General features: G+C 42.1%; 2 protein-coding genes across 2 annotated transcripts; one reads left to right on the top strand and one right to left on the bottom strand.

Annotated features, from left to right (window-relative positions):
* The first annotated feature begins 19761 nt into the window (after window positions 1-19761).
* LOC143119319 (IgGFc-binding protein-like) lies at window positions 19762-39822 on the top strand. The gene is made up of 16 exons (XM_076280747.1): window positions 19762-19793; window positions 19975-20025; window positions 20601-20633; window positions 22625-22792; window positions 27245-27412; window positions 29246-29413; window positions 30569-30903; window positions 31352-31922; window positions 32108-32706; window positions 32852-33422; window positions 35738-36339; window positions 36601-37165; window positions 37419-37615; window positions 37861-37999; window positions 38723-39317; window positions 39615-39822. Exons 2-16 carry the CDS (start codon window positions 19977-19979, stop codon window positions 39616-39618), a joined length of 4764 nt encoding a protein of 1587 aa, XP_076136862.1. The 5' UTR covers window positions 19762-19793; window positions 19975-19976; the 3' UTR covers window positions 39619-39822.
* Window positions 39823-48809: 8987 nt separating this feature from the next.
* On the bottom strand, window positions 48810-64488 carry LOC143119318 (IgGFc-binding protein-like). The gene is made up of 16 exons (XM_076280746.1): window positions 64468-64488; window positions 64236-64286; window positions 63625-63657; window positions 61478-61645; window positions 59478-59645; window positions 57988-58322; window positions 56969-57539; window positions 56185-56783; window positions 55401-55971; window positions 53834-54435; window positions 51872-52424; window positions 51090-51286; window positions 50730-50868; window positions 50279-50607; window positions 49548-50121; window positions 48810-49131 (listed from the first exon to the last, which is right to left on the bottom strand). Coding segments are annotated over exons 2-16 (4890 nt in total). The 5' UTR covers window positions 64285-64286; window positions 64468-64488; the 3' UTR covers window positions 48810-49129.
* Between the last annotated feature and the right edge of the window lie 7601 nt (window positions 64489-72089).

The following is a 72089-nucleotide window of genomic DNA, read 5'->3' as shown; positions in this document are numbered from 1 at the left end:
AAAATTGCGCTAACTGTTCTAGTTTGTTACAAGCAGCATGGGCCGTCAGGCAGGTAGTTAACATAAAAAATGTTTTTGCTAGGCTAGCCTTCCTGGTGCGACATTACACCATTTGTACAAGACAAGTAGAGCTATTTTATCCAGTGTAATTTATCACTTACCACTATCTTGTTTTTTCTTGTCATCCTCTTCCTTTCTCTTCTTTCTTTTCTGGCTTCCGGACTCATAACTCCACTTCATTATGACTGCGAGGTTTTATATTTTCCCGGTGTTGTGTGCCTTCTGGTTTCTCCACCTACTGGTTTCCTTGCGCGTGCATGCGCTGCAGCAGTTGTCAGACATTCACAAACAAGTTGTTTTTAGGCGGTTTGAAGTCGCTTTTCATATACGCCATGAGCGCTCGGCTACATTACAGCCACTCGTACAAAAGACGTAAAAAAATATATGTTTTGAAAACTAGTATTAAACTGGATTCGATACCGCAAAAGCAATACATTCACGACTCTCTCCAGCCTGATTCTCTACTCCCTGAGCCAACTAATACCTGGCTGTTACGCGATACAATTAACTATTGTAGGCTACCATCAATTAAGAACGTAGGCAACACCCAGGTAACATGTTGTCCAGGCTATCTGAAACAAGTGGTTGCCCTTCATCTAAAACAACTGGTTACCTTAGGCTGCTACGGCCGTCAGTGCACTGTGCACAGTATGCTACTCTTTGTGGTTGATCAAATAAAAATAAATTGGTGATGACGTTATTGTAGGTCTAGTAGTAGTAGTCTAGTAGACCTAAATTCTTAGAAAATAAATGGTACGACAGAAGAAACGATCTACATTTTAGCGCACCAGACCGCGATGTCTTCAAGGGTTGAATGAAGGGAGTTTGCAAAAATTAGCGTATTTTTCAAGTCAATAAACATTCTTACGAATGTCTTTGTCAGGGAACATTTGACTTTTCAAAACCATAGGCCTGATAGTCGCTCAGACAAGGAGATAAGGGCAATACCATTTGTGTCACCTAATGCAAGACAAAATGTTGCTTGTGTGGTTAATTAATAGGTGATTGATGATGGTTTTCAGCGAAATGGAGTGGCTCAAAGAGATAATGCGCTGAATAGGTCGGTTTGGTTCATATGTGTGCGTATTTATTGCAGGTTCGAATCCATTTTAATGCTATAAAGTGCAAAATGATAGCCTTTATTTTACATGTATTTTGTACGAGTGATTGTAGTGTAATGATAATGGGATAGATATGAAATGCGACTTCAAATCCGCTGAAAACAACTTGTTTGCGAATGTTTGACAACTCCTGCAGCTGTGGTGAGCAACGCGAGCACGCGCAAGGAAACCAGTAGGTGGGAAAAACCAGAAGGCACACAACACCGGCAGCAGAGATCACAAACTGGCTGGCTGCTGTCAGCGACTACTGAGAGGGGCCCCCTTGAGGGGGATCCCGGTATTGCCGGTAACAGTGTCGTTGCACTTTACTGCATTGACTATCAAAGGGGCGCTCACAGTTTGTCGTTGCATTTTATTCTTAACCAGTCGTTGTCTTGGGGCCCCTGGCCAGCTCGGGGCCCTAAGCAATTGCTTGGTTTGCTTGCCTTCTAGCGACGGGCCTGGGGCTAGCACATGCATGTACATCGCAGCATCTGCGATGAAAAGGTTGTGCATGGCCTGGAGGCCACAGATGCGCTGAGCACAGAGACACTCAGCTGAAAGAAGCTACTGCAGCAGACCCCGTGCTACAGGCTCTACGAGAGACAATGGGTAAGGGCTGGCCAAGGAAGAGACGCAGCATAGACAACAACTTACACAGCTATTGGCCAATACGACACATCATTAGCATGGAGAATGGCATCATGATGGCTGGACACAAGATCATCATACCTCAGAGCTTCAAGCAGGTCATCTTAGAGAAGCTACATAGGCCTATAGCTCACCAAGGCATCCAGCGAACAAAAGCCAAAGCTAGAAAAGTTCTCTATTGGCCTGGAATGACATGTGACATAGAGTTAATGATTGAAAAGTGTGCTCCATGTCAGCAGCTGCAACCACAACATCTAAAGGAGCCACTCATCGCACATGACATTCCTGAATTGCCTTGTATGAAAGTGGAAACTGATATCTTCGAGCTGAGGGGCCAGTCATATCCTAGTGGATTACCTGACAAAATTTCCAGAGGTGTTGAACTTGCCTGATAAATGTGATTGTAAGTGACAATGTGCCATTTGGCAGTTATGAGATGAAGTCATGAGGCACATCATGGGTGTTCACACTCACACACTCGTCCTGGCTACCCACAGTCCAATGGACTTGTAGAAAGGACAGTAAAGACTGTGAAACATGCCCTGAAAAAAGCATTGGAAACTGGGACTAGCCTTCAATCGTGTGTTTTTGGGGTTTTATAAAGCCCACGACACCACCGGGCAAACTCTTTTTTCCTGCATTGTGGATGTGTTTTTAAGGCTGAACATTCCAATGGAGCGCCTTGTCGCATACTGTTTTGATGCATGCCAGTAATATGTCGGGGTGCTTCTCTGGAGTCCAGGCCCGACTGAAAGAGCTGTGCCCTCAGTCCATGTATGTGCATTGTAGCAATCATGCACTTGACCTGGAGTTGCTGGAGAAGTAAGCCTTGTTGCAGGTACTTTGAACTTTGTGCACAACGTTGCGACAGTTATCAGAGTCGGCAAAACGCAAAGCGCTGTTCGAGTCGCTTTTCGCTGGTGATGAGGTTGCTGTGAATATCTTAGGCCTATGCCCGACTAGGTGGTGTGTTCGTGTCATATCTATAAGCCGCATATTGACCTCGTACATCACTCTTTTGGACAGACTGACTGCGCTAAAAGACTGCGCTAGAAGATGACAAGGGGACGAGGGGAGACACAAGGTCAAAGATTGTGGGGCTGTGTAAGCAGGCCCGAAACGGCAGGGCACTGTTTGGGCTGCTCAGCTGCCAAGCACTGTTCGAACCCTGCGAGGCAGTGGCTAGAAGGTTGCAGAGCTCAAACATTACGGCACTCAGTGCACTTGAATGTGCAAATGTGCTCAAACAGCGGATAGCGGCACTTCGACGTGACGAAAATGTGGAGAAGATGCTTGAAAAAGTGAACATATATGCTGCGACAAATGACCTAAGGATGCCTAACACCACTCCGAGAAAGAGCAGAACCCCTGCCCGCCTTCGCCAAACCACGGAGCCAGAGGCACTTGCGCCCAGCGCATCCATTCTGATTTGGATACGTGAGTTCTATCAGACCGTCGATTTAGTGTCATCAGAACTGGAAAGACGGTTTAACCAAGACACCATGATGCTAGCAGCGAATCGAGAGAGGACGGTCATAGTGGCAGCATATGGATCCCCGGTTGACTTGGACATCCTTCAGCTTCCCAAGGAGCTAGACACGGGCCGCCTCGATCTTCAGCTTAAAATTATGCATAGTGTTACCGGGGAGTCTCGGTGCACCACGGTGAAAGGTGTGGCATTGATATTGAGTAAGCTCCATCCACAAATGAGAGCTCTCTTCAGCGAGGTGGATAAACTTATTCATCTGTGTCTTTGCGTGCCTGTTTTAGTGGCCTCCTCAGAGCGTTCTTTCTCCAATCTGAGAAGATTGAAAACATGGTTGAGGTCCACAATGACACAGAAACGACTCACACACCTATCCCTCATGAATGTGCACTCGGATATCCTGAATGCTTTAGACATCAAAGCCTCATGAAGGACTTTATATCCACTACCCCTGAACGTCAAGCAGTGTTTGGTGTTATTCATTAACAAATTATCGTCTCATGGTAAGGGATGGATTATCAGCTGCCGCCGAGCAGTGTAATGATGAGCAGGGTTCTAAATTAACTTTTTTGATCACCAGCCAATGTGGCTGGTAACTTTCTAAAGTTACTAGCCAATCAGAATTTCTATTAGCCAATGTTTTTCCGGTGAAAATAAGAGAATTATGAGTTTATGAGATGAGTGTCACTGAATGCATTTGGTCATTGTATTAACATTGTTGGCATGAATACATACCACAAAATATACACAGAAAGTGCACTTCACTTCATTTCATGTTTGGGATCTCTATCTATTTCTCTGTCGATATCCTCATCCCCTGCTTCATTCCTATTCTCGCCCCCATCAGTCTGTACCAACCACTGCCACATTTAGTTTAATCTTAACTTAATAAAAAGGAGATATCAATTATCATCAACAATGACAAGCCAGCTAGAACCTGCCACTCGTTTTCTCTCCCTCTCCTGCACACTCAGACGCATTCTCAATTAAATGGAGTAGCATAGGGCCTATGTTCAAGTTGGATCTTTATAGAGAGGACCCGAAAAGTATCATCTTTATGTAACATGCTGTTGGTGCATGTTGACATTGTATACTTTCTTTAACAAGAGTGAAAAACAGTTTGCAGTACAGCTACTATTTATTGGCTAAATGTTGGTCCCTCCTCTGTCTTTTGGTGCCCTACGCACAGTGCGTGATGCGTGTGGTGGTGGTGATAACTGATCAGGCTACCTTTTTAAAACTGAAAATGTTCGCCTACAAGCTCCTCACGTTCCATCTTCAGCTTACTCCATAGACAATAAAATAAACGATCTTGCTTCTTCAGGTTTTGCGGCCTCCGTTACATCAGCCCCCCACAAAGGAAATAGTTTAACACAATGCGTTAATTGCGTTAATATTTCGTAATGCATTATGCATTTGTGTTTGTACATGTGTTAGGTACTTCTTACTTTACTTTACTGGCTAACTCCCTCCTCTTTCAGTCTATGCTCCCTGCTCTGGCTCCGTTCGTTCTTCTAATTCCTTGTGTTTTCTGGTAGACGCTCCGTTCGTTTCCATGGTCTCTCGCGCTGGTTTCACTGCAAACTGCGTGCAGCCGACGTAGCATTACGGCACAGTGGTCATGGGAAATGTAGGAAGTACTGCCGGGGGATATATGAGCGAAAACAGAGCCTTATGTATCATGCATGTAATGCCTCATGCATCACCGGCCAAACTGGCTAGTAAGTTTTTATTAACACCCGCCAAAATGAATTTTAACCTGCATTTGGCGGGTTGGCGGGTGTTAATTTAGTACCCTGATGATGAGGCCTGAATAGTTTAATTATTTCTCTTTTATGCTGATGGTTTATATGCTCTGCGCTGTGTTTTTTGAAAATGTAGGCTAAGGCTACACTGTGCGTTTATGATGTTTTATAGCATTTGTTGTATATTTGTGATATGTGGATCAGTTTAATGTAGCCTATGAATATTGCGTTGTGTAGGCCTATGTTATGTATATGTTTTGAGTCAATGTGTTCTCTCTAATATGCTGTGCGATAGGGTTTCAATTCAATTCAATTCAAAAAACTTTATTTATCCCCGAGGGGCAATTTTCTCTATGCAGTCATAGTGACATATAAGACATAACACAACATATAAGACATAACACAACATATAATACAGGACAAAAGAAAGAACAGGACAGACAAAGAAAGAACAGGACAGACAGGAGTGTAAGGGGGGGGGGCGACCCAGTCTTTAACCAATGCTTTAGACAACATAGGGAACGAAATGGGAGCGGGACGGGATTCGGGAGCCTCTCGGCATTTTGCAGGACAGGATTTTTTTTTTTTTTGGGGGGGGGGGGGGGGGGGGCAGTAACGTGATCGGGATATGACGGGAGTATTTGTGTGGGCTCGGTATGGGATGGGAGCGACAATTGATTCCTCCAGGAGAAGATGGAGGAGGGGACTTGGAGCATATTCAAGTTCAAAAGCCTCAAAAGTAAAGGTGGCCTTCCTCTTGTTAGTCCTAGCCAGAGGACAGCGCAGACACCTGCCAGAGGGCAGCCATTCAAAAACTCTGTGTAGGACATGGGTAGAGTCTTCTAGGATGCAGTTGGCTTTCCTTAACGTTGCCTTGTCGTGCAGTCATGTCAGAGACTGAAGAGGGTGGCCAATTTTAGAACACGTGTTCACAATGCTCTGGAGGTGTTTTTTATTTTTGACTGAGAGGGAGTGAAACCAGCACATGGATGAAAAGGTCAGTATACTTTCAATAAAGGAGGTGTAAAAAATGCTGAGAATCTTCCTGTTCACTCCAAAGGAGTAAAGCTTCCTCAAGAAATACTGCCTCTGTTGACATTTTTTAATAATAACCTCTGTATGAGTCAAAACGCAGTTTGTCATCAATGACAGTGCCCAGGTATTTATATTCTTGTACAACTTCCACTGGTTTCCCATGGATTGTAGTTGCAGTCTTGCTTCCTCCATGCTTAGTGAAGTCAATGAACATCTCCTTGGTCTTTGTAACATTTAGCTCCAAAAAGGAGCTATCACACCATTCCACAAACTCACTGAGGACAGGCCCATGATCTTGGACAGAACCATGTAGCAGGGAAAGGAGAACAGTATCGTCAGTAAACTTCACTAGATGACGATCAGCATGGCGACTTCTACAGTCATCTGTGTACAAGATGAAAAGTAGTGGTGAGAGGACACAACCCTGGGGTGAGCCAGTGGACGTGTATCTGATGTCAGAGAACCTCTTGTTGACCAGCACCGTCTGTGTTCTTTGGATCAGAAAGTCTGTAATCCACAGAATTAGCTGATGATCCAGGTTGAAATAGTCCATACGTTTTTTTTAGCCAGCATGTGAGGTTGAATGGTGTTAAAGGCAGACGAGAAATCCGCAAATAGGAGCCGGGCAAAAGAATTTGGGCTTTTCTACATGTTCATGGATGGTATTCAAGATTTGGCATCATCCACCCCTCTTTATATGCAAACTGAAGAGGATCCATCTTTGAAGCTGTGGTGCTGATAATGTGAGCTTTCACAATCCTCTCAAAGGCCTTCATAAAAAGGGAGGTGAGGGCTATGGGTCTTAGGTCATTCAGGACTTTAAGGCTGCTCTTCTTGGGAATGGGAATGATTGTGGAGTGTTTCCATGACTGTGGGACATTGGCAGTAGATAGAGACCTCTGGAATATCTGCTGGAAAACTCCTCCAAGTTGCTAAGCACAGTATTTCAGTGTGTAACCGCAGATGTGATCTGGACAAGGTGCTTTCTTGATCTGTGTCCTCTTCAAACATTCCACCACACACTCAACAGTGATGGTGATGGGGTCATTCGGGGTCAAGCTACTGATGATATCCACCAACTGAGACTGGTGATCTTTCTCAAACCTGGTGTAAAAAGAGTTAAGCTCATTGGGGAGGGATTCATCATCTTACTAGTGTAGCGTCCGATAGCAGATGGTTACTTTGTTTGCGTTAGTAGCCTATCAATCTGCGTTTTTGCGACATTTTGTCGCATTTTTTGTAGTGTAGCCATAATTTTCTTGACAGTGATGTATGCCTGTGCTGCGTGCCATGCAATGCCAGTATGCTGTCCGTTGACAGAGAAAGGCGTTTCAATAAAATACAATAACTTTTTTACCATTTCAATAAAGCCCATTTTTTTTCAGGAATTTTTTTTTGGGGGGGGGGGGGGCAGTAACGTGATCGGGATATGCCGGGAGTATTTGTGTGGGCTCGGTATGGGATGGGAGCGACAATTGATTCCTATGTCACCCTCTAACCTACGCTGAGAGCATCGAGTGTATGGCACCTACCAAGTGGCTAACGGGGGTGGACGCTACCAATTAGGCCTAAGTTTTGAACAGGATACTAACATATTCTTGCAATAAACCTTGTTACAGGACTATGTAATAAGAGATATCTAAATTACCATAACAATAAAAACAAAACATGAAAAATGAAACCAAGACTAATTGTTTGTGTGTGTATTCTTTGTATAACCCCTATATTCTAACACCCCTTTCATAATCAGGATGGTAAATCCTTCTTCCCAGATTCCTGGAACACGTTTGGTGAAATGTACTACTATTCACTTAACTACATATTCATGCATGTTATCTACAAACTAAGCATTTATTCAGCTTGGTTTGCTTAGCAGAGTAAAATAATGTTAACATTGACTAAAATGAAAAACTCAGTTGTTGATGAAAATGCCCCCAGAGTGTAGCACTCTAGCTGTTGGGTGCAGCAACTCGAGCTAGGTAAAACCGATTGTTTTCAGGGTTTTTTTACGACAGTACTTGGTGTCCTCAAGAAACTGAAATCTATGTGAATTGTCCTTTAAGTAGTCCTTAAGTATTTTCCTATCTTTGTGTGCGAGTTTGAGCGAATGCAGTGAACTTATTTGGAAGAAAGTCCAGAGTCTTTTTTTAGCCCCAGTCCGTCCCTGGTCAGATACATAAAGTTGGGAATGAACAAAATAACCTAACCTAACCTAAAGGCGTGTTAAATATGATATGACTAATGATCAGACATGCCACTGGACAAATGCATGCCATATCACTTTTAGGCTATATAGATTGGTATAGTAAACATGCCAATCTACTGCTGAACCAATCAGAAATGGAGAATGTCATAAGAAGCTTTTAGAGTGAACATAAGCATTATGAAGGTATGTGTGTATTAAGATGCATTCTTCATGGGAATGATTCTACAACAGTAACATGTTGGGTAGGCTATAGGAATTGTTTAATAATAATAATAATTTTAAAAAAACAGCATGACCAGCTTAAACTGATGATCGACCAGCTTAAGGCATGTTTTCGCATGATTTTTTATGTTTCAACTGGTTTGACCAGCTGGGACAGTTCTGCTTGCTTGCTAAATAGGTTTTTCTGCTGTTGACTCACACTCCTTGGTGGCCCTGTCAGTGCTCTGTAAAATGTTGCATTAAAACCACAAAACATCTACACAAAATAAATGTGAGCATCTGAGCTAACGTTCATTCCCAAACACCCACTAGACTACTCCCTAGTTTCAGTCTTCAATTTCTTGGATTGCAACAAAGGTGTTTCAAGTAAGGAAGAGGATGGTTTAGGCCATACATGGGCAACATACGGCCCGCGGGCCACATCCGGCCCGTGGGCTTTCCATGACCGGCCCGCGTAAGGTCCGTGAAAGAACAATAGTCAAGAGCCTAGCATAGAGATAATGCACGCAAATCAATATCGTTGTTTTTATTTTGAAAGCGACTGCTATTTGTACGCCCATACATTTGTGCGTGGATGCATACGACGTAAACAACCTCACTGATGTGCTGGTGAATTTATGCTTCTGCGTCGACACAATGCAGTTGCCTTTACGTCGGCGTAAACCTTTCAAAGTTTTGTGTCTCTTATGTCTGCGTCGCTCACCACCGCAAAGGTTGTTAGAACGAACTCCTACTGCTGCTCGTTGGCGATACGAAGTGTTCATTTCAAAACGTTACTGGCAGATAGACAGTTTACAATCGGATAATCCCGTAATTGTAACCAAAATATGTCTGAGTTTATTTGCAAAGCTTATGTTAGCGAACTAGTATGATGCTACTACCCACAGGTTGCTTGAAGCAGCCGGCTCAACACACAGAGCGAGTTGACCAATCACAGTTATGTGCATAAAGTAAAAGCAAAAACATAGCCTACATTTTTAAAATAGTTTTCTTTGTGCATGTTGATTAACTATTGACAGCCTACTATTGTCTGCTCCACATTTTCGTAGTCGAATTCTGCATAGAGTTAATTTAATGATGGTAATGATTTAATGATGAAATATTGCTGAGTGTTGATGAAATGGTGGCACAGGCCTATCGGTTGTACTGACTCCTTCACATTTTCATGACCTAGCCTAATTATATAGATATTGTAGTACTTTTTTATATCAGTCTTTGAAAACTGAAAAAAAATGTCAATGTCAAAAAATCATTTTCGAGAATGAGGATTAAATACTGGACATAGATTAAATATTGCTGTTTTTCCTTTGTTTCTCTCACATTTTCATCTGTTCTTACGACTAGTAAACAAAACCATATGATTTACTTAATGTTATACAAGAACAGAATAGAATTGAACAGAATTGAGTTCAGACTTCAGTTCGGTATTTTGGGTCCGGCCCTCCTCAACAGTCCCAGTTTGTCATGTGGCCCCTTGGGGAAATTAGTTGCCCACCCCTGGTTTAGGCTATATGCAGAGGCTAAAAGTACAGTAACTGATCATATTTGTAAAATGTTTTGCTTGCATAAAGGGAGAGTCATTAAGCATAAACTGCTCACTATGTAGTTTGTGGCAATGTGGTTATCACAGAACAAAGACTTATTTTATTCTAACTATTCTTTCTATTCTATACACTCTTTTATTTAAAAAAAAAATACTGTATATGAAGAGCCTTTCATTGGGAAACTCGATAGTTAGGCCTATTCAAATACATTATGCCCCACCTTGATTAGAACCTTGTTATGGAAGAAATGTTTTACATTGTCTGTTAAAAATGACTGTCGGCCGATATATTGGTTATCAGTTTTTGAAAAACTCAAATATCCAAATCGGCCTTCAAAATCCCACATTAGTCAGGCTCTATAGGAGATGGAGACAAATTGACATACAGTACACACACACGCATGCACACACACATGCATCAACACGCACAGATACACACGTATGCACACACACACACATCCACACACAAACGCACACGCACGCATGCACACACAAGCATACACAAAAGTTACAAGATTAGGGGATGAAGTAGGAGATGGAGACAAATTGACAAGCGTGATTTATTTTCGCGCAGAGGATGTACAGGTCATATTTTGTAATGCTACAGTATGCGGTACATCAAGTATGGTAATGATTTGGAAACATGAACTATAAAGACATAGGTTTAGCCATAGGGAATATTTGTTTTCCTTTATGTTTTTATTTTCTACAAAACTATTGTATGTCACATATGGGGAGTGAAGGGGGTATGATTTTAAAACACTGATTTGCACAATTTTTTTCTTGTGTTGCCACTTTAATTGTGTCCAATTTGACAATGCGGTGTAACCTTAATTTCTAAAATATTGATACAATAGTGACATCAAATCAAAATAGTGGTTATCGATTCCAAATTGCGTCTTCTCGATGTGATCCCCCAAATTAGAATGTGTCTTCCAATATATGCCCTATAACAAATTGATTCATGGCATGTAGTTTTTTTTTTTTTACTTGTGACAAACTTGACTGACGAATAAAGTTTTCTGCTGATCTAACTACTTTTACTGTGCCTTCAGAAGATCACCAGTCCTCCTCTGTTTTTTAGATTTAAAAGATGATAACTCATATCAGATGAGGAGAGGGCAACATCCGGTACCAAACTGGTGTGGCAAACTTCACAGGGCAGTTTATTTATAACACGGTGAACGGCAAACCCAGAAATGTACACAAGGGTGTTCTCTAGGCTACCAAAACGAGTTGTCAGGCAGCTGTGGCAGCTCTGCCACAAGTGGGAGGTGGACAAAAGGGGATGGAAGGTTTTCCGTATCCTCTGATTCTACAACCGAGGACATCTCAATGGCGGCAAGAGCAAACAGAGCAACAATAACATTCAACCCAGATGTACTGTACAGTAGGCCTACTCATCAGCAGTGTTGGGAGGGTTACTTTCAAAACGTATTCCGTTACAGAATACAGAATAGCCTACATGCCCAAAAATGTAATTTGTAACGTATTCCGTTACGTTACTCAATCTGAGTAATGTATTCTGAATACTTAGATTACTTCCGCATTGAATTGCATTTTATAAGTGTAGGAATGCGGCCATCAAGGCCTATTCTGGTGTGTTCGTCTGTTCCAAATGGCTGAAGTGTTAGGCCCACATAGCTACCTGATACAACTTTAAAATAGCAAGGTGACCACTAAAACTACAGCAGGCAACTAGGCTAATTAAAACAAACAAAATAAATAGGCTACTTTAAGGGGGTAGCCAGAAATTATAATTAAGATGTGCCGGTGGCATCAACCCAGTACAAGTGAGGGGCGCATATGCAGGTGGAACGCAAATGACCTGTAAATGTAAACACTATAGGCTACTGTATATCAGGGCTCTCAAAATGAACGTGATCGCGTAATGACAATCAAAAACCGCACGCTATGCTAGGCCTACTCGCAAGGAAAATTCTTCAGAGGCTGCACCATATAATTCTTTTTAAAACGTAAATGTAGATCTAATTAGAAAAAAAATAATCCATAAATCTATTTTAAGTTAGAATAAAAAACTTAGAATGCAGTGCCTATTTTAGAGATTGGTTTTATTGTAGGCCTAGGTCTAAATCAACACGTGAACTAGGCTTTGTTTATTGATTAGCAAACTGTGTAACCGATTGGCCGAAGTAGCTTGAGCTGTTAATACTTGGGAAAATATCCTTTGAACAGACATCAGGAACCACGATCAGTGAGGAACAGGAGTTACCTCCACTTACTTTAGGCTACTCCTAATTTGCTGTGCAAACAGTCATTTCAGGGTCTCCGATGACGCGTCCATAATGCGTGCTGACTGCGTTTTGATGCTAGTGCAAGACGGCGGGGCTTGGATTTAAACATGTAAACAATTTCATCATAGATTGCTTTCAGGAGCTTCTGGGAAATGGAGTTGCCTTAATTTATTTAGAGAGTGAATAAACTTATGAAACAGAGAAGTATCGTCATGTAATCCATTGATTTCAACAATGTAACTGTATTCTAAATACCAACTATTTAACTTGTAACTGTATCGGAATACAGTTACTCATAATTTGTATTCTGAATACGTAACGCCGGTACATGTATTCCGTTACTCCCGAACACTGCTCATCAGATAGATATTGACACATCAGTGACTAAAACATGTCACAATAAACTATTTATTCAGCTTGGTTTGCTCAAATAATTACAAAAAAGGTAAGGCATAACCATTTCACAACAGTGCACACAGTGCAGTATACAGTATCCTCTCAGAGTAGTAATTGAAGCACACGTTTTTTGCCTATAACATTGCTTCATATTTCATTGTAGTATGGTTGTTTTATTTATTTATGCATTTAGCTGACTGTAGCAACTTAGTGTTAATTAGATTAGATTCAACTTTATTGTCATTCTACAAGTACAAAGACAACGAAATGCAGTTTGCATCTAACCAGAAGTGCAAAAAAGTGCGATGATTGATTCTACAACCGAGGACATCTCAACGGTGGTGAGAGCAAACAGAGCACTCAACCCAGATGTACTGTAGGCCTACTCATCAGATAGATATTGACACATCAGTGACTAAAACATGCCACCATAAACTATTTATTCAGCTTGGTTTGCTCAAATAATTACAAAGAAGGTAAGGCATAACCATTTCAACCATTTCACAACAGTGCACACAGTGCAGTATACAGTATCCTCTCAGAGTAGTAATTGAAGCACACGTTTTTTGCCTATAACATTGCTTCATATTTCATTGTAGTATGGTTGTTTTATTTAGTTATGCATTTAGCTGACTGTAGCAACTTAGATTAGATTCAACTTTATTGTCATTCTACAAGTACAAAGACAGATGCAGTTTGCGTCTAACCAGAAGTGCAAAAAAAAACAGAAAAGTGCAATGTGTTATGCAAAGTACAGTATATAGACAGGTTGGTTGTCACCGGGATGCAGAGTTAGAAAACAGGAAAACAGTGTCAAACTGCATTCTTCACATGACAACCGCATGGCTCCATAGTGGAAGAGTCCAGCTGCTAAAATGATCAGCCATTAATAGTACCCACTGTACAAGCCTATTATGATCTGTATGGAAGAATATTAGAATATTATGTTTTGTACGTGTGTATCACACTTTGAAACTGTAGAAAGTATTTGTAACTGTACAAATTATCTGTACAAGTAATTGTCAATATTACAAATATGTTCAGCAAACAGTTATTGTGTGCACATCCCACCTTCTGGCAGGTGCAGGACAAAATAAAACTATACTTACTTATACTTACTTAAAACTAAACTATACTTACTTAGACCATGCCTGGGCTGTTAAGAGTATTTTGAGTATTGGATATTTCAATGTGGTAATATAGTGGTAGCATGGAGGGGAGTGTCTCCAGGACGCTGGTTTCACTGTTAAGCCTTCATGAGGTGTCGTGGGCCTAACTTAACGAAACATCGGTGAATGAGGGTGCCCACTTGATAACCCCAATGACATGCCGCATACTATATAGGCTACTGCTGTTGGATAGGCCATTTGCATTGTGCTTGTGACCATTTGTTGGCGGATTTGTGGGTAGTGTGCTTTTTAAAGTTAAACTTGAGCAGGGGCTTCTGAATGTGTTTTTACCTTGGATTTTGGCACAAGGGATTTTAACATCTAATCCTGTGTATTAATGTAATGCTGAAGCTAGCGTAGGCTAGTGACTGCTGTGAATAGGGCAGCTGGCAACTAGGGAAAGACCTTGTGACAGCACGGAAAGACGGCTGACAGGAGGGAATAGACCCCGCCGGGGCTACAATGGGTTAGCAGCTCATTGTGGCAGTAGCCCAGGCTTCACTAAGCTATGGGCTGCACCCTACTAAGCTACAGTACGACATAATGAAAAAATACCCCTAGAGTCAGCGAGAGCAGGGGCGGAAGATGACTCACTTGTGATAGACATGGTTACTGACCCTGGAACGAATTTGATTACGAGTAAGGAAAACATGTTTGTGGAAGCCACTAGTTCAGAGAAAACTGAGAAAAAGCTGCAGATGTGTGTGTGTGGTTGGCAGAAGGTTACAAGTCTAAAGGGCCTGAAAATTCATCAAGGGAAAAAGAAGTGCTTGGTAGAGGGAACACAGGGTCCCCGCATTGATAGCTATTTCTTAAGAAGTGCATCAAGTCAGTCGGTTGAAGTCCAGCGACAGGAAGAAACCCACAGTTCGCAGGACATCAGTACCCCTGTTGTTGAGGTAAGTTCTAGCACTGAGGCAGAGAGAGAGGCCAGTCAGCCAAGGAGGGAGAAGATTAATGGTCATAGGCCTGGGGTTAGATGGCCAGGCGCAGCAGAATGTAGAATGTGGGAAGATGTTAATAGTGATTTGGTCAGTATCCTGGGTCAGCTCAAGGGGACGGCTGAAAGCAAATTAGAGAAAATGGGAGACATTATTTATAGCTATGGTAAGGAAAGATTTGGGACTATTGAGAGAAGGACAAAACGGCTACATGAGGTAGTTAAATCTAGGCGCCAGCAGGAGATAGATAAACTTATCAAGGAGAGGAGGCAGCTTAAGAAGCAGTGGAGAAAAGCTACAGATGATGAGAAGGAAGGTATTGACTGTCTACAGGCAGATGTGAGGGAGCGGTTAGTAGTGCTAAGAAGAGCTGAAAATATTAGGAAAAATAGGAAGAAGAAATCACGAGCCCGACTAGCATTCTATAAAGACCCATTTAAGTTTGTTAAGTCTTTATTCGTAATGCAGAAGAGTGGTAGTCTTTTGGAACCTAAGCAGAAGCTTGAGGAGTATTTAGAGGGAGTGCACAAAGATAGGGAGAGGTTCAGGGAGATGGTACTTCCTGCTGATATCCCACCTATTGGTGAATTAAGTAGCCAATGCGACGATAGTCCACCAAGGTGGAAAGAGGTGCAAGAAGTAATAAAACGTGCAAGGGCCTCTTCAGCCCCGGGACCTAATGGAGTGCCCTACCGGTTGTATAAGAGTGCACCAGATGTTTTAAGATTTTTATGGCAATTAATGAAGATAGTTTGGAAAAAGCAGAGTATTCCCAAGGCTTGGCGGAGGGCTGGGGGAATATTTATTCCCAAAGAAAAGGACGCAGTGGAGATTAATCAATTTAGGCCAATTAGTCTACTGAATGTTGAAGGGAAGGTTTTCTTTAGTGTGGTGGCACGGAGACTGACAAATTACCTTGAAAGGAATAAACTAATTGATACCACGGTGCAAAAAGCTGGAATTCCTGGCTTCTCCGGGTGCTTAGAGCATACCAGCATGATTTGGCACCAAATTCAATTAGCAAAGCGTGAGAAGAGAGACCTGCACGTTGTGTTCTTGGATTTGGCTAATGCTTTTGGGTCTGTGCCGCATAGTCTGTTGTGGGAGGCCTTTGATTATTTCAGAATCCCAGGTAGCATTAAAAGCCTAGTAAAAGCATACTTTCTGGATATTCAATTATGTTTTACTACAGCTGATTACACCACAGGTTGGCAACAACTTCAGATAGGAATCATGGCCGGATGTACCATCTCCCCACTTGCTTTTACAATGGCAATGGAGGTCATTATTAGGGCCTCAAAATGGGTAGTGGGCGGGGAGAAGTTGCAGGGAGGGCCACGCCTCCCCCCGATTCGGGCTTTCATGGACGACATGACAACCTTGACGACAACCGTTCCATGCACCAACAGGTTGCTGGGTAAGTTAAATAGTAATCTGCAATGGGCCAGAATGAAGGTGAAACCAAGTAAGTCTAGGAGTCTCTCAATTATTAAAGGGAAGGTAACAGATAAGAAGTTTGCTATAAATAAGGAGGTTATTCCCACAGTTCTGGAGAAACCAGTGAAGAGCCTGGGAAGGTGGTATGATGCAAGCCTTAGTGATAAATCACAGGTTGAAGACTTGAGACAGGTCACTAGGCAAGGTATTGCAAAAATTGACAAGTCGGGGCTGCCAGGTAAGCTCAAGCTGTGGTGTTTGCAGTTTGGTTTGTTGCCTCGGCTAATGTGGCCATTGACAGTTTATGAAGTTCCTCTGTCAAAGGTAGAGAGGTTGGAAAAAATGATCAACTCCTTTGTCAGAAAATGGCTCAGAGTCCCACGCTGCTTAAGCAGTGTAGCCTTGTATGGGAAGGGTATTGTAGAGTTGCCAATATCTAGTCTGACAGAGGAATTTAAGTGTGCTAAGGCTAGATTGGAATTGACTCTTACTCAGTCCAAGGACCCAGTGGTGAGGAAAGTTGCACCCTCAGTTAATGCAGGGAGGAAGTGGAACCCAGAGCAGGCAGTTAAGCAAGCTCAATCAGCATTGAAGCATAGAGATATAATGGGCCATGTGCAGCACGGGCGGGGGGGTCTAGGGGTGGGTGCAAGTAAACCCTTGTGGAGTAAGGCTTCTGCAGGAGAAAAGAGGAAAATGGTAGTGGAGGAAATGCATAGACAGGAGGAGGCTGTAAGATGTACTAAGGCAGTGTCGCAGGCAAAACAAGGGCAGTGGGTGAACTGGGAAGGGGTGGAAAAAAGACAGATTAAATGGAAAGATCTATGGGGCATGGAAGCTAGTAAGATCAGATTTATGTTAGGTGCTACATATGATGTGCTCCCATCTCCCAAGAATTTAAGTCAATGGTTTGGTGAGGATGATAAATGCATACTTTGCTCGTGTGTGGGCAATCTCCACCATATCCTATCAGGATGCAAGGTAAGTCTCACCCAGGGGCGGTATACGTGGCGTCATAACCAGGTATTGAAATGTGTGGCAGCGGCAATAGAGGATAAAAGAAGAGAAGTCAATTCATTAGCAGCTAGTAAAGGGGTAAGGCAAATTAACTTTGTACGTCAGGGGGATAAACCTTGTTCCGCGAAGGCCAGGTGTAAAACCGGCCAGTTGAAAAATGGGGCGGGCTGGGAAATGAAGGTTGATCTTGGCCAGCAGATGGCAGTACCTCCACATATAGTGAGTACTAAGCTACGTCCTGATGTAATTCTATGGTCGGATTCAGAGAAGATAGTTTACTTCATTGAACTCACTGTTCCTTGGGAAGACAGAGTGGAAGTGGCCAATGAGCTGAAGAGAGCTAAATATACTGAAATAGCAGAGGAGGCAGCTAAGCGAGGTTGGAGTGCACGATTAAGGCCTATTGAAATCGGTGCACGTGGGTTTGTGGCCAGATCTGCTATTGGCTTGCTGTCTGAATTGGGCATTTGTGGTCGAAGTCTAAGGCAGGTGGTTAGTAACATGTCCTTAGCAGCAGAACGGGCAAGCGAATGGTTGTGGGTAAGGAGAAGTTACCCTTCCTGGGGCGCAAGCTAAGGTAAGCTAACTGGCTCATTTGTTTTGGTCGTGGGTAAGGAGAAGTTACCCTTCCTGGGGCGCAAGCTAAGGTAAGCTAACTGGCTCATTTGTTTTGGTGGTGGGTAAGGAGAAGTTACCCTTCCTGGGGCGCAAGCTAAGGTAAGCTAACTGGCTCATTTGTTTTGTGTTTGTGATGGACTGTGCCTAGGTTGATGGTACTTGGCTAAGGTTCTTTATGGTTTATGGTTCAGTCCACATCAACGGGACGGACCGACCTAGCCAACTTCAACCATGCCTAGGTTGGTTAAGGGTATTTGGATGCTTGTTGTGGTAATATGGGGCAGCATGGGGCGTAAGCTAACTGCTAACTGCTGGCTAATTTGTTTTGTGTTTGGGATGGGGCCTAAGATAATGGGCTAAGCTAACTGGCTAATTTGTGTTGTGTTTGTGATGGGCTGTGCCTAGGGTGATGGTACTTGGCTAAGGTTCTTTATGGTTTATGGTTCAGTCCACATCAACGGGACGGACCGACCTAGCCAACTTAGACCATGCCTGGGCTGGTTAAGAGTATTTTGAGTATTGGATATTTCAATGTGGTAATATAGTGGTAGCATGGAGGGGAGTGTCTCCAGGACGCTGGTTTCACTGTTAAGCCTTCATGAGGTGTCGTGGGCCTAACTTAACGAAACATCGGTGAATGAGGGTGCCCACTTGATAACCCCAATGACATGCCGCATACTATATAGGCTACTGCTGTTGGATAGGCCATTTGCATTGTGCTTGTGACCATTTGTTGGCGGATTTGTGGGTAGTGTGCTTTTTAAAGTTAAACTTGAGCAGGGGCTTCTGAATGTGTTTTTACCTTGGATTTTGGCACAAGGGATTTTAACATCTAATCCTGTGTATTAATGTAATACTCAATTGAAAAAATATAATGTCCGCAACACTGCTTTTGACTCCCAATTATTTAATGCACAACAGGCAACGTTTCGACCCTGCTGGGTCTTCTTCAGGCAAATGACCAAATTCCTTGTATACGCAAGTATACTTGGCCTATAAACCTGATTTACATTTACATTTTTTAAATTTGCGTGCTCGTGTTTTAGGGACATTAGATAGGGGTATAACATTACTCACTTTTCATGCAATTCACTTCATATAGTATAGCAGTACATAAGTCAAGTCTCAACTTTTTTTTTAAGATATTGTTTATATACAAAAAATATGCTTAATCCCAAATGGAATGGTGCTTGAAAGTTCCGATTTTAGGTACAGTGGAGACCTTTGGTTATACCAGCTGTAATCCTCTAGATAGAAAGGTCATCTTGCACTTAAATTGAAGCTTATAAACTTGGGAAGTTTTTCATGTACAGTTGAGGTAGTGATATGTATAATAAAATGCTTGAAAATGATCACTTTTAATGACAATTTGTCAGACGGACAGACATTTTTTTGTCTTTTGGGGTATGTTGAGGGTGATATTTGACAACAAAAAAAGCAGCAATCCCCTTTTTTGCCAGTTTCCCCTATGTGTCAGGATACAATATTTTAGGGTTATTTGACCATTTATGTAGCTGCAGTACCTTAATATTCACAACATTATTCCGCCATAAGCTTTTCACAAAAATGTTTTTTTGGCCCCTGAGACCAAACGGGGCCAAGCTGGGGGTGGTCATTATCAACTTGTGATGGCCCAAGGTATAAGATAATAGGAAATAATAGTGAAAAAAGGTAGCAAAAAACATCCTGAGGAGTGGACCTGGCTCCCAGCCTAATACGCATCACTATCCAAACAATATCATTCATGGGTAATGCTCTTCCCAATAAAGGATTAAGGTATTATCAGATCCTGTTTCAATCTGTTTACATTTGTTTCAGTATGTTTACATATTGTAATAGCTGAGCAAGTCTACATACTTAAAAGCAGAGCCTTGTCATAGTTTCAGTGAAATCCATTGGGTTCGAGTCGAAGGTATGGGCATCATTTCTTAGATTCTAAATATGCTTGAATGCTCCTGTCTTTTCATTGAAACCCTTGTCTGCATGTCTGTTCTAATGAATGTAGAGGTCACAGAATGATATAATTTAAAGTTATAAAAATGAAAGTGTTTCAAGGAGGAAGAATTGAAAGGTATATTTTGTGTTGTTTTCAGCCATGGACACTAAAACACTATTATTCTGCCTGACTGCTGTGATCGTTTCTGGTAAGACCATTATAACCAGTGATTGATGCCATTTTGAATTACTGGCTTCTAAAATAGTCACATATATCCAGTGAATGCTATATGTTCACTGGACAGCTTGGACGTGTCTGAAAACAGACTTACATAAAGATCTATTTTCCACAAAATACACTTCAAAGAATAATTTGGTCACAATTGCTCCAAAATGCTATATCTCCATTTTTAAAAACATTACAAAAGTCATGGCATTTAATTATGTATATCAGGTCATTTCAGTAAAATTGCAATTGTGTTGTTTTGATTGAGTGAAGATAAATCAAACAACAATACCCAATTTTTGAATAACTCAAATATTGAAATAGGTAGGTAGGTTATCAGCCTTAAAAATCCGTAAACTTGGTAGGCCATATGTCACCAGTTGCCTTAGCAGCTTTCTGATCAGTGAGTGGGTTTACAAATCTGCTGAAGTATCCTCAAGATATGACACAGTCTCTGCACTGATCATAGTGTATGGATGATTTGATTTTTCAGATATATGTGTTTTTAATTTGGAGACATAGACTAGAGTGAATGTAATGTATTGATTTGATTGGCAGTTCAAGTTGGAGTCACCAATGCGACCTCTTATGGTAAGTAGACTGGGGTAATCATTCACACAGATGGTGAGTAGGCCCACCCTTAGCAAAAATAAGTTTATGGAAGTGTACTGTTGGTCTACTTATTTTGAACAAAGCATACGTATAGCTTACGTTTTGTGTACTGAACAGAAATACACTACATTGAATTACACTAGGCTTTTATCGATAAGTATACATCAAGGTTTAAGTATATCTAGTCTATACTTGGAACTTATACTTAAATATACTTAATATACCTATACTGATTGAAAGGTCTAATATTTACATGTACTTGTAGCCAGAGACTGATCTTTAAGAAGCTGCATGACTTCATTTAATTTCATTCAGGAGATTCTAATATTACCTTTCCAGTAAACTTCACAAAGATCTCATACAGGCTGTTTAAGTTTATTGTTAGCTAGAATATAATGAAGTATCCGATTTGTTACTTAACTTTGATATCTTAGGTTTTTAAATATATTTTATTTAACATATGTAGTGAAAAAAGAGCTTTGTGTAAAGTGACTATTGCCTAATATCTAACACTGTTACTTACCGCGAATGAGGTGGGATGCCGGAGTTTTGTCAGGTCCTCAAGGACATGGGCATCACAGGGGCAGAATACCGAGAAGCCTTCAAAGGGCTAGCTGAAGAGGCAGCTTCGGGCTGTGGCTGAGGAGTTGGGGGCTGGACAACATCTAGGGCAGGGGTCGGCAACCTTTTTTGCCACTTTTACCAATTATTTATTTTTTTTAATCTCATAAAGACGGTTACAAGAAAAAGTTTGGGTATTTAACGTACAGTTACTTTCATTCAACAGAGGATTTTTTAATTTAAATACATTTTCTAGTTTTAAAACTAATGTGCAAGTAACTTAAAATGTAAAGTGGAATGACAGAAGTATAGGCCTTAGGCTTCCCATGTAGGCTAAACACCACCCCCTATTTTCCCAGTGTCCTTTGGTATGCAAAGTAACATCATAGTACATGACAAGTTTCTCGCATACTTGCAAATCTTTGGGAGAGCTGACTGATTATGATGTCCAGAGTTTATTAAATACCTGCACTTTGAAGTATCTCTCTGCATCGGTTAAGCGCTCATCTTCCGATAGATCGTCAAAGTGACGCTTCACTCTCCGTGCTCTAACATTCTAAAGTTCAAAAAAAAAAAAAAAAAGGAGGCAGGGCGGGGGTAGCGACGGGCCCCGGGAGGTCACGGGCCCTGGTGCGACTGCACTTGCTGCACCTACTATAGTTACGCCACTGCAGGCTACGGTTACGGAGTCAAGTGAGGTGGGAAGTTATATAAATTACTCAGATAGACCTACGAACTAAAATAAAATACATTTTAATTAAATAGGCCTACTATTTTAGTAGGCCTACATTATTATTTTCAAAAGCTGAGCCGCATCAGAGGGATCAAAGAGCCGCATGCGTCTCCGGAGCCGCGGGTTGCCGACCCCTGATCTAGGGTGTCAGGAGGAGACCTCTGCCATTGCTCCATCCCCAGGAGATGTACTGGGGTTAAAGGAGTTAAACGTCAGTGACTGGTGGTCCCCAGCTGATGACCCAGTAAAGCCCCTCAGGGGTGTGAGCCCTGGCTCCTTACAGAGAGAGGCAATGTGGGGTGGGGATTAACCTAGAAACCTTTTATTGCTTTTAGTCCAGTGTTTTTTTTTTTTTTAAAGAAACATTGATTTTTTAAAATATATTTTTAGGTGCATTTTGCCATTTATTATATAGGACAGAGAAGAGGTGGACAGGAAGCAAGTGGAAGAGAGAGATGGGGTGGGATCGGAAAATGACTCTGGCCGGACTCGAACCCAGGCCCCGTTGCCTGATGGTGGTACGGGTGCTGTATCCAGTTGCGCTACAGTGCCCTTGCCCCCACCTCCACCTTAACCTAGGCACTGGAGGATGTGTGGCAGGCAGCATTGCCATGCAGGTCTGAACACAAACCTGTACTGCAAACTATCATAACACTATTTCCTTTGCTGTTTCCAGGTAATCCCACTATTAATGGAAATGCCGGAGGTGCAGTTTGCGTCTTCCCTTTCGTGTATAAACGCACAAAGTACTGGAAATGCACCAGCATTGACCATAACAGGCCATGGTGTGCGACCACACACAGCTTCGACAGGGATCAGAGATGGGGAGAGTGTACTGGCTCAGGTAAGAAATTAGTATTTTACTGGGACATGGTTAACTTCTTTATGAAATGTAACACCTGAAGTAAGTTTGTTCTAGAGATGTGGCAGTCTTACAATGAGTGATAGGCTATTGGTTTTGGAACTAGTTTTGATGACCTATAATACTTAGGCCTACAGCTCCTGTGGGAAAAACAATAGACTTTGTAGCACTGCGCAGAAACAAAACTTAATGTAGCCTAACTTATTTAACCGTCCAGAAACCAAATAAAATCATTAATATGCATACAATCCCCAATATGCGTGAATTAGGCCATTAGAAGAAGGCCATCTTACGAGCCTTTCGTTGTGCAAAATCGTCAACGATGTTCCCAATATTTAATGCTCTGGCTCTCGTATTTTCAATGGACAGGATAGCTAACCCACGGAGCCTCTCCTGCCCCATGCTGCTCCTTAGGTATAGGTCTTAATAAGTTTGAGTTTGGAAAAAGATCGCTTAGCTGTTGCCACAGTTACAGGCAATGTCAGAAACATCATGAGTACACACTTCCCCGAATGTGGATGTTACACTGTCATAATCTTTAGAATAAGTGTCGTGGCACACTCAGAACTTGTCACTGTCATAATCTACCACCAGCATTTTGGCAAGTTGAAAAATAGATGACTTCTGTGAAATCTCTGCTTTAAAGCAAGACCTGAATGAGAGGAGTTTTGTTGGGAATGTCGGTGCAATGTCCCTGCTATAATGGTCTGACAAACGTCTTGCCTTTTCAAGCAGTTCATCATCACCTGCGAGTTGAAGGGTCATAGGACGTAAAGACTCAAACACATGACAAGTTTCTCGCATACTTGCAAATCTTTGGGAGAGCTGACTGATTATGATGTCCAGAGTTTATTAAATACCTGCACTTTGAAGTATCTCTCTGCATCGGTTAAGCGCTCATCTTCCGATAGATCGTCAAAGTGACGCTTCACTCTCCGTGCTCTAACATTCTAAAGTTCTAAAAAAAAAAAAAAAAAGGAGGCAGGGCGGGGGTAGCGACGGGCCCCGGGAGGTCACGGGCCCTGGTGCGACTGCACTTGCTGCACCTACTATAGTTACGCCACTGCAGGCTACGGTTACGGAGTCAAGTGAGGTGGGAAGTTATATAAATTACTCAGATAGACCTACGAACTAAAATAAAATACATTTTAATTAAATAGGCCTACTATTTTAGTAGGCCTACATTATTATTTTCAAAAGCTGAGCCGCATCAGAGGGATCAAAGAGCCGCATGCGTCTCCGGAGCCGCGGGTTGCCGACCCCTGATCTAGGGTGTCAGGAGGAGACCTCTGCCATTGCTCCACCCCCAGGAGATGTACTGGGGTTAAAGGAGTTAAACGTCAGTGACTGGTGGTCCCCAGCTAATGACCCAGTAAAGCCCCTCAGGGGTGTGAGCCCTGGCTCCTTACAGAGAGAGGCAATGTGGGGTGGGGGTTAACCTAGAAACCTTTTATTGCTTTTAGTCCAGTGTTTTTTACTTTTTAAAGAAACATTGATTTTTTTAAATATATTTTTAGGAGCATTTTGCCATTTATTATATAGGACAGAGAAGAGATGGACAGGAAGCAAGTGGAAGAGAGAGATGGGGTGGGATTGGAAAATGACTCTGGCCGGACTCGAACCCAGGCCCCGTTGCCTGATGGTGGTACGGGTGCTGTATCCAGTTGCGCTACAGTGCCCTTGCCCCCACCTCCACCTTAACCTAGGCACTGGATGATGTGTGGCAGGCAGCAATAGACTTGTAGTCAAGACCGCCTAAACCGAGACCAAGACACTACCAAGACCAGAGGGTATCAAGACCGAGACCAAGACGAGACCAAGGCCAAGACAGACTGAGTCAAGACCAAGACAAAGTCGAGACGAGACCGAGACCAAGACCGAGACCAAAAAAAAAAAAAAAAACAGCTAGCGAGCTAGTGTTACCAAAGTCCTTTTAGGCATGTCCCTCCACTCGGCGGCCATATTGCAACGCTTTTTGGGTACTCATCGGGCATCCTAATCAGCAGAAATGCGCGTGCGCAAGGCTTCACCACACCAACCGTGCTCCAGTGTCGAGTTCACAACACATGATTGGCACAATGTCTGCACAACACAGCACATAATTGGCTCAAAGTAGTCAACTCACACCACATGATTCGCTCAATGTATACACATGTCGACATTTTGGCGAGGAAGGGGTGGGATATGTGTAGACAACGTTGCAAACTAGCCCCATGCATTTCTATGGAGGATTTTTTGAGTGCTGTGTCTCCACATTAGAAAGTCTCTGGTGTTACACCATAACTTGCATCAATTGAATAAGAGCAGCATACTGGGGCAGGGTTCTCAAGTTTTGAGCTCAGCTTGGAGTGAGATTGGGGGGCGGGGGGGGGGGCTGGGGTGCACTCACTCACTAATTATAAAAAAAAATTGGAAAGAAGCATTAACCCTTTGAGACCTTGAATTTGTCATTGTAATCTATACATCCTATATCTTGTTTTTGTCTGGGAAAGTATAATGCATAGCCTATGTCTCTTATGTCAGCCTTATCAAGGGAAACCATTTGTTTTTTTATGTCACCAGGAAGCATGTCAGTAGAAATAACTTTTCATAATTTAGGTGGGATAGATTGGAATCTTGAAATATAATTATCGTGGAGCTGGGATATTCTATGGCTCACCAATTTACCAGATGTAGGCCTATATGTACTGAGTGAGACAAATATTTTATTTATTAGGCTAATTGCTTTATTCACTTGAGTAGCCTATATTGTCACTGAATCATTAGACTAAGCATGTGCATGCCGAAACCGAGGACAGCAAGTTCATTATAGCCTACATTATGGTGGTTGGCAGGTCATTGTCTGCAGCAGTCCTGTATGTTTAGAAAAAAATGTAGGCCTATGTGTAGCATACTCGCTCAAATTGATAACACTCGTTAATAATAAGCTAATTTTCATTCATTGTTGACATGGTCCATGGAGGATCAGATGGGTGTCCCGGGACCTGATGAACACGGCGCTAAAAAGCACAAACGAGTGCGAAAGTTGCAGCCGTGACAACAGGGAAAGTGCAGGCAGCCACGAGAGTGATTGGTCGTGTAAAATGAACGTTGCTGATGTCTGGCTTACACAAAGCTATAACGACACAATCATTAGGTTTTCTTAATGACCGACAGTTTAGTTTAGTTTATAGATAAGAAATAATTTTGCCATAAAGTAGGCTAGGCCAAATGTTCGTGAAAAGGCTTGATTTACACACCCTGTAAAGTACCATAAGTAGGCTGGTTTACCAAATGACAGACAGTTGAATTTCTGAATAAAATGAATGTTGGTGCAGTTTTGAAATCTTAAACGTGTAACCCCACACAAGCATAACGTGGTTGTAGGGAGGGGATGTGCTGTTTTGGAATTTTACCCGGATACAACGAATAGCCTACTATTTTTTGATTGGATGTCGGTGGCTATTTATTTTTTTGATTTTGCTGGTGAGTGGTGCGCTAGTTCTGAACCCTGCGAGAAATCCTCTCGTATCCCTGCGCCTCCTCTAATAATTATGCAGATACCTTGACATCCCTAGTAATATTTCTGCGTGAGAAATGCAAGGTGTGGTGTGTGAGCGTGTGAACTTGTTGAATTGCGTGTGTGAGACTTGAGAACCCTGCTGGGGTAAGAGATTCATTCCCAGTTTAAATTAAATTTAAGAAGGTATTATTTCAACTACAGACAGAACAATGCAGAGACAGAGCATGTCATGAATGTGTGTAACTGTGAGCTCACTCACTGTAAATGTTTTCGTAGACTGGGTGAGATAAACTATGTAGGCTATAGCAATTGCATGACAATGATGAGAGAGAGAGACTTTGCAAAACTTGCATTTTGCAGAATGCTTCTTTCTTGCCCCTGGACTGCAAATTTCTTTATGTTCCGTGAATGCAAATTTAAGGATGGCGGAATTCGCTGACATTATTATTACTAGGTCTGACTGAGACTGACAGCTAAGACGTAAACCTAACGTTTCGCGCTGGCTACACTTGCGTCTTTTGATTGGATGAGCGCCAGTTTCTTAATCACAACAAAATACACGTATGTCATTGATTGGTTGCATTTGAAAGGTTGCATTTGAAGGGCGTGAAAGGCGAAATAATTTAATGTTGCATTATCGAATGTTATGTTTTGTATCATGGACATATTTGTTGCAAATCTCCCCACCACTATGTCGACCCGAGACCGCAAGACCAAGACAATGAGACCAAGACAAGACCGAGGGATCCGAGACCAAGACAAGACCAAGACCAAAGACGGTCGAGACTGTGACAAGACCGAGACCACGTAAAAGTGGTCTCGAGACCAAGACCGGTCTCGAGACATCCAACTCTAGGCAGCAATGCCATGCAGGTCTGAACACAAACCTGTACTGCAAACTATCATAACACTATTTCCTTTGCTGTTTCCAGGTAATCCCACTATTAATGGAAATGCCGGAGGTGCAGTTTGCGTCTTCCCTTTCGTGTATAAACGCACAAAGTACTGGAAATGCACCAGCATTGACCATAACAGGCCATGGTGTGCGACCACACACAGCTTCGACAGGGATGAGAGATGGAGAGAGTGTACTGGCTCAGGTAAGAAATTAGTATTTTACTGGGACATGGTTAACTTCTTTGAATGTAACACCTGAAGTAAGTTTGTTCTAGAGATGTGGCAGTCTTACAATGAGTGATAGGCTATTGGTTTTGGAACTAGTTTTGATTACCTATAATACTTAGGCTACATAGTAGCCTACAGCTCCTGTGGGAAAAACAATAGACTTTGTAGCACTGCGCAGAAACAAAACTTAATGTAGCCTAACTTATTTAACCGTCCAGAAACCAAATAAAATCATTCATATGCATACAATCCCCAATATGCGTGAATTAGGCCATTAGAAGAAGGCCATCTTACGAGCCTTTCGTTGTGCAAAATTGTCAACGATGTTCCCAATATTTAATGCTCTGGCTCTCGTATTTTCAATGGACAGGATAGCTAACCCACGGAGCCTCTCCTGCCCCATGCTGCTCCTTAGGTATAGGTCTTAATAAGTTTGAGTTTGGAAAAAGATCGCTTAGCTGTTGCCACAGTCACAGGCAATGTCAGAAACATCATGAGTAGGCCTACACACTTCCCCGAATGTGGATGTTACACTGTCATAATCTTTAGAATAAGTGTCGTGGCACACTCAGAACTTGTCACTGTCATAATCTACCACCAGCATTTTGGCAAGTTGAAAAATAGATGACTTCTGTGAAATCTCTGCTTTAAAGCAAGACCTGAATGAGAGGAGTTTTGTTGGGAATGTCGGTGCAATGTCCCTGCTATAATGGTCTGACAAACGTCTTGCCTTTTCAAGCAGTTCATTATCACCTGCGAGTTGAAGGGTCATAGGACGTAAAGACTCAAACACATGACAAGTTTCTCGCATACTTGCAAATCTTTGGGAGAGCTGACTGATTATGATGTCCAGAGTTTATTAAATACCTGCACTTTGAAGTATCTCTCTGCATCGGTTAAGCGCTCATCTTCCGATAGATCGTCAAAGTGACGCTTCACTCTCCGTGCTCTAACATTCTAAAGTTCAAAAAAAAAAAAAAAAGGAGGCAGGGCGGGGGTAGCGACGGGCCCTGGGAGGTCACGGGCCCTGGTGCGACTGCACTTGCTGCACCTACTATAGTTACGCCACTGCAGGCTACGGTTACGGAGTCAAGTGAGGTGGGAAGTTATATAAATTACTCAGATAGACCTACGAACTAAAATAAAATACATTTTAATTAAATAGGCCTACTATTTTAGTAGGCCTACATTATTATTTTCAAAAGCTGAGCCGCATCAGAGGGATCAAAGAGCCGCATGCGTCTCCGTAGCCGTGGGTTGCCGACCCCTGATCTAGGGTGTCAGGAGGAGACCTCTGCCATTGCTCCACCCCCAGGAGATGTACTGGGGTTAAAGGAGTTAAACGTCAGTGACTGGTGGTCCCCAGCTGATGACCCAGTAAAGCCCCTCAGGGGTGTGAGCCCTGGCTCCTTACAGAGAGAGGCAATGTGGGGTGGGGGTTAACCTAGAAACCTTTTATTGCTTTTAGTCCAGTGTTTTTTTTTTTTTAAAGAAACATTGATTTTTTAAAATATATTTTTAGGTGCATTTTGCCATTTATTATATAGGACAGAGAAGAGGTGGACAGGAAGCAAGTGGAAGAGAGAGATGGGGTGGGATCGGAAAATGACTCTGGCCGGACTCGAACCCAGGCCCCGTTGCCTGATGGTGGTACGGGTGCTGTATCCAGTTGCGCTACAGTGCCCTTGCCCCCACCTCCACCTTAACCTAGGCACTGGAGGATGTGTGGCAGGCAGCAATGCCATGCAGGTCTGAACACAAACCTGTACTGCAAACTATCATAACACTATTTCCTTTGCTGTTTCCAGGTAATCCCACTATTAATGGAAATGCCGGAGGTGCAGTTTGCGTCTTCCCTTTCGTGTATAAACGCACAAAGTACTGGAAATGCACCAGCATTGACCATAACAGGCCATGGTGTGCGACCACACACAGCTTCGACAGGGATCAGAGATGGGGAGAGTGTACTGGCTTAGGTAAGAAATTAGTATTTTACTGGGACATGGTTAACTTCTTTATGAAATGTAACACGGAGTGTCTATTTACACCCCTGGTACGAATAGCCTTGGCCACACAGTTGAGCTATTCACACCCTGTGACATAACAACAAAAAGACGTTGCTCACGTGCACAAAAAACATGGCGGACATTCGTTTTTTCGTCAGCAGAAAGTGAAGAATTCTGAAAGGTTGACACAAATATCTGTTAAGATTAAGTTTTAGATTGAAAAGTTGTGTTTTATTTTCATAATCTTGGTTCAATGAACACATACAACCGTCGGTTTGTTAGTTAACAGAAATTTCGTGAATATGACGTTCAGGCCTATAAACTATAAGTTTACCTGCAAACACCATCTGCTTGTGGAAGAAGAGTGCAGTGGTCTCAGACATGGGTTAGCTGTAGACCAGGGTTCGATTCCCATGTGATGCGTTTTGGCAGAGTGAGTGTGCATGTGTACCAATGTCTCTGGAGAGAAGGCGCGGAATTTGAACAAGAAATCGGTTCTCAAACGGAAGTTTTGATTGCAACAATTAGCTAGTTCATGCACCAGGGTGTAAATAGCATACAGTACCATATACACCAGGGTACAAATAGCATCCACTTCTAACTATACATGGATGCAAACAGCATACAGTACCTTATTCAGAGTGTCTATTACACAGCTGAGCTATTCACACCCTGTTACGTAACAACAAAAAAACATGTTGCTTGTTTTTTTTTATTATTACATTGTGTGATCAATATGCCAGAATAAATGCACAGGGGTGCAAATAGCATACACTGATATTTGTACCAGACGGGGTATTAATAGAACACATTGCTGTGTGCACCAGGGTACGAATAGCATACATTGATATTTGTACCAGACGGGGTACTAATAGGACACATTGCTGTGCACCGGGGTACGAATAGAATTCACTTATAATTGCACCAGGGTACGAATAGCATACACTGCTAATTGTACCAGGGGTGCAAATAGCCTTACCCTATTTAAATTGTACAATATGATAAATTAGATTGTTTATGAATCTTAAATATGAACTGAATTAACACTGAAATGATCCGAATACAGCCAAATGCTGCATTGCAAAATCCTCTCAATGTATAATTTTTGTAAAATTATTTTTTTAGTTGTACCAACTCCACCACCTGATCCTTGTGATAGTATCACATGTCGGGAGAAGGAGGAGTGCAGGAGAGGTGTCTGTGTTTACACATCAGAGGAGACCTGCTCGGCTCTGGGTGATCCCCATTACAGAACCTTTGATGGGAAACGCTACGACTTCCAAGGCACCTGCACCTACACCATGGCTGAGGTTCTGAAAAAAGAGGCAGGCCTTGTTCCCTTCACAGTCCTGGCCAAGAATAACCACAGAGGCAACAAATGGGTGGCGTATGTCAGGAAGGTCACGGTCACTGTGTACAATCACACCGTGACCATCAGCGAAAAAAGGGCCAGAGCCGAGGTAAGGAATAAAGGTTGTGATTTTTGTTGTTGTTGTCAAATAAAGATGGCTGGCTGACTGAGCAATGCATCGATCCCCTAAACATTTAAGACCCCACTATGAATTGATCTGATGACTTTCCAAAGAGCAGCTCAGGGAAATAGTCAAGTGGCACATTCACATGAAAATGTTTGGACCAAACCAATAGCTATATTTTAGTATTTCACTGGTTGCTTGCTGATTTAGCGGTGGCTTTCTGAAGAGGAGTTAAGGACTGCATTCCATTTTTAATGGATATTTTCGTAGAGCTAATTTATATCAGAGCTAGGAAAGCAAATCTATTTGTTATATTGCATATTCATTTTTGTGCCCTGCATTTAAAATGTTACTGATTTATAGTGTGAATCAAAATAAATAACCTAAAAGGTTTTAGTTTTGTTGATGTTCCAATACCCCACTTCTTCACCAGGTGGATGGTGAAATTGTTTACCTGCCTGTGAGTCTAGCGGGGGGAAAGCTCCAGGTAGTCCACAGAGGCAGGAATGCTGTTCTGACAACAAATTTTGGGCTGAAAGTCACATACGACTGGAATATGATGCTGCACATCACAGCACCAAGCAGCTACTTTCATACACTGGGCGGATTGTGTGGGAATTACAACGGTGACCGCAAGGATGAATGGACCACCCGCTCTGGAAGTCGACTTTCCTCAGCCCTCGAGTTCGCAAAGAGTTGGAAAATGCAGGATGGGGACTTGTTTTGCCATGACAACTGTCGTGGGAAATGCCCCAGTTGCTCGGCAGCCCAGAAAAATGAATTTAGTGGGGTAGAGTACTGTGGCCTCATCACTGACACCAAGAGTGTATTTGCCAAATGCATAAGTAAAGTTGACCCTGGTATGTTCTTCGACAACTGTGTGTATGACACCTGCATCAATAACGGCATCAGAAGCTTCCTCTGTGACAACATTCAAAATTATGTGGATGAATGCATGGCTGCGGGCATCAAGATCGATGGCTGGAGAACTCTTGCAAACTGTCGTAAGTGTGTTTAACCATGAGACCATGAGAAAATGATATAATTCCATGTTCTTAGTTTTTAAGCAGAAGAGTATTCAACATGTTATCTGATTGATGACATACTGTAGCCTACTAAACTCAATTGTATTTGTATATGTAAAGTCGGTGATGTGTTGTTCTGTTCTTTTCCCCATTGTTACTCACAGCCATGGACTGTCCTGCAAATAGCCACTATGAAGCATGTGGGCCAGCGTGCGCAGCCTCCTGTGCTGAGAGAAATGCCCCATCCACGTGTCAGGAGCCCTGCGTAGAGGGCTGCCAGTGTAACAAGGGCTTCGTGCTCAGTGGTGAAACGTGTGTGCCAGTGAGCTCATGTGGCTGCACCAGTGGAGGGCGCTATTACCCTCCAGGACAGACATTTTGGGCTGACAACACGTGCACTAAAAAATGCACATGCACGTCTGGAACCCTGCAGTGCACTGTAACCAAGTGCAAGAGTTCTGAAGTGTGTTCTTTGAGGAATGGTGTGAGAGACTGTTACCCACTGTCTTATGGTACCTGCCGTGGCTCCGGTGACCCACACTACCGCTCGTTTGATGGCAAGAAATTTGACTTCCAAGGAACATGCACATACCTCTTGTCCAAAGTAATCAGCACTCAAGATCCTTCTCTGGAGCCTTTTGAGGTGCAGGTCCAGAATGAGAACAGAGGTGGAAACATCGTGGTAGCATACACCAAGACAACCTTGATAACAGTGTATGGACACACCATTGTTTTGAGCAGCGACAATCCCGGCAGAGTCATGGTAAGTTCTTTCATTAGCCAATCCTCAGTTCTGATATCACCCACTTCATGCTAAATTAACAATGGGCATGATTCTTATCAGTTTTATGTGGTCCAAGGTTAGTTTTAAGACAAAAGATAACATGTTCCTATGTCTTCCTGTAAAGCTGAACAATGTGTTTGTAAACCTGCCACTGGCACTGGAAAATGGAAATTTGTCAATTTTCCGAAGAGGCCGGGCTGGAGTGGTCAAAACTGATTTTGGCCTGGAAATGCAGTTTGACTGGAGAAGCTACGTGTCAGTTACTGTCCCAAGCACCTACCATGGAGTGCTAGGTGGCCTGTGTGGAAACTTCAATGGCCATGGAAACGATGACATGCTCACACCCAACAAAACCCCTGCCAAAAATCCAACGGAGTTTGGTGAAAGCTGGAAAGTGAAGAAAGATTCTCGGTGCAAAGACACATGTGAGGGCAAGACGTGCCATAAGTGTGACATCAACTCAAAGCAGAATGAGCCATTCCGAAAACACTGCAGCATCCTCACAGACAAGACTGGTCCTTTCAAGGACTGTCACAGCAAAGAGGATCCAGAGCAGTACTATGAAGACTGTGTTTATGACATGTGCATGTATCAGGGCCACTCCTCTGCACTTTGCAACGCCCTCAGCACGTACACCTCCGTGTGCCAGGAGGCAAAAGCCAGGATCCATGTCTGGAGAACAGAGTCACTTTGTCGTGAGTACAACAATTTTTCACTTACTACTTACACTGCGTTCCAAATTATTATGTAAATTACATTTTTCTCAGATTTTCCTAAATAGTTGATGCAAATGACAGTCAGTATAATTTTCATGTCATCAACCGAGTATAATTCAAATTTTATTGAATAAAAAACTCAAAATGCACTGTTCCAAATTATTATTAACAGAGTTCCAAGACAGTTTATAGGTTGTAAAGAACTAAAAATGGTAATTTGTTGAATTTGCAGCATTAGGAGGTGATATAAATTAAATCAAAAGTTATTTCAATCAAAAACATCTTAACAGGCCAAGTTGCATGTTAACATAGGACCCCTTCGTTGATATCACCTTCACAATTCTTGCATCCATTGAACTTGTGAGTTCTTGGCGAGTGTCTGCTTTAATGTCTTTGCAGAATAGCCTCCAAGAGCTGCCAGAATGTCAGAATAGCCTCCCAGAGCTGCTGCTTGGATGTGAACTGCCTCCCGGTCCACCCTCATAGATCTTTGGCTTGATGATGCTCCAAAGGTTGTCAATAGGGTTGAGGTCAGGGGAAGATGGGGGCCACACCATGAGTTTCTCTCCTTTTATGCCCATAGCAGCCAATGACCCAGAGGTATTCTTTGCACCATGAGATGGTGCATTGTCATAAAGTAGGGCTGTCAAAATAACTGATTAATTTCTATTAATTAATTTGAAAAAAAATAACTGATTAAAAAAAATAGCGCAGATTAATCGAATGTCCGTATGACCTTTGACCCCGAGCGGTTCTAGTCAGTAACCATTAGACTGTAAAATGAAGGAGAGAGAACAAAATGTGCTGCCTAGATCATTGGTTGGAACATTTACTTTTAAAGATAAAAATGAAGTGTTGATTAAAATAAAGTTCTCTGCAATGTCTGCAGCAAGGAATTTGCATACCACCGGAGTTCGTCAACTCTAAAGTCGCACATCAATGCAAAGAAATAGTGTTGACATTGAGGGGAGTGTTCATTTTTTTCATTGTGGCCTGAAATGCCTTGTATGTGAAAAAAAACTTCTTCCCAAAGCACTTTTGAATTTATTTCCTCAGCATATTAGGTCAGATCATAGATTATTATGGCCATTATTTGAACAGTGAAAATAATAATAAAAGAGTTTTTGAACTTTAATGTCACTAATGCTGATTATTCAATGATTCATTTGAATTTAAATATTTAAAATACTTTCACAGAAAAAATTATATAGGCGAGTATGTAATTAATTCAATTACATTTTTTAATCGATTGACAGCCCTAGCATAAAGATGATTTTGCTACGGAAGGCACGGTTCTTCTTTTTGTACCACGGAAGAAAGTGGTCAGTCAGAAACTCTTTGCCCAGGTTATTTTCTCTTTGCCCAAAATACTTTGCCCAGGTTATTTTCACACTGTCAGGGACCCTAAAGGGGCCTACAAGCTCTCTCCCCATGATTACGGCCCAAAACATGACTCCGCCACCTCCTTGCTGACATCTCAGCCTTGTTGGGAAATGGTGGCCATTCACCAACCATCCATTACTTCATCCATCTGGACCATCTAGGGTTGCATGGCACTCATCCGTAAACAAAACTGTTTGAAAATTAGTCTTCATGTATTCCTGAGCCCACTGCAACCGTTTCTGCTTAGGGGTGGCCGAATAGTAGATTTATGCACACTTGCAAACTTCTTGAGGATCCTACACCTTGAGGTTCGCGGGACTCCAGAGGCACCAGCGGCTTCAAATACCTGTTTGCTGCTTTGCAATGGCATTTTAGCAGCTGCTCTCTTAATCTTATGAATTTGTCTGACAGAAGCCTTCCTTAGTATGCCTTTGTCTGCACGAACCCGCCTGTGCTCTGAATCAGCAACAAATTTCTTCACAGTACGATGATCACGCATACGTTTTCGGGAAATTTCCAATGTTTTCATACCTTTATAGTGCACAATTTTACACTTTTCAGCAGCAAAGAGATCCTTTTTCTTTCCCATATTGCTTGAAACCTGTGACATGCTTAATAATGTGGAACATCCTTCTTAAGTAGTTTTCCTTTGATTGGGCTCACCTGGCAAGCTAATTATCACAGGTGTTTGAAATTGATTTAAATGATCCAAAGAGCCCTGAGACACAATACCATCCATGAGTTTAATTGAAAAACAAAAAAATAAATGTTTATGACACTTAAATCCAATTTACATAATAACGGTGTGTAATAACTCACTTTGACATGATGTAAAGCAATCCAAGTTGTCATCTTCTCTGTGGTCAGCACACTCGTTTCACACAGAGATGTGTATGGTTTCTTTTTGGCAGCGCTGGCTTGCAAAGCAAACAGCCACTACGAGGCTTGCCCGTCCAGCTGTTCTGCGATGTGTCCCGGAACTGAGGAGCCAGAAGGCTGCGAAAACACTCCCTGCAGTGAGGGCTGCGAGTGCGATGACGCCTTTGTGCTGAGTGACGAACAGTGTGTGCCACAGGAGCAGTGTGGTTGTGCGCACAAGGGCCGCTACTACCAGCAAGGCCAGGTGTTCTTCCTCGACGACCAGTGCAAGGGCCGTTGTGTGTGTGGAAACGACGGCAGGGTGCAGTGCCAAAGCGATTTCTCCTGTGGGCCCAATGAAGTGTGCCGCATCCAGGACGGGACTGAAGGCTGCTTCCCCACCACCACAGCCACCTGCTCCGTATCTGGGACAGGACACTATCACTCCTTTGACAACAGGGACTTCAGCGTTCCTGGCAACTGTGTGTACAAAATGGCAGAGGTCACCCAAGACAATGATGGTAAAAGGGTTCCCTTCAGTGTGGTAGTCCATCAGGAATCTGCAGCCAATGATCCCACGGTTACCCGTAGTGTCCAAATAGAAGTCAATGATTACAACATCGTCATGCTTCCTGGAAGAATCTGGGAAGTAACGGTAATTGAGTCATCTTCTGCATATTTCTAACTGTCCTCTGTTCTACTTTTCCTCATTTGATTCCTGAAAAAAATTACTTTTATTTATGTTTTTTTTATGCTAGAGTTAGGTACATACCATGGTTCATTTCTGTCAAAGCCTTGTGAGCATTTCACATCCATATTGAATTCAGAAAGTCCTTAATGACAATGAATAGATTTTTGTTCTATTGCCTTCCCCTCCTTTCATTGTTTTGCCATTTCTCTCCCTCTCCAATGACAGCTGGATGGCATCCGAGTGAATCTCCCTCTCCAACTGGACGACGGGAAGGTGCAAGTCTATCACAATGGACACGTCATCGTTCTGCAGACTAACTTTGGCTTAGAGGTGACATATGACACCATCTCCATGGTCAGAGTGGACATGCCATCCTCTTACAAAGGTTTGCTGTTGGGCCTCTGTGGCAACTACAACGGCAACCCAGCCGATGATTTCGTCTTACCCGGAGGTGCCCAGGCCTCCTCGGCAGAAGCGTTTGCTGAGGGCTGGGTTGTGGATCAGAAGGGTGTGAAATGTCAGACAGGCTGTGGGTCCCAGTGTCCTACTCCACCACCAGAACAGCAGAAAAAGGCCAGAAAGTTGTGTGACATCTTGAAAGACAAAAACGGTCCCTTTTCAAAGTGCCACGCAACTGTACCACCACAGGAGTACTTTGACAAATGTGTGAAAGACCTGTCTGCCCAAGGGGGCAGTAAAGATGTCCTCTGCCAACACTTGCAGAACTACGTTGCTGTCTGTCAGGAATCTGGGGCTTCAGTTTACTGCTGGCGAAATAAAACATTTTGTTGTGAGTGTTATATATACAGTATTACATACAGTACATATGTATAAAAATATGTTCTTTCTTACTGCAAAGAATGCTTTATTATGATGTTTCAAGAGAACCTGAACTGATAGAACTGGAATATTTTAATGAGCCTTTTCCTGCATACTGTATAAATCCTCAGTCATGGGTAGACTGAATTTCATTTCCTCTACTGTGTATCAAACTACACCCTCCCAAAACATTGTATGATATTTTCCAATTCTCTCTGTCGTAGCTATGACGTGCCCAAAGAACAGTCAGTATGAGCTCTGTGCCGATACCTGCTCCACTACCTGTGCCAGTCTCACCACGCCTCAGAAGTGCTCACATTGCCAGGAGGGGTGCGAGTGTGAGGATGGTTTTGCCTTTGATGGTGGAGAATGTAGGCCACTGGGGAAATGTGGCTGTGTGGTTGATGGACGCTATTACAAGGTGTGTGTGTGTGTGTGTGTGCTTTTCTTTCTTTTTCATGTTTTAATTACCAATTTCAGCATAAAGACTAATGGATAAAACCAGTTTCTGATCACAGACAGCGGTAGCTGGGCAGCTTTAGTCATTGATTGGCTTCAGTTACTGCTTTTCATGGCAAAGCTGGCAAAGTGTAGTGTTTTGTACGCACTAGCTGGCTGTGATATGGAGTGATATGTCTCACCATGTGGACGTGTGTTTTCCTGCAGTCTGGGGAGACAGTGATGAATGAAGACTGCCAGGAGAAGTGCACCTGTGTAGATGGTGTGTTTTCATGTGAGAATACACAGTGCACAGTGAAACAAGTCTGTGACATCAGGGAAGGAGTAAGAAACTGCCATCAAGTGGGTGAGTCTCCTGTGCATGTTCTTTGATCATTTCAAGGAATGGCCGTGTTCAGGGACGCTGTGGAAGACAACATTTTTAGAGGGCACAATTAGAGCGGGGAGCATGAGGTCCTTTCCCAGAACAAAAGTGACACAATTACATGATTATATGATTTTAAAGAAGCCCCCGACGTGTAGCACTGTAGCATCGGCTGCTCTAGCTGTTGGCTGTAGCAACTCAAACTAGGTAGCACTGATTTTTTTCCAGTTTTTAACCTTTGTACCAACAGTACTTGTGACCTCTAGTTCACCTTTAAATTGGGCATATTCAAAGACTTTTGGAAGGATTATTTAAAATTTAGATCCAGATATTAAAAATCTGGGTGGGCAGTACATGGCACATGGATGGCACATGGATTGGGCACAATGTCACAATGTCACTGGTTTTATTCCTTTCCACTTACTGTGTACATAATTGGCAAGATTTGAGGTATGTCAAAAGTGACTTTTATTTCAATAGGCCAAAAAATAGGAAAAGTTAGAAACGTGTTGTCCATACACATTGACCATAATCAGTATACATCACAAAGAATAAGTACATGTATTTTCAACACATCAGAATCAGAATCAGCACATAACAGATACACATAACATATAGATTAGATGTGTTCTATGAACCTCTGGAACTGAACTAAACTGAACTGAAAATGATTTGATGATTGCCAATCTGATTGCTTTCTCCCAGCTTGCACAGAGAAGACTGTGGCTGATATTGTCTTCCTGGTTGATGGATCTTGGAGTGTTGGATCTGAGAACTTTCAGCTTATCCGTGAATTCCTTCACACTGTGGTCGACGGCTTTGACGTTGCTCCTGATCATGTTCGCATTGGCATGGTGCAGTACAGCAGCACTCAACGCACAGAGTTCAGTCTCAACACCTATCAGAATAAAAGAGAGATACTTGAGTACATTGACAAGCTGTCATACATGGGTGGGGGCACGCTCACTGGCTTAGGTCTGGACTTCATCCTGAAGAAGCATTTTGTGGAAAGCGCAGGAAGCCGTGCCAAAGAGAAAGTGTCCCAGATTGCTGTTGTCATAACAGATGGCAAGTCAGGGGACGACGTCATGTTATATGCAAAGAACCTGAGGAATCAGGAGATCACCCTTTACGCCGTCGGCATCAAAAATGCAGACGAGGGGCAGCTGAAGGAGATTGCCAGTACGCCTCATGACCAGCATGTGTACAGCGTCTCTGACTTCACTGCTCTTCAGGGCATCTCTGAGAAGATCGTCCAGAAGCTGTGCACCGACGTGGACGCCAAAGCCCCATCCTCTCAGTAAGTGTACTACACTTTCTTTAGAAACCTATCATAAGGTAAACATGATCACTTGAAAGCTGTGCAATTTCTTATCTTGCAAATACAAAAAGTACAAGAAAGTAAAAAGTTAAGAGTGATTAAAAAATTACGGATTTCAGCCATGGCAACGGCTATGCTGTATGGCTATGCTAGGTGAACGATTACCCTATTACAAGTTCGTTTACCATCAAATTGGCTTCGTAAAAGTTATATTAAGGTGAAAATCTTGCATAGTGTGCCTTTTAACATTTTCTGCACCATGTTCTTTTTTAACAGATAAGCAGAGGGAGTGCTGTATGAAGATCAGAGAGAACTGTGCATTCGTCACGTCATGCCAAAGTCTAAGGCGGCATATCAAAATTATGCTTACAAATTTAATACTGCTTATTTGTAACGCTGTGTAATCACATGTATTGCATTTTGTAATCACATGTACTGTTTATCTTTTATCTATATACAATAAACATATCAGTCATGCATAACACTTCTGTTTTAATCTTCTGATTATTGTAATATTTTGAGCTGCATACAGCAACATTTAAGGATAGTAACTGTGAACAATAAGGTATTTTAAGCAACAGAATAAAACCTAAATAAAAACTAAATCTGTTGCATATAAATAAAAAATAAAAGCTAAATATGTTGACTTTAACAGCAGCCTTTCTGTATGTTTGTAAATTAAAAAGAAACACCCACAGGAAGTACTTAATGAACACATCCACAAAACTAGCTGCATGGACAATGATAATATGAAACATATAAGTAGTGAGATATGACTGTTAATTTCAGTTGAGGGTTAGGCTAGGTTAATTTCAGTTGAGGGTAAGGCTATCTGTACAGGGAAGAGAAAGGTAGAAAAGCAAAGAGAAGGGTTTGTATTCTCTTATTGGGTAGACGGCAAATAAATAAATAATAAATAAATAAGTTAATTTCCCAAAACGTTCCTTCAAGGAGGACCAAGGCAGAGTGGTGACACATGAAAGAAAAAAATCATAATGTTTTGGTTATAAATTCATGTAAATATTATTCGTAAAGGGTGACTGTTGTAGAATATGCTTCCAGAATGTTTTCAGAAGTGCTTCCAGAAATGTTTGTGTTTTCATGTCTGCTGTGTTATTTCTGGCAATATATTATAGGCCACTGAAACAGCCACCCTTTTAGTGAAGTGTGTCAGTTAACAACTAAATTGAGACACTAATCAACAGCCTACAATGCTAATGATATGAAAGTAAAAAAAATGCTGTGTAGTGGTTGATCAATGAAAAATACTGTCTCCACAACTTATTTTATGTGTTTTAATACAGAAAAAGACCCTGGGGTCAATTTTCGCCAGTGTTACACTTTAACTGTCCAATGTCTACGTTATCAACTTAACTCCCCCTCAATATCCTGATGTTGAGGACAAACTGGTCTGGTAGCTACTGTAACATTCAATGTTAGCTTCATTAGCTTGTTAACTTGCTCACTTTATACTCGTCATCTCTAAGGACATGGTCAACATTAGAACATTAGAGCCATGGACAATAGTTGTCTGATCGGCAAATTAATCAGTAGGCTACTGCTACACAAAATTCCCCGAAAAAAACCCCATCTTGACTTGACACTAGCGTATAGAAATAGATATAAGTGGTATAGCATACACAGTATGTACAGTATCACCACACAATTGCTTATATACTGTAGGCTATATTAACCACAGCATTAATGTAACACAGACAGACTGCTCTAAGGGACCGTTCGGTATTTATGAAATGGACCACCGGAGAAAAATAGGGGAGGGTCATGTCTTTTTATTCTTTGTTGAGGGGAGGGTCACCCATTTCTTTTATTCTAGGAGGGAGGGTCACACAACTTTTGTATTCATGAAAACAGCAAAATGTTGGCCGTCGCCCATGGCCTCGCGTCTGATGGGCCTCGATCGCACCTGGCCAAAAATTAGGCTACTTTAAGCGTTTATTCTTCATTTACGCTTATATTGTAGCCTAAGCAAAAAGCTTAACATGGCTTAATGTCCTAAAACAATGATCAGTGATCACCAAATGTCTCATATTGTTCCTCATAATCACTAAGAACCTTTAGGTTACCTCACGTGACAGCAAGTGTCTTCAATCTCCTTCACTGACGCATATGGAAAAGGCTTAACGTCCCAAAACAATGATCAATGGTCATCAAATTTCTTTCTCATATTGGTCCTCATAATAACCATCTATAAAAGTTTATCCCAAAGTTTTTTTTTTTCTTTTGGAGCACGTCCGAATCCCAGGACATAACGCGCTGTAGGCTACCTCATAATGGCTCGAGATATAATTCAAAAGGGGACAGACAGGCCTAGGCTACTGCACTTAAAAATGAAAAAGATGAACTTTCCCAAAGTTTTAAATTGCAATCAGTGACTGGCATCAGGTGAACGAAGCTTATTGAAGTTGAATAGGCTATCAGAAACTATTTGCGCACCTCCATGTCACAGGAGAGACTAGTGGGCTCGCGAGAGGATATGGCGAGTCAATGTCATTTATGTGTTCAATGTTAGCTACAGACCAGTTTCCATAGTGCACATCAATATGTGGCGCCCCCTACGGTACAGTTGACTACGCCACCCCTTGAGCTAGATTAGTAGGGTAAGTGTCAGAGCAAGGGGAACTCTTGTCCCAATCAAATGTACACAACACAGGTTCTAGAAAAGTAAAAATACAATCTTTATTAATAAATATTCTTGAAAGTGTCGTTTAATGGTCACCGGGTAGGTAAAGCACATAGATACATGGGTACAATAAACGCCCAACCATCGGCACAGGAGCCAGTAGCACCTTTGAGAAACACTAATGGGAGGCTAAGGTCTCAAGATCACATGTAAACAAAGGCACAAGACCTTCTTTAAGTGATACACGCTAGAGTTCAATGTACACACTGCAAACCTCACAGCACTCTAAAGAACATGGTTTAAAGCTGTGGTTTAGAGATTCACACTACACAGCACCGCAAACTCCAAACTTTAAGTGAGAACGAGTGAAAGAAACCCGCTTTCCCATGGAGTCTCCTACTCAGGCGCTATCCTGGCCACACCCACCAAGGCTGACTGTGGAAGGGAAGGGGGATTAAAGAAGTAAAAAGTAAAGAAAACCACTCTAGCCCGTGGCTACAATACATACACGCACATACAACAACTACTACCCCCACAGGCTAGAGGAAAAGAAATAAGAAATCAAGGAAACAAGTATGGTGGATTTTCATGATTTAAAGGGATGTTATCATGGGTTTCATAAGGGTTTATAATATTGCATGGGTTTTCATGTTTTAGAAGAATGTAGTCATGAGTGTCATAAGTTTTTATGTCACTGCATGTGCTGTGAGCAGGGTGAGGTCATTGTATCTTGTGTAGGCCAGACCAACTATCAGAGGAGTGGGGTGAGTGGAAAAGTACTGGGGGTACCAGGATGAGAGCATCTCCTCCTTACATGGTCAAGGGAAGGGGGGTGTTATCCAGCTGGTGAGCACCGGACAGGACAGGGAGTAGGAGGCCACTGGGTCTTATGATTTAGGTCCTGTCCAGCTAGGAAGAGAATCAGATAAGAAAGCCCTATTTCCCCAAACTGGAAAGAACCAGAAAACCTCTATTTTACATATGTTTCCTATGCATTAGACAGGTTTGCATATAGTTTTATGCATGATGGGAAGATGGTTTCCACCAATGTAAGCGACCCTGCTTAATGCTGATTGGTGAAAGGTGTTTTTGGGGATGACGTGAGAGGGTGGCACTTCTCGAGGGCCAAGGGGTATAAAATATAGTGTATAGCCCTCCGTAGGCAGATTTCGTCGGGGGCCCCAGCTGATGACATCTCCTCCCTATTGCTTTGACGGTTGGTCTGGACTTTGGTTAGGCTGTACTATCATTGCAATATGGAGAATAAAGATCAACAGTCTTCAGAAAGTCTTCTGTCTACATTGTCTCCTTCGGACGCCTTGTTCCAGAGTGCTAAATTACTAAATAGTCAAGTGGTAATTGTTAATTGGAAAATTGGATTCGGAAGTGGACTTTTTCCACGACACAAGGACAGGTACCTAAACAATGAGCAGCACACACACACACATGCAATCACAGTATAGAGAACAGCAACAAGCGAAATGGTGTAGCTGTACAGATCTAAAACAAACCCAAAACAAAGACAAAATAAAAATGCTTTCAATCATTCTCCCAAGCACAAATATGAACCATTACACATGACTTGCAGTGATTAAACATGACCAGTCTCCACAGACTCAGGGATACAATGCCCATATAACTCCAGATAATTCGTTTAGAAAATAGATAGCAGGCTTTCATATATTAATGATACCATATGAAAAGATACACATAAATATACATACATAAATATGCCTACATATACATCCACATGTCAGTCAGGACATAGCTTAAAGGAATTATCCGGAGTAAAATGCACTTTAGATCAATTTACGGATGATTGGGAGTACATACGTTGAGTTGACATCAAAATCATGTCATTCGGATGTGTTTTGAGAAAGTTCGATTTTACCGTTTTTAGTAAAAACTCGTTAGCCTGGAAGTGACCCGGGCATGTCATTTCGCCGCTACAAAACGGTATTTTTATACCTCTTCTACAGTTCAAAACAACATTACACTTACGTGGTAGTGAGTAGAGGGTCCCTAAAGCCAAACCGAAGTATCCCGAGGTCTTTATGTGGTCGGATAGAGAGTCCAGAATGAATTTCATCAAGCCAGTACCTTTCCAGAAATGTTGCTGTTGCTTTAGGGGAAAGTCCGTAGGAGTCGATTGCCGAGTGTGGAGTAACACGCTCTGGAAATTCACAATTTCGTCGCCGTTTAAAAAAAAAAAAAACATAGTCCAGTATTTCTTTCGAAATTGAAATGAAGTTGTATGCAACAGCAAACCCTAGCTTACTAACAGGTTGGAATTTTGAAATGTCACGTGACGTGATGTCGACTCCAATCGACTCCTACGGACTTTCCCCTAAAGATGGCAGCTGCAAGAGCAACATTTCCGGAAAGGTACTGGCTTGATGAAATTCATTCTGGACTCTCTATCCGACCACATAAAGACCTCGGGATACTTCGGTTTGGCTTTAGGGACCCTCTACTCACTACCACGTAAGTGTAATGTTGTTTGGAACTGTAGAAGAAACATTCAGTCCAATACATTCAGTCCAATACATGTCTCTCTGTATCTTTCTTTTTTTTAGAGAGAGAGAGAGAACTGTAAAAAAAACTAAAACTCCTCCTGTGATAACTCCATGACGAAGTCGGGCGTGCAACTGCTCTACCACTTCGAGTGTGGCACACGGCAGAGTTGTCCGCTATCGCTGGAGGATCTTGTGGCGGCAGGTCAGCTGACAGTGTATGAGGTGGCGCTTCCTCTGAATGTTCATCAGGATCCGTGTCTCTGAACAGACTTTGGTGAATCTTTCTTAGGTGGCGCCTGTTCCTTCTGAAGGTCTTTCCTGCAGGTGTCTGTACAGTGTAACACCGCGGCTCTACTCTTTTGCGTAGCACTACAGGCTCCCACCCACGCCTTGTGTGCATGTGGACGGTGGAGCCCTAGACCAGCTCTGGCAGAGGCTTGCTGTTGCGGTTGTAGTAGAGCTGTTGACGGAGCTGCAGGTCCTGTAGTTTGCTGCGTATATGTAGTGGAGTGGACTGCTGCAACACAGCACTGGAGCATGGGAGTGTGCTTCTCAAGACCCTTCCCATCAGCATCTGTGCAGGAGATTCCTTCAGACCTGTCATTGGTGTGTTTCTCAGTGACAGTAGTACTAGGTGTGGATCTGTCCCAGTTTCCAATGCTTTTTTCAGGGCATGTTTCACAGTCTTTACTGTCCTTTCTGCAAGTCCATTGGAGTGTGGGTAGCCAGGACGAGTGTGTGAGTGTGAACCCCCATGATGAGGCAAATGACTTCATCTCATAACTGCCAAATGGCACATTGTCATTTACGATCACATTAGGGACACCATGCCTGGCGAAAACAGACTTCATCTTGCATGTGCTGATTTATCAGGCAAGTTCAACACCTCTGGAAATTTTGTCAGGTAATCCACTAGGATATGACTGGCCCCTCAGCTCGAAGATATCAGTTCCCACTTTCATCCAAGGCAATTCAGGAATGTTATGTGCGATGAGTGGCTCCTTTAGATGTTGTGGTTGCAGCTGCTGGCATGGAGCACACTTTTCAATCATTAACTCTGTCACATGTCATTCCAGGCCAATAGAGAACTTTTCTAGCTTTGGCTTTTGTTCGCTGGATGCCTTGGTGAGCTATATGTAGCTTCTCTAAGATGACCTGCTTGAAGCTCTGAGGTTAGGGTGACCAGATGAGATTGTCTAAAATTCGGGACACTTTTTTTTTCGCGGGTGGGGGGGGGGGCGGGTTGTAAGCCTACATAGACTATTATAAAAGATAATGAATTTTCAAACCTGTACCAAAACACATTTTTATTCAAACATCAAGTCTGAGGTCAGCTCAGCAGCCGCAATTTTATTGTACATGGAATCATCCTGCTTCTTAAAGGGGAACTTGGCAACTATTTCAACGTAATAAACCCGTTTAGAAATCATTTGGATGGTTAAATGACCTGTTCCGGTGAAAATGGTGACTTTTCCCGCTGCCCCTAGCGTCCCCAGGCGGAAAACCAACCTTGCAACATTGAGACTACCTTCCCGAAAAGATAAGTGAGAAACAAGAAACTAGTTTTAAATCGTGTTTCTTACCTTGTAACATCCACATTGTCTGCCAAACTTATGCTAACCGTTTTGCTAGCTTGTAAACAAATCCATGTGCTTTATCGTTACCTTTTTCCACAGTTTGAAATAGCATAATGCACAATTTCTCCAGCAGAGGGGGAAATCCTGCCAAGTTTCCCTTTAAAAGAAGGACGAGACTAACGTGTTGGTCTTTACTGTCGCGGTGTTGGCACAGTGTAGCTTGCTGCTAGCATGTAGTCTAACATCTGCCTCTCCTCCGTGAGAAACACCAAACTCTCTTCTACACACTTTGCAGAATGCTTTCATCTCATCGCTTAAGGCTTTGTCAATCCACGGGTACCTCCCCACCCACTCCTCCCTGTAGCACGGAGTCTGCTGCAGTAGCTTCTTTCAGCTGACTGAGTGTCTCTGTGCTCAGCGCATCTGTGGCCTCCAGGCCATGCACAACCTTTTCATCAACATCTTCTGCCTCTCTGTTTCCAGTTGCCCGAGACAGTGTGTCTGCGATGTACATGTGCTTGCCCGGTGTGTAGGAAAGATCATACCTTTGCAGTTGTAGGAGCATTCGCTGCAGTCGAGCTGGCGCCTTGCATAGCTGTTTCTTTACGATGCACCGCTACTGTCTTGCCGTATTGATGGAATTTCTTTGCTGCAAAGACGATGGTGAGCAACTCCTTCTCTATCTGAGCGTACCTCTGCTCAGCCTCAGTGAGCGCTCTCGAGGCATAACACAGAGGGCGGCCTCCTTGGAGAAGACAGTCTCCCAATCCGTCTTTCGACAAGTCACCTTGTATCGTCAGTGGCAGTCTGTGACCATGAAACTTCAATACGGGCGCTTTTGTGAGGGTAGCCTTCAAGCTTTCAAGTGCAGCACTGTGATGTGGACTCCACTGCCACACAGCATCTTTCCTCAGCAGCTGTCTGAGTGGTGCAGTCAGTGAGGCTTTGTGTGGAATGTACTGCGCTAGGTACTTGGTCATGCCAAGCAGTCGCTGCAGGCCAGGCTTGTCAACTGGAGGTGGCATGTTGGTGATTGCCTTTACCTTGCCGTCATCAGGTCTTTGTCCCTCTGGTGTGATATGTCCCATGTACCTCACGATGTTGACCTTGTACTGGATCTTATCACTATTAAACCTCACGTTGGCCTCTTTTGCTCTTTCCATGACTTTGCAGAGGATTTCATTGTGTTCTTGTTCTGACGATGCAGCAATAATCATGTCATCAGCGATCACGTGTACTCCTGGAATGTCTCCAAAAGTCTCATGATTCTTCTGCTGGAAGACTTCACTCGCAGACTTGATGGCGAATGGGAGTCACAGGAAACGATAACGGCCCCATGGCATGTTGAATGTAGGCCTACACAGCTTTGACGATGGCTCATCGAGATGGCTCATTTGATATATCCCTCTCCCTTTAAATCTTCACAGTAAAGCATCTGAAGGCAAGCCACGGTGTTGCTTGGTTATATTATATTAATTATTATTATATATTAATTGTTATAATTCAATGTACATAGCTGTAAGGGTATTTTCCTGTCTTGTCCTGTTTCCCTGTCTGTACCTTAATTTTGTTTTGCCTTGGTTTACTTTCTGTGTCCTGTAATATGTCAAATAGCATCTAGACCAGTGTGGGTCGGGACCCAGAGGTGGGTTGGGGAACTGTTCTGAGTGGGTCACAGAGCTTGTGGTTAAAACAAAAGAATCATCCATTTAAAATACTACCCTATCAGATCGAATGGCAGAACGTTATATGACAGGTCATGGAGACATCATTTTAGCAAAAAAGGGACAGAAACCCCAGTGTGTGGTGTGCAGTAAATTGCTGGCGCATGAGAGCATGAAACCATCAAAACTAAAATGCCACATGGAAGCAAAGCACCCTACTGTCAAAGACAAACCTGTCGAGTACTTGAAAGGTGACACAGGAGTTGAGGACTTCACAAACGTGCCTAACATCAGCATGTTCCAAACAAGTACAGACACTTTCTGTGTCTTGCCACATACCCCACCGTATCGGTTGGCTTGAACGCTAAAATATGGGTGTGACATAATGAGCATGGGAAATTGAGAGTCCCAAAGCCACACCAGTTAAGAAACACTGATCTAGACAACCTTACAACTTCTGGAACAAGATCATTTGGAGTGATTTGAACTTTATGGTCACAATTATAGACACTCAGCCTTCGAAATTTCAGTCTGGCAACATGCCATGTGGATTTCATAATGGGACATGTTTCAATCCTGTGCTTATAACCCTCTACAAAATTAGAATTTTTTTTTTAAATCATGTGAATATCCACAGTATTGAGATATTGCTCTGATATTCCATATTTATAGTCTTGTAAAATTGTTTTCCTTGTTTTCCATGCTGTCTCAGATAAAAGATAAAAAGATATTCAAAGGATTAAAACCCAACCCTGATGCATTTTAGCTGCAGAGTGCTATTCATATTCATTTATATTAATGGCATTCTTTGTTTATGTTTGTGTGAAGGAAAGAGCTGATGCACAGTAATTTGCACATTTATAGATTCATTCCCCTCCGCTTATGAATTTCTGTGACATTTCACCACTGAACACTGCAGATAGTAGATAATAATCATGGTGACTGTTCAGCTAGTGAGAATATTTTGTGTTCTATTAATTTACAAACATACACACACAGAAAGTCTTAAGATGTTCTTGCATACAGCTATGAACAAAATATTAAAATTAGAAGATTAAAAGATTGAAACAGAATTGTTGTGCATGACTAGCTACGTTTATTGTATATATAGATAGGTAAACAGTACATGTTATAACAAATCACAATGCATGTGATTTACACAGCACTACAAATAGGTATATGGATTGTACTGCTACATGATATAGATGCATAGCCTTAGTTATATGGCTTTTACTTAGAAGAATATTTTTTTAACTCTTATACTATATATATAAAAAGGAGGAGATCAAAATAGCTGATTGGTATATTGCTGCAGTTTGGTTTCCGTTTAGAGATATCTCCACTGGTTTTATGTTAGTATCTTCTTCAGCAACTCATCCCCTTCTCGTCAGACTTCTGTGGAAGTGAAACAACAATTGAACAATGTTAAGTAATTTTGTCTATGTAAAGTAAAGCCCCTTTAAGTAAATTATAACAATGATTCATTGCAGGGTTATAGTCCTACAAGCAACCACATCCACTGAGCCATTTCCCATCAAGGTGCTATGTGGAGTTTTTGTTTTTTTTGTTTGAAACATTCAAAATGACCTAAAAATAGCAAAATAATGTGAAGAAACAACAAGAAGTGACTGTTCTGATGTAACACGCTCAGTGTTGTATCTGTTGGCTCTCTTTCTTGTAATACGACATTGTACCATGTGTGGCCGCTGTATTAAATACAATGCAAGTCAATGGAAGAATGTCACTTGGATGCGTTAAGCGCAACTCAACTAATACACGCTAAATTGACTGAGAGAGATAATACCACTTACAACAGTTGAGTGTTTGTAGCCACTGTTTAGAAACGTCAGCACCTTTCAGCTGGCAGATTTTGGCATAATTGGTCATGACCTTGCACAGCATCTCCTTGTCTCCTTTGTGGATGCACATGTTGTAAAGGCAGTCTTCCAACAGCTTCTCTGGCAGAACCTTGGCGTGACAGGCAGCGAAAGCACCACTCTCCACTCCGACCTCGCCACAGTATTTCTTCTGTTTATAAAGCGACGTGTCGTCTGCCGTACAGACAGGGCACTGGCCTGGGCAGGAGTGCAGGCAGGTGCTGTTGGCTTCAGGAAGGCTCCAGGCTTCTGCCCACTTCTTAAGGCTGGGGATGGTGGAGCCATTAGGCATGGAGAAATCGTCAGCCTGGTCTCCGTTGTAGGTTCCGCACATGCCCTGCAGGTTCTCATAGTAGCTGCTAGGCACAGTGACGTGGAGAACCTCGCCCCAGTCGAAAGTGATCTCCACTCCGAAGTCGGTCTTAATGAAACCCCTGTAGGACTCCTGAGTAATTCTGATCCTCCCAGACTTGAGAGTGACGGGGAGGTTAGAAGTGGAGCCATCAACCTGAGAAACATATGTAATGATCAGCGTCAAGCCTAGATTCAAATTCCGTCCTCTTTTGCATACTGAACATGTTTAATAATTGACACACTTTTAGTAAATGCATAAAAAAATAGATTTACAGGTGTAGAAAATAAGATTTAAGTTAGATGTTACGGACCTGCACTTTGCCGGGGTCACCATAGACAACAACGATCTGGACACCTTCCATGTTGACTGTTACAGTTTTTAAGTAGGCCCCTCTGTGCTTACTCTCCATCTCGGTTTTGGTCACAATGCTGAAAGGAGTCAGTGTTTTGTCCAGACCTGTCGTCTGAACCAGTGTGTATGTGCATGAGCCCTGGTAAGAGAACAGCTTGCCATCGAAGCTTTGGTAGTGTGGGTCCCCCACTATCCGGCAGGTGGAGCTGGACATCGCCACACAGTGGACATCGGAGCCATTCTTGACACACGTTTCTTTTTCACGGCAATTCTTTGCCTCACAGGGATCTGTCCCGGAGATGTTATTTTCAATAGTTAGCATCAACAATTCATTTCATTTCATTTTTTATGATATTAATTCTTTCTGAACTTTGAAATATATATATATTTTTTTTTTACAGGAGACTCACCCACTTGATGGCAGTTTCTTACTCCTTCCCTGATGTCACAGACTTGTTTCACTGTGCACTTGGTATTCTCACATGAAAACACACCATCTACACAGGTGCACTTCTCCTGGCAGTCCTCATCTATCACTGTCTCCCCAGACTGCAGGAAAACACACGTCCACATACTGAGACACATACACAACACTACACTACTATGACATGATGATTTGGAAAATCCAGCTTTGTCGTGAAAAGTAGTAACTAAGGCCAGCAGTCCAGCTCAGCTTGTGCTCTGTGATCAGAAGCTGTCTTTTTTTCATTAGTCTTCATCTTGAAATTGGTAAACAAAACATGCCAAAAGAAAGAAAAGCACACACACACCTTGTAATAGCGTCCATCAACTTCACAGCCACATTTCCCCAGTGGCCTACATTCTCCACCATCAAAGGCAAAACCATCCTCACACTCGCACCCCTCCTGGCAATGTGAGCACTTCTGAGGCGTGGTGAGACTGGCACAGGTAGTGGAGCAGGTATCGGCACAGAGCTCATACTGACTGTTCTTTGGGCACGTCATAGCTACGACAGAGAGAATTGGAAAAGAAAACAAAATGTACATCTCCATTTAGTCATTTAGCTGATGCTTTTATCCAAAGAGACTTACAAAAAAGGGGAAACAATCAAGGTAAAGTGTGACAGTCAGGGACATGTTAGAGCAGCAATAAGTACTACTCACATAGAACCAAGTGACAGTTCTAGAAGGAGGATAGTCAAGTGCTAAGTGCTATATTTACATGTCAAGTTTTTGGTAGGACAGGAGGTACTATTCTAAAGAGCTGGGTCATGACAGAAAATTTCTTGAATTTCCCCTTGGGAATCAATAAAGTATATATATCTATCTATCAGAAAATGAAATTCAGTCTACCCAGAACTCTGATGATTTCAACAGTATAAAGTTGTGAAAGGGATCATTAAAATATTCCAGTGCTAGCAGCAGGAGTTTTGAGTCTTGAATTTCTTCAGGAGTCTTGAATTTCCCCTGGGGATCAATAAAGTATCTATCTATCTATCTAGGAGTTACGTTTACTGTGACATCTAGCTCAAATGGAAAGAGCAAATACAGTGCACAACATATATACAGTACATTTTATTAGAAACACTCACGACAAAGTGTCTTGTTTCGCCAGCTGTCAACTGAACCCCCAGATTCCTGGCAGACAGCAACGTAGTTCTGCAAGTGTTGGCAAAGGACATCTTTACTGCCCCCTTGCTCCGAAACGTCTTTCACACATTTGTCAAAGTACTCCTGTGGTGGCACAGTTGCGTGGCACTTTGAAAATGGACTCTTTTTGTCTTTCAAGATGTCGCACAACTCTTTGCCCTGCGGTGATGGAGTAGGACACTGGGACCCACAGCCTGTCTGACATTTCACACCCTTCTGATCCACAACCCAGCCCTCAGCAAACGCTTCTGCCGAGGAGGCCTGGGCACCTCCGGGTAAGACGAAATCATCGGTTGGGTTGCCGTTGTAGTTGCCACAGAGGCCCAACAGCACGCCTTTGTAAGAGGATGGCATGTCCACTCTGACCATGGAGATGGTGTCATATGTCACCTCTAAGCCAAAGTTAGTCTGCAGAACGATGACGTGTCCATTGTGATAGACTTGCACCTTCCTGTCGTCCAGTTGGAGAGGGAGATTCACTCGGATGCCATCCAGCTGTCATTGGAGAGGGAGAGTAATGGCAAAACAATGAAAGGAGGGGAAGGCAATAGAACAAAAATCAGCTCAGTGTTTCCCCTACAATGTATTCATCAACGGCGCAGCGCCGCTCCTGGAATTCAAGCGCCACTGCAAAAAAAGTTGCCTAATTAAAAAAAAACAAAAAAACACGCAAGTGAACTTCAGGAACAGTTGCCGTTCGTTCAGGTTTGATGTCAACAAATAATAGTAGGCTAACGTTGAAGGCGCAGTCAGGGATTCCACAGGAGATCATGCTTGTTTGTGTTTATGTTTACGTTTATTAGCAGATGCAATTTTGTGCAAAAAAACGTAGCCTATATTATGTTAACCAAGGAACCAAGTTAAACACGCCAGTGAGGTAGCTCTACCTTCAGTAGCCTATTCCCAGATAAATTCCACGCATTGCTTCGGTTTTGTTTGTGATACAGGCAATGCTTTCAAGCCCTGTGTTGCTAAAATACCTAGGCTGTGAAACTAAGGTCTAGCTAGCCTATTGGTGGGTTTAATTGAATTTGAGTAATAGGAAACGCAACCATTTACATCTGGAGATAGTTCGTAATTCCTGTAGAGCTCACCAAAGACTTTTGAGCATTTATTTTACCAAATGACATGGAAAACATAATTCATTTCATCCACATTTTCTTATGCACCATGCACAACAACGCTACTAAATTAGCTTAAAACCGTGAGAATCAAGCAAGCCCCACGGGCCGTCATGGCCTTAAAGTGACAGGCACTCAATTCGACTTGCATAGCACCAATGCAGTGTAATGACATGAAAGAGAAGTCTATATAGTTTATACAGTGCTGTGCAAAAGTTAATAAAAGAAAAATAGGACATCAATTATTTTTGAATGTATCATGTATCGCAAATAATTATAAATAGTAATAGTTTGTACAGTGGCCTACAGTGTACAGTTGTACAGTGGCTAATTACTAATAATGTAAATGAAAAAGGTGAAAGAAAAACATGAATAATCCTGTTCAAGTACTGCAATAATCATGCTTTGTAAATGCTTGTGTTGATGGTTATGTCATAATTTGTAACACTCAATCTGAAAAAACCCACCAGAAGTCACCATTTAAGGAGTCATCTTTTCAACATTTTCTTTTTTTTTTGGGGGGGGGGGGGGGGTTCCTACGATCAACAGCACCGCTGCTGGAAAAAATTCTAGGGGAAACACTGCAGCTCATTGTCATTTAGGACTTTCTGAATTCAATATGGATGTGAAATGCTCACAAGGCTTTGACAGAAATGAACCATTGTATGTACCTAACTCTAGCATATAAAAAAAACATAAATAAAAGTATGTTTTTCTCAGGAATCAAAGGAGGAAAAGTAGAACAGAGGACAGTTAGAAATATGCAGAAGATGACTCAATTACCGTTACTTCCCAGATTCTTCCAGGAAGCATGACGATGTTGTAATCATTGACTTCTATTTGGACACTACGGGTAACCGTTGGATCATTGGTTGCAGATTCCTGATGGACTACCACACTGAAGGGAACCCTTTTACCATCATCGTCTTGGGTGACCTCTGCCATTTTGTACACACAGTTGCCAGGAACGCTGAAGTCCCTGTTGTCAAAGGAGTGATAGTGTCCTGTCCCAGATACGGAGCAGGTGGCTGTGGTGGTGGGGAAGCAGCCTTCAGTCCCGTCCTGGATGCGGCACACTTCATTGGGCCCACAGGAGAAATCGCTTTGGCACTGCACCCTGCCGTCGTTTCCACACACACAACGGCCCTTGCACTGGTCGTCGAGGAAGAACACCTGGTCTTGCTGGTAGTAGCGGCCCTTGTGCACACAACCACACTGCTCCTGTGGCACACACTGTTCGTCACTCAGCACAAAGGCGTCATCGCACTCGCAGCCCTCACTGCAGGGAGTGTTTTCGCAGCCTTCTGGCTCCTCAGTTCCGGGACACATCGCAGAACAGCTGGACGGACAAGCCTCGTAGTGGCTGTTTGCTTTGCAAGCCAGCGCTGCCAAAAAGAAACCATACACATCTCTTTGTGAAATGAGTGTGCTGACCACAGAGAAGATGACAACTTGGATTGCTTTACATCATGTCAAAGTGAGTTATTATAAGTAGTAGGGGAAGATTGCGCCCATGTTAACATCCAGAGTAAAAAATAAAAGTTTATACATCTCTACAAAACACATTTGGTATGATTACCAATTAGTTAACATTTATAAAACAGGTATGTTAAGTATGTTCCTATGTGCCCTAGATCAAAGTTTTAAAATAGGCTGGTCTGTAACTCCATTACGGTAACTCTGTACTCTGTTACCATGAAAAGCCCCCCCCTCCCTCAATTGCATTATGCCCAGAAATGAAAATAATTAGTTACAGCAAAGTTACAGAATTCTTTCTATATCTTCAGCTGAGATGTTCTGAACAGCACCAAATTTGATGTGTATTGCCACGCTAAAAGCCTTTGGGTGCATGCCAAGTTTCGTGAAATTCTGTCCATGGGGGGCCATGAAATAAATTAATTTGTACTTGTACATCTAGTGACTGTACACCCATCGGCTTGTAGGTGGATTATATTTGAGAACTGCATGTTTGATGATGTTGACTTTTATGGTAAAAATGTGATGTTGATTTTCTGTAACTCTGTTACCGAGCACTTTCTGTCATATAAAGACACATACAAATCATATAAAGATTTAATTTCATTAGACCATTTTGTGTTACCATTGAAGTACATGTAGGTACATACTGACATATTGTTCTTACATTTTGGTTCATTAATTGCTAAGTGACGCCAAAAAATGTAGTGGGATTGTAACTCTGTTACTGCGTGATCTTCCGCTGTATATAATCAGTCATGTTAGAAGCAGTATAACATCATAAAGAGGAACTTGTTGTGCTCTGCAGCACCGTTGGATCAAACACATTGTTTACGTGGCCTTAATTGCTCTCCTGAAAAATTTTTGTACTCACGACAAAGTGACTCTGTTCTCCAGACGTCGATCCTGGCTTTTGCCTCCTGGCACACGGAGGTGTACGTGCTGAGGGCGTTGCAAAGTGCAGAGGAGTGGCCCTGATACATGCACATGTCATAAACACAGTCTTCATAGTACTGCTCTGGATCCTCTTTGCTGTGACAGTCCTTGAAAGGACCAGTCTTGTCTGTGAGGATGCTGCAGTGTTTTCGGAACGGCTCATTCTGCTTTGAGTTGATGTCACACTTATGGCACGTCTTGCCCTCACATGTGTCTTTGCACCGAGAATCATTCTTCACTTTCCAGCTTTCACCAAACTCCGTTGGATTTTTGGCAGGGGTTTTGTTGGGTGTGAGCATGTCATCGTTTCCATGGCCATTGAAGTTTCCACACAGGCCACCTAGCACTCCATGGTAGGTGCTTGGGACAGTAACTGACACGTAGCTTCTCCAGTCAAACTGCATTTCCAGGCCAAAATCAGTTTTGACCACTCCAGCCCGGCCTCTTCGGAAAATTGACAGTCGTCCATTTTCCAATGCCAGTGGCAGGTTTACAAACGTGTTGTTAAGCTTTACAGGAAGACATAGGATTTAAAGTCAGTTAAGGATGCTCTTTCACAGAGAATTTACAACATCACATACAAAATGTGTTGTCTTTTGTGTTATACATAACTGTGTACCACAGAAATCAAACAAAAATAATGTATGCATTGTTGGTTTTTAAGTTGAAGTTTGATGTCAAAGTTATAGATTAGTTACAGCTTCATAAATAAAAGAACTTACCATGACTCTGCCGGGATTGTCGCTGCTCAAAACAATGGTGTGTCCATACACTTTTATCAAGGATGTCTTGGTGTATGCCACTGCCTTGTTTCGGCCTCTGTTCTCATTCTGGACCTGCACCTCAAAAGGTTCCAGAGAAGGATCTGTAGTGCTGATTACTTTGGACAAGAGGTATGTGCATGTTCCTTGGAAGTCAAATTTCTTGCCATCAAACGAGCGGTAGTGTGGGTCACCGGAGCCACGGCAGGTACCATAAGACAGTGGGTAACAGTCTCTCACACCATTCCTCAAAGAACACACTTCAGAACTCTTGCACTTGGTTACAGTGCACTGCAGGGTTCCAGACGTGCATTTGCATTTTTTAGTGCACGTGTTGTCAGTCCAAAATGTCTGTCCTGGAGGGTAATAGCGCCCTCCACTGTTGCAGCCACATGAGCTCGATGGCACACACTTTTCACCACTGAGCACAAAGCCCTTGTTACACTGGCAGCCCTCTACGCAGGGCTCCTGACACGTGGATAGGGCATTTCTCTCAGCACAGGAGGCTGCGCACGCTGGCCCACATGCTTCATAGTGGCTATTTGCAGGACAGTCCATGGCTGTGAGTAACAATGGGGAAAAGAATAGAACAACACATCACCGAATTTACATATACAAATACAATTGAGTTTAGTAGGCTACAGTATTACATCAATCAGATAACATGTTGAATACTCTTCTGCTTAAAAACTAAGAACATGGAATTATATCATTTTCTCATGGTCTCATGGTTTAACACACTTACGACAGTTTGCAAGAGTTCTCCAGCCATTGATCTTGATGCCCGCAGCCATGCATTCATCCACATAATTTTGAATGTTGTCACAGAGGAAGCTTCTGATGCCGTTATTGATGCAGGTGTCATACACACAGTTGTCGAAGAACATACCAGGGTCAACTTTACTTATGCATTTGGCAAATACACTCTTGGTGTCAGTGATGAGGCCACAGTACTCTACCCCACTAAATTTATTTTTCTGGGCTGCCGAGCAACTGGGGCATTTCCCACGACAGTTGTCCTGGCAAAACAAGTCCCCATCCTGCATTTTCCAACTCTTTGCGAACTCGAGGGCTGAGGAAAGTCGACTTCCAGAGCGGGTGGTCCATTCATCCTTGCGGTCACCGTTGTAATTCCCACACAATCCGCCCAGTGTATGAAAGTAGCTGCTTGGTGCTGTGATGTGCAGCATCATATTCCAGTCGTATGTGACTTTCAGCCCAAAATTTGTTGTCAGAACAGCATTCCTGCCTCTGTGGACTACCTGGAGCTTTCCCCCCGCTAGACTCACAGGCAGGTAAACAATTTCACCATCCACCTGGTGAAGAAGTGGGGTATTGGAACATCAACAAAACTAAAACCTTTTAGGTTATTTATTTTGATTCACACTATAAGTCAGTAACATTTTAAATGCAGGGCACAAAAATGAATATGCAATATAACAAATAGATTTGCTTTCCTAGCTCTGATATAAATTAGCTCTACGAAAATATCCATTAAAAATGGAATGCAGTCCTTAACTCCTCTTCAGAAAGCCACCGCTAAATCAGCAAGCAACCAGTGAAATACTAAAATATAGCTATTGGTTTGGTCCAAACATTTTCATGTGAATGTGCCACTTGACTATTTCCCTGAGCTGCTCTTTGGAAAGTCATCAGATCAATTCATAGTGGGGTCTTAAATGTTTAGGGGATCGATGCATTGCTCAGTCAGCCAGCCATCTTTATTTGACAACAACAACAAAAATCACAACCTTTATTCCTTACCTCGGCTCTGGCTCTTTTTTCGCTGATGGTCACGGTGTGATTGTACACAGTGACCGTGACCTTCCTGACATACGCCACCCATTTGTTGCCTCTGTGGTTATTCTTGGCCAGGACTGTGAAGGGAACAAGGCCTGCCTTTTTTTTCAGAACCTCAGCCATGGTGTAGGTGCAGGTGCCTTGGAAGTCGTAGCGTTTCCCATCAAAGGTTCTGTAATGGGGATCACCCAGAGCCGAGCAGGTCTCCTCTGATGTGTAAACACAGACACCTCTCCTGCACTCCTCCTTCTCCCGACATGTGATACTATCACAAGGGTCAGGTGGTGGAGTTGGTACAACTAAAAAAATAATTTTACAAAAATTATACATTGAGAGGATTTTGCAATGCAGCATTTGGCTGTATTCGGATCATTTCAGTGTTAATTCAGTTCATATTTAAGATTCATAAACAATCTCATTTATCATATTGTACAATTTAAATAGGGTAAGGCTATTTGCACCCCTGGTACAATTAGCAGTGTATGCTATTCGTACCCTGGTGCAATTATAAGTGAATTCTATTCGTACCCCGGTGCACAGCAATGTGTCCTATTAGTACCCCGTCTGGTACAAATATCAATGTATGCTATTCGTACCCTGGTGCACACAGCAATGTGTTCTATTAATACCCCGTCTGGTACAAATATCAGTGTATGCTATTTGCACCCCTGTGCATTTATTCTGGCATATTGATCACACAATGTAATAATAAAAAAAAACAAGCAACATGTTTTTTTGTTGTTACGTAACAGGGTGTGAATAGCTCAGCTGTGTAATAGACACTCTGAATAAGGTACTGTATGCTGTTTGCATCCATGTATAGTTAGAAGTGGATGCTATTTGTACCCTGGTGTATATGGTACTGTATGCTATTTACACCCTGGTGCATGAACTAGCTAATTGTTGCAATCAAAACTTCCGTTTGAGAACCGATTTCTTGTTCAAATTCCGCGCCTTCTCTCCAGAGACATTGGTACACATGCACACTCACTCTGCCAAAACGCATCACATGGGAATCGAACCCTGGTCTACAGCTAACCCATGTCTGAGACCACTGCACTCTTCTTCCACAAGCAGATGGTGTTTGCAGGTAAACTTATAGTTTATAGGCCTGAACGTCATATTCACGAAATTTCTGTTAACTAACAAACCGACGGTTGTATGTGTTCATTGAACCAAGATTATGAAAATAAAACACAACTTTTCAATCTAAAACTTAATCTTAACAGATATTTGTGTCAACCTTTCAGAATTCTTCACTTTCTGCTGACGAAAAAACGAATGTCCGCCATGTTTTTTGTGCACGTGAGCAACGTCTTTTTGTTGTTATGTCACAGGGTGTGAATAGCTCATCTGTGTGGCCAAGGCTATTCGTACCAGGGGTGTAAATAGACACTCCGTGTTACATTTCATAAAGAAGTTAACCATGTCCCAGTAAAATACTAATTTCTTACCTAAGCCAGTACACTCTCCCCATCTCTGATCCCTGTCGAAGCTGTGTGTGGTCGCACACCATGGCCTGTTATGGTCAATGCTGGTGCATTTCCAGTACTTTGTGCGTTTATACACGAAAGGGAAGACGCAAACTGCACCTCCGGCATTTCCATTAATAGTGGGATTACCTGGAAACAGCAAAGGAAATAGTGTTATGATAGTTTGCAGTACAGGTTTGTGTTCAGACCTGCATGGCATTGCTGCCTGCCACACATCCTCCAGTGCCTAGGTTAAGGTGGAGGTGGGGGCAAGGGCACTGTAGCGCAACTGGATACAGCACCCGTACCACCATCAGGCAACGGGGCCTGGGTTCGAGTCCGGCCAGAGTCATTTTCCGATCCCACCCCATCTCTCTCTTCCACTTGCTTCCTGTCCACCTCTTCTCTGTCCTATATAATAAATGGCAAAATGCACCTAAAAATATATTTTAAAAAATCAATGTTTCTTTAAAAAAAAAAAACACTGGACTAAAAGCAATAAAAGGTTTCTAGGTTAACCCCCACCCCACATTGCCTCTCTCTGTAAGGAGCCAGGGCTCACACCCCTGAGGGGCTTTACTGGGTCATCAGCTGGGGACCACCAGTCACTGACGTTTAACTCCTTTAACCCCAGTACATCTCCTGGGGGTGGTGCAATGGCAGAGGTCTCCTCCTGACACCCTAGATCAGGGGTCGGCAACCCGCGGCTCCGGAGACGCATGCGGCTCTTTGATCCCTCTGATGCGGCTCAGCTTTTGAAAATAATAATGTAGGCCTACTAAAATAGTAGGCCTATTTAATTAAAATGTATTTTATTTTAGTTCGTAGGTCTATCTGAGTAATTTATATAACTTCCCACCTCACTTGACTCCGTAACCGTAGCCTGCAGTGGCGTAACTATAGTAGGTGCAGCAAGTGCAGTCGCACCAGGGCCCGTGACCTCCCGGGGCCCGTCGCTACCCCCGCCCTGCCTCCTTTTTTTTTTTTTTTTTTAGAACTTTAGAATGTTAGAGCACGGAGAGTGAAGCGTCACTTTGACGATCTATCGGAAGGTGAGCGCTTAACCGATGCAGAGAGATACTTCAAAGTGCAGGTATTTAATAAACTCTGGACATCATAATCAGTCAGCTCTCCCAAAGATTTGCAAGTATGCGAGAAACTTGTCATGTGTTTGAGTCTTTACGTCCTATGACCCTTCAACTCGCAGGTGATGATGAACTGCTTGAAAAGGCAAGACGTTTGTCAGACCATTATAGCAGGGACATTGCACCGACATTCCCAACAAAACTCCTCTCATTCAGGTCTTGCTTTAAAGCAGAGATTTCACAGAAGTCATCTATTTTTCAACTTGCCAAAATGCTGGTGGTAGATTATGACAGTGACAAGTTCTGAGTGTGCCACGACACTTATTCTAAAGATTATGACAGTGTAACATCCACATTCGGGGAAGTGTGTACTCATGATGTTTCTGACATTGCCTGTGACTGTGGCAACAGCTAAGCGATCTTTTTCCAAACTCAAACTTATTAAGACCTATACCTAAGGAGCAGCATGGGGCAGGAGAGGCTCCGTGGGTTAGCTATCCTGTCCATTGAAAATACGAGAGCCAGAGCATTAAATATTGGGAACATCGTTGACGATTTTGCACAACGAAAGGCTCGTAAGATGGCCTTCTTCTAATGGCCTAATTCACGCATATTGGGGATTGTATGCATATGAATGATTTTATTTGGTTTCTGGACGGTTAAATAAGTTAGGCTACATTAAGTTTTGTTTCTGCGCAGTGCTACAAAGTCTATTGTTTTTCCCACAGGAGCTGTAGGCTACTATGTAGCCTAAGTATTATAGGTCATCAAAACTAGTTCCAAAACCAATAGCTTATCACTCATTGTAAGACTGCCACATCTCTAGAACAAACTTACTTCAGGTGTTACATTTCATAAAGAAGTTAACCATGTCCCAGTAAAATACAAATTTCTTACCTAAGTCAGTACACTCTCCCCATCTCTGATCCCTGTCGAAGATGTGTGTGGTCGCACACCATGGCCTGTTATGGTCAATGCTGGTGCATTTCCAGTACTTTGTGCGTTTATACACGAAAGGGAAGACGCAAACTGCACCTCCGGCATTTCCATTAATAGTGGGATTACCTGGAAACAGCAAAGGAAATAGTGTTATGATAGTTTGCAGTACAGGTTTGTGTTCAGACCTGCATGGCATTGCTGCCTGCCACACATCCTCCAGTGCCTAGGTTAAGGTGGAGGTGGGGGCAAGGGCACTGTAGCGCAACTGGATACAGCACCCGTACCACCATCAGGCAACGGGGCCTGGGTTCGAGTCCGGCCAGAGTCATTTTCCGATCCCACCCCATCTCTCTCTTCCACTTGCTTCCTGTCCATCTCTTCTCTGTCCTATATAATAAATGGCAAAATGCACCTAAAAATATATTTTAAAAAATCAATGTTTCTTTAAAAAAAAAAAACACTGGACTAAAAGCAATAAAAGGTTTCTAGGTTAACCCCCACCCCACATTGCCTCTCTCTGTAAGGAGCCAGGGCTCACACCCCTGAGGGGCTTTACTGGGTCATCAGCTGGGGACCACCAGTCACTGACGTTTAACTCCTTTAACCCCAGTACATCTCCTGGGGGTGGAGCAATGGCAGAGGTCTCCTCCTGACACCCTAGATCAGGGGTCGGCAACCCGCGGCTCCGGAGACGCATGCGGCTCTTTGATCCCTCTGATGCGGCTCAGCTTTTGAAAATAATAATGTAGGCCTACTAAAATAGTAGGCCTATTTAATTAAAATGTATTTTATTTTAGTTCGTAGGTCTATCTGAGTAATTTATATAACTTCCCACCTCACTTGACTCCGTAACCGTAGCCTGCAGTGGCGTAACTATAGTAGGTGCAGCAAGTGCAGTCGCACCAGGGCCCGTGACCTCCCGGGGCCCGTCGCTACCCCCGCCCTTTTTTTAGAACTTTAGAATGTTAGAGCACGGAGAGTGAAGCGTCACTTTGACGATCTATCGGAAGATGAGCGCTTAACCGATGCAGAGAGATACTTCAAAGTGCAGGTATTTAATAAACTCTGGACATCATAATCAGTCAGCTCTCCCAAAGATTTGCAAGTATGCGAGAAACTTGTCATGTACTATGATGTTACTTTGCATACCAAAGGACACTGGGAAAATAGGGGGTGGTGTTTAGCCAAATGGGAAGCCTAAGGCCTATACTTCTGTCATTCCACTTAACATTTTAAGTTACTTGCACATTAGTTTTAAAACTAGAAAATGAATTTAAATAAAAAAATCCTCTGTTGAATGAAAGTAACTGTACGTTAAATACCCAAACTTTTTCTTGTAACCGTCTTTATGAGATTAAAAAAAACAAAATTGGTAAAAGTGGCTCTCCAGGCAAAAAAGGTTGCCGACCCCTGCCCTAGATGTTGTCCAGCCCCCAAATCCTCAGCCACAGCCCGAAGCTGCCTCTTCAGCTAGCCCTTTGAAGGCTTCTCGGTATTCTGCCCCTGTGATGCCCATGTCCTTGAGGACCTGACAAAACTCCGGCATCCCACCTCATTCGCGGTAAGTAACAGTGTTAGATATTAGGCAATAGTCACTTTACACAAAGCTCTTTTTTCACTACATATGTTAAATAAAATATATTTAAAAACCTAAGATATCAAAGTTAAGTAACAAATCGGATACTTCATTATATTCTAGCTAACAATAAACTTAAACAGCCTGTATGAGATCTTTGTGAAGTTTACTGGAAAGGTAATATTAGAATCTCCTGAATGAAATTAAATGAAGTCATGCAGCTTCTTAAAGATCAGTCTCTGGCTACAAGTACATGTACATATTAGACCTTTCAATCAGTATAGGTATATTAAGTATATTTAAGTATAAGTTCCAAGTATAGACTAGATATACTTAAACCTTGATGTATACTTATCGATAAAAGCCTAGTGTAATTCAATGTAGTGTATTTCTGTTCAGTACACAAAACGTAAGCTATACGTATGCTTTGTTCAAAATAAGTAGACCAACAGTACACTTCCATAAGCTTATTTTTGCTAAGGGTGGGCCTACTCACCATCTGTGTGAATGATTACCCCAGTCTACTTACCATAAGAGGTCGCATTGGTGACTCCAACTTGAACTGCCAATCAAATCAATACATTACATTCACTCTAGTCTATGTCTCCAAATTAAAAACACATATATCTGAAAAATCAAATCAGCCATACACTATGATCAGTGCAGAGACTGTGTCATATCTTGAGGATACTTCAGCAGATTTGTAAACCCACTCACTGATCAGAAACCTGCTAAGGCAACTGGTGACATATGGCCTACCAAGTTTACGGATTTTTAAGGCTGATAACCTACCTACCTATTTCAATATTTGAGTTATTCAAAAATTGGGTATTGTTGTTTGATTTATCTTCACTCAATCAAAACAACACAATTGCAATTTTACTGAAATGACCTGATATAAACAATTAAATGCCATGACTTTTGTAATGTTTTTAAAAATGGAGATATAGCATTTTGGAGCAATTGTGACCAAATTATTCTTTGAAGTGTATTTTGTGGAAAATAGATCTTTATGTAAGTCTGTTTTCAGACACGTCCAAGCTGTCCAGTGAACATATAGCATTCACTGGATATATGTGACTATTTTAGAAGTCAGTAATTCAAAATTCAAAAATCAATCACTGGTTATAATGGTCTTACCAGAAACGATCACAGCAGTCAGGCAGAATAATAGTGTTTTAGTGTCCATGGCTGAAAACAACACAAAATATACCTTTCAATTCTTCCTCCTTGAAACACTTTAATTTTTATAACTTTAAATTATATCATTCTGTGACCTCTACATTCATTAGAACAGACATGCAGACAAGGGTTTCAATGAAAAGACAGGAGCATTCAAGCATATTTAGAATCTAAGAAATGATGCCCATACCTTCGACTCGAACCCAATGGATTTCACTGAAACTATGACAAGGCTCTGCTTTTAAGTATGTAGACTTGCTCAGCTATTACAATATGTAAACATACTGAAACAAATGTAAACAGATTGAAACAGGATCTGATAATACCTTAATCCTTTATTGGGAAGAGCATTACCCATGAATGATATTGTTTGGATAGTGATGCGTATTAGGCTGGGAGCCAGGTCCACTCCTCAGGATGTTTTTTGCTACCTTTTTTCACTATTATTTCCTATTATCTTATACCTTGGGCATCACAAGTTGATAATGACCACCCCCAGCTTGGCCCCGTTTGGTCTCAGGGGCCAAAAAAACATTTTTGTGAAAAGCTTATGGCGGAATAATGTTGTGAATATTAAGGTACTGCAGCTACATAAATGGTCAAATAACCCTAAAATATTGTATCCTGACACATAGGGGAAACTGGCAAAAAAGGGGATTGCTGCTTTTTTGCTGTCAAATATCACCCTCAACATACCCCAAAAGACAAAAAAATGTCTGTCCGTCTGACAAATTGTCATTAAAAGTGATCATTTTCAAGCATTTTATTATACATATCACTACCTCAACTGTACATGAAAAACTTCCCAAGTTTATAAGCTTCAATTTAAGTGCAAGATGACCTTTCTATCTAGAGGATTACAGCTGGTATAACCAAAGGTCTCCACTGTACCTAAAATCGGAACTTTCAAGCACCATTCCATTTGGGATTAAGCATATTTTTTGTATATAAACAATATCTTAAAAAAAAAGTTGAGACTTGACTTATGTACTGCTATACTATATGAAGTGAATTGCATGAAAAGTGAGTAATGTTATACCCCTATCTAATGTCCCTAAAACACGAGCACGCAAATTTAAAAAATGTAAATGTAAATCAGGTTTATAGGCCAAGTATACTTGCGTATACAAGGAATTTGGTCATTTGCCTGAAGAAGACCCAGCAGGGTCGAAATGTTGCCTGTTGTGCATTAAATAATTGGGAGTCAAAAGCAGTGTTGCAGACATTATATTTTTTCAATTGAGTATAGTTTTATTTTGTCCTGCACCTGCCAGAAGGTGGGATGTGCACACAATAACTGTTTGCTGAACATATTTGTAATATTGACAATTACTTGTACAGATAAGTTTTACAGTTACAAATACTTTCTACAGTTTCAAAGTGTGATACACACGTACAAAACATAATATTCTAATATTCTTCCATACAGATCATAATAGGCTTGTACAGTGGGTACTATTAATGGCTGATCATTTTAGCAGCTGGACTCTTCCACTATGGAGCCATGCGGTTGTCATGTGAAGAATGCAGTTTGACACTGTTTTCCTGTTTTCTAACTCTGCATCCCGGTGACAACCAACCTGTCTATACTGTACTTTGCATAACACATTGCACTTTTCTGTTTTTTTTTGCACTTCTGGTTATACGCAAACTGCATCTGTCTTTACTTGTAGAATGACAATAAAGTTGAATCTAATCTAAGTTGCTACAGTCAGCTAAATGCATAACTAAATAAAACAACTATACTACAATGAAATATGAAGCAATGTTATAGGCAAAAAACGTGTGCTTCAATTACTACTCTGAGAGGATACTGTATATACTGCACTGTTGTGAAATGGTTGAAATGGTTATGCCTTACCTTCTTTGTAATTATTTGAGCAAACCAAGCTGAATAAATAGTTTATGGTGGCATGTTTTAGTCACTGATGTGTCAATATCTATCTGATGAGTAGGCCTACAGTACATCTGGGTTGAGTGCTCTGTTTGCTCTCGCCGCCGTTGAGATGTCCTCGGTTGTAGAATCAATCATCGCACTTTTTTGCACTTCTGGTTAGATGCAAACTGCATTTCGTTGTCTTTGTACTTGTAGAATGACAATAAAGTTGAATATAATCTAATTAACACTAAGTTGCTACAGTCAGCTAAATGCATAAATAAATAAAACAACCATACTACAATGAAATATAAAGCAATGTTATAGGCAAAAAATGTATGCTTCAATTCCTACTCTGAGAGGATATACTCACTCACTGTAGCCTACTGCATGTGCACTGTTCAATAGTCACCTTTTGAACTTGCTCACTATTGTGAAATTGTTGAAATGGTTATGCCTTACCTTCTTTGTAATTATTTGAGCAAACCAAGCTGAATAAAGAGTTTATTGTGACATGTTTTAGTCACAAGATGTGTCAATATCTATCTGATGAGTAGGCCTACTGTACAGTACATCTGGGTTGAATGTTATTGTTGCTCTGTTTGCTCTTGCGGCCGTTGAGATGTCCTCGGTTGTAGAATCAGAGGATACGGAAAACCTTCCATCCCCTTTTGTCCACCTCCCACTTGTGACAGAGCTGCCACAGCTGCCTGACAACTCGTTTTGGTATCCTAGAGCAGTGGTTTTCAAAGTGGGGGGCTGCGAGGGGGTGCCAGGGGGGCCTCAGCAAGTTGGAGGGAAAAATAAAAGCAAGAAACTAGACTGCATTTCCGGCGGGAACTGCAAAAGTGTGCTTGCCCTGGTCCGGTCACCAACATGAGCAGACAGTGGCATACGCTATGCTGAACCTGGCTTGATCCAAGCATTCTAACAGTGCCTTTCAGTGTTGGAGCAGTGGCAATACCGCAAAAGCTCTAGGAGAGGGCTATTCAACTATTGACTTGCGGGGTGAATGCGGCTCGTTGGATTTTACCTGTGGCCTGCGTTTGAATTTAGCTTCTATGACTAAGATCAAATCAATAAAATAAAACAACAGCAGTGATTGGCTGCAAAAATAAATAATGTCACGTGTCTTGCACCTCTCAAACTGGGCTATCAGGTAACCTAGAAGAATTGAAATGATGAAATATGACTAAGGAATTCAAATGCTGCTTGTTTGTCAGGATACTTTTTCACTGATTTATTTTAAAAATATGAGTGTGAATGTTATATATTCCATCCCCTAATTCTGTTTTACTGGTTTATTTGACAAATAATCTATATGGATTTGCTCTATAAAGACCTTATGTCTGTTTAGGATTGTTTTGAGAGCCTATTGATGTATCTCAGAATAAAGTAATGTCCACAACATTATTGATGTTTTTTTTTTGTGTGAATGTATTTTACTTAACTCATTAAATGTAGCTGAATACTCATGAACGCATGTCTCTAATAGCCACAATAGGAGTAATTTTAGCAACACCGTATTATGTGTGGCCCATAACGACCCAGTGGATCATGAAAACGTGCCAAAATTCACATTCCTTGCTTGATGTTGGTACATTAATCCCATTCAGATTGCCACTTATCTGTGATGTAAGAGTTCAGTATAGGTTTAAGGTCTGGGGCACGGATTTGACATTCTGTGACTTCTTCATTGAGGACTTGCTTAGCAGCACTGTCCGCTTTCTCATTTCCCCTCAGACCAACATGGCCTGGGACCCAGCAAAAAACTACACTGAAGTTCTGGGGCCGTATTCACAAAGCCTTTTATCTTACCACTAGGAGTACTCCTAAATCGCACTAAAAGGTTTTAGCTAGAAGTTTTCTCTTAAAAGTTATTCACAACGCCTTTCAGACCTACTTTTAGTAAGGAAAAATGCCAACTCCTAAACTAAGAGTGAGTCTTCGTTGCTATGGATGACGTCATTACTCATGCACGAGCTTGACTGAAGTGACCACCTTGATTGGCTGATGATTCAGGGTATATGCAGGAATCATAGAGTTGAATTTACTACTTTTTACTTTTTTTGGGGGGGTCCTTACCTTAACCCTAGCCCTTGAGTTATCCTAACCAGCCCTTAGCCCTAATAAGGTGAATGATAACCTTGGCACAAATGACGCTAAAACACCAAACACGTGTGGTGAAAAATGAAGAACAAACACCACCGACTACCCCGCCCCCCCAAAAAAAAAAAAAAAAAAAACAACTCCAGTCTAAGGATAGGCCCAGAAATCTATTTATATGGATATATAAAGCCATTATTATTGGTATTGTTGTTGCACATTTGACACAAAGCAGAAAACTATGATTTCATTGCATTACTCAGCATGGATGCACGATGCTTGCATGATAAATACTTCCCAAAACAACAGTTAGGTAGGTAGGTAAGGAGTGTAAATCAAGTTTAATCACAATTTGATAAAATATAGATTATTTAAGCCAATGATTTGATTCTTTTCAATACTTCAAAATGTGTAGCAATGCGATTCGATGCATTACTGGTCTGTTGTCGATAGGAAATTATAGATTTTGGTTAGTTTTCATGGATTCAAATGCCAATACTATAGGCTAAATTATAGGCTAAATACTGAACATTGACTGTGGAATCAAGTAGGTTACAGAGTTTCTTTCCCCCCCTAAAACCTCCTGTCACTAGCTAGATGCTTTCAAATTTAACATGGTTTTAAACTCATATGTTGCAGTTTTCTGTCACTGCAATAAAACTAGCCTATTTGGAATATTTTGTAGGCCTGCTGTTCCTTTTATGAGAACAATTTAACTGATCAAGTTTTCATAGGCTATTGAATGATTTAAATGTGAATGCCATAAACTTAATTCGCCATTAACTTTAGCGTGGTTCTTCACGCAGTTGTCATCTAAATGCAGTGTTTTGTAGGCTATTCAAAGAATTTCACGTTCATCACTCAGTTGTGGTGTAGGTCTGTCTTGAGTGATCGCTTTCCCTTTAAATGTCTGGGACTTTAAATAACGGGACTTTTAAACTGCATGCTGTTTTTGTTGATGGACAGTACCGTCTTTGATTCCGTTTTCTACCGTTTTAATAAATGACACGCGCACTTGCGTGGTTAAAACTAAGGAATTGTTTTCACTCGTTTTCTTGCAATTCCGTAACATTAGATACTAGGTCTAGGTTACGTTAAAAAAATGTTGTCGGTTACTATGTCAGTGACTAGTTTGAACTTTGTTACTGATGGGATAGGTGGAATTTTATTGCACGGTTCTAGATGATCACAGTCAGATGGCAGCGCTACCGTCAGCTGAACAAAAGCTTACACTAGTCAAGTCCACAGTTGTTAAAACTTCCAGCTGAAGTAGCCTAGTGTAAACTGAGAGAGTTGCCTCCTAATGGAGTGAGTGTAGCCTATATTTTTTTAGCTGCTATCAGAGTGATAGGCTTGCCTAGGCCTACATCTACCGCTCCTTTGCTACATGAACAAATATTATTAGATGAGTGACAGAAGCACCGGACACCGGACCAGCAGGCCCATATGATAAATGCTGCTCTGGTAGCCTGCGGTAGGGCCTAGATGACGTGAAAAACGCGAGAGTCGCCGAAAAGCATCCCTGCATCCTGTAATATCAACTGAAGCAAAAAGGCGAAAATGTTGTTTGTTGGCGTCGCTGATAGGCTGTCAACCACGGAACTCTACACAGTTTACTTCTACGTCATTGCTATCGACTCCGACTCACTCAGGTCCTGTTAGCACGTACAGTATATATTTTTTAATTAGGCAAGATGAAGTTAAAACATGTAGACACAAATATTAAGCAAAAAATGTAAACTCATATTGAGGTGGTGATGAAAAATTTACTACCAAGTCAAATTGCATTTATTACCTTTTACTACCTTTCAAGGGCCTTAAAGGAACACGCCACCCAATGTCAGTAATAATATATGTTCTTACCTTAACTTTCACGAGTTGAGTCATACCTCTCCCATGTCCGTACGTGCACTCAAACGCTCTGGTGCGCGGCTGGACTGTGTTAGCATGTTGCTATGCTAGCGGGCTTTGACGGCAACTAAGCGTAGAAGTAATCAAAAACATCCACGTTTTACCGACTTAAATACAGTTGCACGAGTAGTTGATAGAAATGCTACGGCCACGCAACGTGAAACGTGGCGATTTTCCAAGCGAATAAACCGGAGAACTACAATGTGTGGCGCAATAGCACTTGGGAGTACTTCGACCTAGCGTAGTAGTATTGTTAACACCTAATTGTAGATCCTATCCACCACAGAGTTTAGAATCCATGCTGGATCGACCCTCAGCCTCTCCCTCCCCTCTGAGCGAGAGAGAGGCACACACACTAGAGATGCGCTGATGGGCTATTATTTCAACCATAACTGCATAGCAAAACTTATCATCCATCAGCCATCCATCAACACCAAAGTTTTTTGACCAATCTTCGAAACGGCACCCGCACCATCCGCTGGTTGTTTTAATGTAGGCTATATGGGTGATGCAGCGCTGCTGACGTGAGGCTAGAAAGCCCTTGCCTGTTCTAGGAAGACTGATCCAATGCAGCAAATATATTAAAAGGCTAAAGTCGTACATTGGCTATGTTGTATCCCCAGAATATCAGCAGCAAACTCAGTCTCTGTCTCGCAAAACAGTCTCCAAATAAAACGCACATCGGCCTGTTGCTTATACTGCCAGCTTGTGACAATATATCGTCCAAAATGCTTGATTGCATTGCATTCTCCACATTTTTAGCTAAATTTTCATGTACCACATCAGCATTTTTGTTCAGTGAATCTTTTGTAAATTGCTTTAAAATGAATTGCGCTGTCTGTCTGAAAAAGACGCGCTCGTGCAGTCAAAATGAATGGGAGTCTTCAGAACAGGCTTTCAGTCACCCTGACATAACAGTGTGTAAAGTAGCCTATAATGTGAATGACTTGTTATTTTATCAAGGATTTCTTTCTTTTTGCAAAAAATAAAGTACAATAGGCATTAATTAGTAGGCCAGGAGCATGTTGAAATTATGTGGCAAATTGCGTTTTTTATTACAATGATAAAATTGTAAAAGGACGTGACCGAAGCTGAGGCAAGCCAGGCTATAGGCCCGACGGTAATTGTAAAGCAATTTACAAAAGATTCACTGAACAAAAATGCTGATGTGGTACATGAAAATGTAGCTAAAAATGTGGAGAATGCAATGCAATCAAGCATTTTGGACGATATATTTTCACAAGCTGGGAGAAAAGGCAACAGGCCGATGTGCGTTTTATTTGGAGACTGTTTTGCGAGACAGAAACTGAGTTTGCTGCTGATATTCTGGGGATAGGCTACAACATAGCCAATGTACGACTTTAGCCTTTTAATATATTTGCTGCATTGGATCAGTCTTCCTAGAACAGGCAAGGGCTTTCTAGCCTCACGTCAGCAGCGCTGCATCACCCATATAGCCTACATTAAAACAACCAGCGGATGGTCGGCGGGTGCCGTTTCGAAAATTGGTCAAAAAACTTTGGTGTTGATGGATGGCTGATGGATGATAAGTTTTGCTATGCAGTTATGGTTGAAATAATAGCCCATCAGCGCATCTCTAGTGTGTGTGCCTCTCTCTCGCTCAGAGGGGAGGGAGAGGCTGAGTCCAGCATGGATTCTAAACTCTGTGGTGGATAGGATCTACAATTAGGTGTTAACAATACTACTACGCTAGGTCGAAGTACTCCCAAGTGCTATTGCGCCACACATTGTAGTTCTCCGGTTTATTCGCTTGGAAAATCGCCACGTTTCACGTTGCGTGGCCGTAGCATTTCTATCAACTACTCGTGCAACTGTATTTAAGTCGGTAAAACGTGGATGTTTTTGATTACTTCTACGCTTAGTTGCCGTCAAAGCCCGCTAGCATAGCAACATGCTAA

The sequence above is a fragment of the Alosa pseudoharengus genome, unplaced genomic scaffold (genome assembly GCF_046254945.1).
Source record: "Alosa pseudoharengus isolate Yale_2024_CS ecotype anadromous, Long Island Sound unplaced genomic scaffold, YU_APseudo_1.1 YU_APseudo_1.1_scf_12, whole genome shotgun sequence".
NCBI lineage: Eukaryota > Metazoa > Chordata > Actinopteri > Clupeiformes > Clupeidae > Alosa > Alosa pseudoharengus.
Note: the sequence above shows the minus strand (reverse complement) of the source record. Positions and strands in the feature narration are given on the sequence as shown.

Bases quoted from the DNA above. Each gene is read 5' to 3' on its own strand.
- LOC143119319 (XM_076280747.1), top strand. From the start codon at position 19,977: ATGGACACTAAAACACTATTATTCTGCCTGACTGCTGTGATCGTTTCT. The intron at 20,634-22,624 runs GTAAGTAGACTG...TGCTGTTTCCAG, and splicing joins CACCAATGCGACCTCTTATG to GTAATCCCACTATTAATGGA. The intron at 31,923-32,107 runs GTAAGTGTGTTT...TGTTACTCACAG, and splicing joins GAGAACTCTTGCAAACTGTC to CCATGGACTGTCCTGCAAAT.
- LOC143119318 (XM_076280746.1), bottom strand. From the start codon at position 64,284: ATGGACACTAAAACACTATTATTCTGCCTGACTGCTGTGATCGTTTCT. The intron at 55,972-56,184 runs GTAAGTTCTTTT...CTTCCTGTAAAG, and splicing joins ACAATCCCGGCAGAGTCATG to CTTAACAACACGTTTGTAAA. The intron at 50,122-50,278 runs GTCCGTAACATC...TATGTTTCTCAG, and splicing joins GTGACCCCGGCAAAGTGCAG to GTTGATGGCTCCACTTCTAA.